This window comes from Panicum virgatum, chromosome 5K, assembly GCF_016808335.1.
Source record: "Panicum virgatum strain AP13 chromosome 5K, P.virgatum_v5, whole genome shotgun sequence".
In the NCBI taxonomy this organism is placed as follows: Eukaryota; Viridiplantae; Streptophyta; class Magnoliopsida; order Poales; family Poaceae; genus Panicum; species Panicum virgatum.
In genome coordinates this window covers 15,244,788-15,315,717 of record NC_053140.1, presented here as the reverse complement: position 1 = coordinate 15,315,717, position 70,930 = coordinate 15,244,788, and the positions used below count along the sequence as shown (strand labels likewise).

General features: G+C 47.0%; 4 protein-coding genes and 1 long non-coding RNA gene across 6 annotated transcripts; 1 reads left to right on the top strand and 4 right to left on the bottom strand.

The window, feature by feature from the left end:
- Positions 1–8,924: 8,924 nt before the first annotated feature.
- Positions 8,925–9,802, bottom strand: LOC120710555. Its single transcript, XR_005689930.1, has 3 exons — positions 9,719–9,802; positions 9,389–9,560; positions 8,925–9,293 (listed from the first exon to the last, which is right to left on the bottom strand). It is a non-coding gene; the product is annotated as an uncharacterized LOC120710555 (long non-coding RNA).
- Positions 9,803–10,318: 516 nt separating this feature from the next.
- Positions 10,319–23,693, bottom strand: LOC120709734 (MADS-box transcription factor 25-like). The gene is made up of 4 exons (XM_039995394.1): positions 23,435–23,693; positions 22,890–22,971; positions 10,866–10,927; positions 10,319–10,460 (listed from the first exon to the last, which is right to left on the bottom strand). Exons 1-4 carry the CDS (start codon positions 23,614–23,616, stop codon positions 10,319–10,321), a joined length of 468 nt encoding a protein of 155 aa, XP_039851328.1. The 5' UTR covers positions 23,617–23,693.
- A 20,137-nt stretch (positions 23,694–43,830) lies between these two features.
- On the bottom strand, positions 43,831–44,530 carry LOC120706592 (calvin cycle protein CP12-2, chloroplastic-like). Its single transcript, XM_039991273.1, has one exon. The coding sequence runs from the start codon at positions 44,391–44,393 to the stop codon at positions 44,016–44,018; it is 378 nt and encodes a 125-aa protein (XP_039847207.1). The 5' UTR covers positions 44,394–44,530; the 3' UTR covers positions 43,831–44,015.
- A 1,077-nt stretch (positions 44,531–45,607) lies between these two features.
- On the bottom strand, positions 45,608–54,003 carry LOC120706591 (gamma carbonic anhydrase 1, mitochondrial-like). Its single transcript, XM_039991272.1, has 5 exons — positions 53,716–54,003; positions 51,035–51,178; positions 46,850–46,975; positions 46,473–46,624; positions 45,608–46,142 (listed from the first exon to the last, which is right to left on the bottom strand). Exons 1-5 carry the CDS (start codon positions 53,828–53,830, stop codon positions 45,888–45,890), a joined length of 792 nt encoding a protein of 263 aa, XP_039847206.1. The 5' UTR covers positions 53,831–54,003; the 3' UTR covers positions 45,608–45,887.
- An 11,442-nt stretch (positions 54,004–65,445) lies between these two features.
- Positions 65,446–70,568, top strand: LOC120706590. Of its 2 annotated transcripts, none has more exons than XM_039991271.1 (4): positions 65,446–66,134; positions 68,015–68,178; positions 68,383–69,930; positions 70,206–70,568. In XM_039991271.1, exons 1-3 carry the CDS (start codon positions 65,519–65,521, stop codon positions 69,460–69,462), a joined length of 1,860 nt encoding a protein of 619 aa, XP_039847205.1. In that variant the 5' UTR covers positions 65,446–65,518; the 3' UTR covers positions 69,463–69,930; positions 70,206–70,568. The 2 variants fall into 2 exon arrangements, with proteins under 2 accessions (XP_039847205.1, XP_039847203.1); XM_039991269.1 differs by having other exon boundaries at positions 70,216–70,560.
- The last annotated feature ends 362 nt before the right edge of the window (positions 70,569–70,930 follow it).

The window sequence follows — 70,930 nt, the reverse complement described above, 5'->3', positions numbered from 1 at the left end:
CATGTGTGCACTAACTCCTAACTTAGTCGGTCCAAGGACACACCAAGATTAAGTGGCAAGGCTGGAGAGAATTCCTGAGGTAGCACTAAAGATGAGTTAAAGGTCAATCTCTCAGGTAAAACTCGCTTCGGGCACCGGCTTACCCCTGAAATGGTCAGGAGACTCCGGCCAACGGCTCTACGCTATATCCGAACGTGGAGGACTACTAAAGACCAACAGGGTTGTCACCACCTGCGGCCTACCTCACAGACCGTGGGATATAAGGCAAACAAAGGTAACCCTTAACCTAGACACCATGTCTACGCTGCTGATTACTACCGTAGCCTGACTACGTCTGAATTCCCGTAGCAACCTACGACACTCTGTATAAATACAGAGTGATGAACCCGCGAGTAAGAGAACTGATCTCACTCAAATAAAAGTACTATCCATGACAGGAATCACAAATACTAACTTACTCATACCGAAGGAAGCCAGTACCCGTAGAGGTACAAGTTGGAGAAGAGCGCCGACAGGCCGACGCCCCTCCGAACTACTCCTCACCCTCCTGCTACTCTAAGCACTAGCCTAGGCAGCGCCTCGCCTTTGCAATGGAGCACAAGTTCTACATGATGGTGGTGTGTTTTGAGGGGGGGCTCTCCTCCTCCTTATATAGCCTCTCCAAGGGTGGATCCGTGGTTAGACTCGCGAGGTGGTACTATGCACGTCCGGAGTAGATGTAGGAGAGCCGTGGAAGACTGCAGGAAAAAGTTGGGCCGTTTTAGGCCCAGCGGGGGGTCGGGCGACCCAGGGGGTCGACCGAGCCCAAATGGCGCTCCCTCAGGCCTGTCTTCTTCAGGATAACTGATAGGTGGGCCCTGGTGTTGATGCTTGGGTGCATCTTGCTTGGCACGTCCATTTCGTCTAGTTTGTGAGATGCAGGATAGGATCTTTTGTGCATTCTTGTGGTGTCTTCTATGTGTTTTCCTCTTATCTCGTACTTGTGTTCCTACAATCAACAATTCATCAACACTTGTGGAATTTGTCAGTAATAACTTCTACCACTACTGCTGTTGTTCAATCTTTAAGACTTTATGCAGGAGTTGACGGCATTTATTTTGCACTTAACAGCTGTCAACAGGATCTCCCCCACAGTCTTCCCTCAAAAAAAAGATAACCTGCACAAGGGAAGATTGTTTGTTATCCAAAACCACTGCGTTTTTGCGGAGCCAAACAGACCAACACAAGGCTGCCGCACCGACAAGGACTAGTGGTTTAAAATATTTAGGTAATCCATTTAGCTAGCTCCCATACATACTTATCACATTGCAAGGTTTGGGTATGCCCCAGGCCGCATATACCGAAGCCCATACCATTCGCGTGAATCGGCAGTCAAAAAACAGATATGTTGTATCGTTTCATTTTCTTGTTAGTTCCGTTTAGCTAGATTATCTTTTGTAAGAATGACACCGCGCCTAAGATATCGCAAGAAAATTTTTATCTTGAGTGGAGTTTTTAGTTTCCCAATTCTTTTGTTTAGATTAGGAAAATCTTGATGAATTAATCCCACAGCGCCGTGCATGGTGCTGGTTCCAACTGCTTTCGGCAGACATGCATGTCGGTAGCTAGTGGAGTAGTCCAGTACATATATATGTAGGTGGAAATGTGGAGCGTGCAAAGGATATCTCATATCTCCTGTTATAAATTAGAAAAATAAGTTTAGCTCCCATGGCGGGGCGAGAGGCCTGGCCAGCCACGGCGGCGGGCTACGGCGGGAGACCGAGCAGCCGTGGGAGCTTGATTCGGTGATGGACAACGGGAGTTTTAGGCGGCCGGCCACAGCGGTGGGCTACGGCGGGAAGCCGAGCGGCAGCGGCGGAGGGGAAGGAAGCGGTGTCGGTGACGGGGTGTTGGGATGCTGGGATGGAGCAGAGAAGGCGCGGAGGGGAAAGCCGGGCTGGAGCAGTGAACCGAGGAGGCGCAGGGGTGCGGAGGCGGTGTTACCGGCCGGGAGCTGGGAGCAACTAAGGAGAGAGAAGGAAAGAAAAAGTAAAGAAAACAAGGAAGAGTATAGCAAAAAAAAAGATAAGGGTAGTATGGTTATTTTACGAATTAGGAGGGACTGTTTTGCTAAATGTTTTTCAAAACGGCTCCAGCTCCACCATTAAAGCCGCTGTAAGGAACATGGCACCATTTATGCCATTTCGAGTGATTTTGGTGATCGAATGACAACACAACATTTGGACTAATATGATTGTTAAGATAACCATTCTCAGGCTTTTAGGTTCAAGTGATAACAAAAAGAAAGAAAAGATAGGCGTAGCAAGGCCCGAAGGGCCGCCCCTACGGAAGAACCGACGCCATGGCAGAAGGGAATCAAAGCCAAGTCAGCTTATGGGCACCGGATGAACCGACGGGTCAAAAAGGGGCATCGGTGCATTGGGCGTCCTATGTTCCAGAGATGATGTCTAGAGCCCAGGAGAAGATTCTTCAGCACCGGTTCAACCGACGGTGCATCGGAGTATTGCGTCGGTGCAATGACGTCAGCACCCAGGAGAAGATTCTTAAGCACCGGATGAACCGGTGATGCATCGGTACAAAGCATCGGTTCAACCGGTGATCACTGCGTCAGCTGTCAGGAGTTCAACGGCTACTTTGGCTTATGAGTGATCGAAAGAACCGACGCTACATCAGCCAGAGGCATCGGTTCATCCGATGGTACGCATATTTTCAACTGACCGTTGGAGCAATGGCTACAAGACTTGGTGGTCTATATATACGCCTCACCCCGGCCATTTGAAGTTTGCTGGAGTTGCTGGACATCCTACACACACCAAAGAACATCTCCAACCACCATAGAGCTTCATTGTACATCATATAGGCTTAAGCACACTTGTGAGAGTGCTTAGTGCTTGTAATAGGGATTAGTTCTTGCGAGAGCTCCCTTGAGAGAAGTCTTGCTGCGGCAAGCAACTTGTGATCCGTCGTGTGACCCTCCGTCTTGGTGTGGAGTGGCAACGACACTTTGTGCGGGGGAAGAGGAGGCCCCCTCCTTGGCGGAGAAGCCCCGTAGTGGATTACAGCCGGGTGACCGAGAGAGACGGTGGCGGTGCACGAGACTCGGTGTCTTAGGGGCACTTGCCTTTGCTTGCCGGCATCGCCTAGGTGGCGTAGTGCAAGACGGTGATCGGAAGAGCCTCGGTGTCCCGTGGACGTAGGCGTTTATGCCGAACCACGTTACATGATCGTGTCTACTCGGGAGTTTGCATCCCTCTTGCACTTACCTCTTTACTTACCGCATTACGTTTCCGCATTTACTCTATCTTGCGTACCTTTACTTTCCTAGTTAGTTTGATTAGGATTGGCTTGGTTGCAAGTCTTTTAGGGGTAAGTAGAGAGTAGCATAGATAAACCTTAGTAATAACTAGCATGTATAGGACGTGTTAGATTTATCTTATGCAAGTAGTTTGAGCCCTAGGTTAAAAAGCGATTAGCGACCCTATTCACCCGCTCCCCCTCTAGGGTCGGACACCCCTGTGATCCTTACAATTGATATCAGAGCTTGGTCTCACACCTCTTACGAGGAATAGCCAAAATTCCATTGGTAAATTTGTGAGAAAGCTCGTAAGAGACCCGTCGACTTCACCGTCATGTGAGTATAATGTCCGGGGAAGGGATGAGTACCAATAGGGCTCCATTTTTCGATGGCACGGGTTTTCCTTGGTGGAAAGTGCTTATGCAAGCACATCTCCAAGCCCGTGGGCTTGATGTTTGGCATGTCACCGAAGTAGGCATGAAAAATGAGAATAAGACCGAGAGACAATATGATGCCATTGCAAAATCAATTCTATTGTCTTCTCTATGTGATAGTGTGTTTAATCGTGTATTTGCAAATGAAAATGCTCATAAGCTATGGAAGCAAATTGTCGAGAATCATGAGGGCACAAAGGATGTTGCCAATCAAAAATATCATATTCTCGGCGATGAGCTTAGTAGCTTTAAGCAACTTCCAAATGAAAATGCTCATGACATGTACTCACGATTAAATACTCTTGTCAATGAAATTAATGCCTTAGGTCTCAATCAAGTCAAGGATGAAGAAATTAACCGCAAGATCCTCCGAAGCCTTCGCAAGCCCGATTATGACATCATCAACACACTCTTGCAAAAAGAAGACTTGGTCAAGCTTACACCCAACCAAGTCATCAATCAAATCATTGCCCATGAATATAGTATGGGGATGACAAAGAAGAAAGAGCAAGAGTCCACCTCTTCTTCAAGCAAAAAGAGTCTCGCCGCCAAGCACTCATGCAAGCATCAACCAAGGAGACAAGGCTCATCAAGCTCAAGTGAAGAAGAAGAAGAAGAGGATGAGGAAGATAGTGATGATGAATCAAGCTCAAGCGATGAAGAATATCCAAGGATCGTGTTATACCATCACCGCAAGATTGCCGAGCATGTACATGAGCTCTATGAGCTTGGATACAAAACACTCATTAAAGGGAGTGCAGTTGGGATGGAGAAGATGGCGAAGAAAAAGAACAAGTCAAGAGCCCAAGCTCTCTCCGCCATCCACAAGCCCAAGAAAAGTGGTGAAAGCTCAAGTCACAAGAAAAATTCCAAGAGCTCTACCACCCATCGTCCTCGGAGATTATCACCACCTCCCATGTGTCTTATGGTACTAGGTAATAATGATGTAAGTGATGACTCCTCCAATGATGAATCCGATGTTGAAACTAATGAAATTTGTGAGATGATGACACTCCTCCATAATCAACAAGAATATCTCACTAAACAAAATGAAGAAATCAAAGCTCTCAAGAGTAAAGAAAAACTTCATGCTTCATTTGTCTCAAGATATGAGAACTTGCTAAACAAATTCAATTTGTTAGACAATGAGCATAAAGAAATTAAAATAAAACATGAGAGTCTTGAATCTAAAAGTGAATCATCATCGGATAAATCATTTCCTTGCAATATTCCTTGTGCTATCTCCATTGTGAAGGTAGATGTGTCTACCTCTTGTGATCTAACCCCTTGCAATGAGAATGTGATTGTAGAAACATGTGATGATCTCATTGCTAAGGAAAATGATGAGCTCAAACAAGAGGTAGAAAGGCTAATGGTGGACTTGAGGCGGTTCAAAGGAAAGTACACTCAAGAGCAAGTCCAACCTTCTCAAGATAACACCTCCGCGGGCGTGAAGAAGCTTGAGAAGGGAGAAACCGTGACTTGCTTCAAGTGTCACAAAGAAGGCCACAAGTCCTACCAGTGCAAGGAAAAAGAGGGCCAAGCAAAGGGCAAAGAAAATGGCAAGGCCAAGAACTTGAACAAGAACAAGAAGGCTAAGGAGATCAAGAAAAACACATCTCCATACTTGAAGGCATCCTACATGTACACCAAGCCCACCCACAAGAACAAGCAAAAGAGCAACCACTACATACTTGAAAAGAAGAAGAGTGGCAAGGTGGTGGCTCATGTCATGGGGTGGAGAACATATGGATGGAACCGGCCTATTTGGGTGCCAAAGGATATTATTCATACCATGGATGGCTCTCAAAAGGTTTGGGTTCCTAAGACGTAGGCACCAAACAAGTGCAACGGGGGATTTGGATGCTTAGCTTAAAAGTTAAAGTGAAGGTTCAAGCCAAAACAAGCTAAGCTCACAACTTGGACATTTGTTGCCCAAGTCCCCCATAAGGTAATGGTAGCAAGATTTCAATTCAAACATCATATAGCTCCATTGCTCTTGCTAGGTTGTTTGCATACATTGCATCTCCTAGTATTATATATGGTGGGTTGCTTGTGCCATGACTCTAACCCATGAGCAACCTACATGGTTTGATAAGTGTGTAGAAAGCTACACAAGGTTACCCTTCATGGTACATGGACTTCATAAATTATGTTCTTCATATGTGTACCATGAGCACAAGCTATAGGGTAAACTTCCCAATTGTGTCAAAATCAATGTGCATACATTTGCTTGGTGATTCAAACACTAAATGCACACATTTAGGGGGAGTTCATTCTATGGCTTGTGATTTTGAGACTAACATGTTTCCAAGTTTATCTTTTGTAGTCTCACGTGGAGTTAACACTCTAAGAGAATGTTTCTCACGATCAATGTGAACAAACAACTCTATAAGAGTGATTAGATAAATTGTGCTTTCATGCATATTGAGCCATGCTCTATTGAACTTAAATGCTCATATCTAAGTTCATAAGCTATGCGCTCATGCATTTGCTTAACCTTGGTGTACCAAGAGCTCTTCTTTCAAAGACTTTAAATTGATTGCAAGTCACTTTCATTTGGTACATACAAGGTAAACAAATACCCCCGGAGGTATGCAAGGTTCTAAACTCAATCAATTGGTATAATTGTCATTTCCTTATAATTTTTAGAGCTACCTCCGTGCATAATATGATCTAAGCTTTCTAGTTATAACATCTAGTTGTGCACTTGATTTTCACATTATCATTTTGTGCACATACTTATGGAAAGCTTAGCTTATGTCATGCTAGTTTCGTGATTTTGTGATCCACCATAATGAATTTTTCAAATTGGTATCTTCATTGATATCATACAATTGGATCATGAGTCATGGAACTAACTCCCTAGGCTACTAATCTTCTCTTGAGCAATATTGTTTTGCAAGACCTTGTTTTTAGGAGCAAGACCTTTTAGGTGATTTGATTCCAAAGGGGGAGAAATGTGGATCAAAGCAAGGTAAATGTGGATCAAAGCAAGGTATTTTCTCAAGGAAAAGAAGCATATCCCAAAGGGAGAGAAATACCTAAGTGAATCAAGTCATGAGGAGGAAGTAGCAAGATCGGGGGAGAATCAAAGGGGGAATCATGGTTTTAGGGGGAGGCCAAATCATCATTGGATGGTGGTAAACATCCAAGCAAGCGTAAGCTGTTTTCAATTGATTTCAATTAGTATCAAGTGGTTAAATTTGTCAATTTTTGTAAATTTATGCTTGCTTTGATTGTGTTGTCATCAATCACCAAAAAGGGGGAGATTGTAAGGAACATGGCACCATTTATGCCATTTCGAGTGATTTTGGTGATCGAATGACAACACAACACTTGGACTAATATGATTGTTAAGATGACCATTCTTAGGCTTTTAGGTTCAAGTGATAACAAAGAGAAAGAAAAGATAGGCGTAGCAAAGCCCGAAGGGCCGCCCCTACGGAAGAACCGACGCCATGGCAGAAGGGAATCAAAGCCAAGTCAGCTTATGGGCACCGGATGAACCGACGGGTCAAAAAGGGGCATCGGTGCATTGGGCGTCCTATGTTCCAGAGACGATGTCAAGAGCCCAGGAGAAGATTCTTCAGCACCGGTTCAACCGACGGTGCATCGGAGTATTGCGTCGGTGCAATGACGTCAGCACCCAGGAGAAGATTCTTAAGCACCGGATGAACCGGTGATGCATCGGTACAAAGCATCGGTTCAACCGGTGATCACTGCGTCAGCTGTCAGGAGTTCAACGGCTACTTCGGGTTATGAGTGACCGGAAGAACCGACGCTACATCAGCCAGAGGCATCGGTTCATCCGATGGTACGCAAATTTTCAGCTGACCGTTGGAGCAACGGCTACAAGACTTGGTGGCCTATATATATGCCTCACCCCGGCCATTTGAAGTTTGCTGGAGTTGCTGGACATCCTACACACACCAAAGAACATCTCCAACCACCATAGAGCTTCATTGTACATCATATAGGCTTAAGCACACTTGTGAGAGTGCTTAGTGCTTGTAATAGGGATTAGTTCTTGCGAGAGCTCCCTTGAGAGAAGTCTTGCTGCGGCAAGCAACTTGTGATCCATCGTGTGACCATCCGTCTTGTTGTGGAGTGGCAACGACACTTTGTGCGGGGGAAGAGGAGCCCCCCTCCTTGGTGGAGAAGCCCCGTAGTGGATTACGGCCGGGTGACCGAGAGAGACGGTGGCGGTGCACGAGACTCGGTGTCTTAGGGGAACTTGCCTTTGCTTGCCGGCATCGCCTAGGTGGCGTAGTGCAAGACGGTGATCGGAAGAGCCTCGGTGTCCCGTGGACGTAGGCGTTTGTGCCGAACCACGTTACATGATCGTGTCTACTCGGGAGTTTGCATCCCTCTTGCACTTACCTATTTACTTACCGCATTACGTTTCCGCATTTACTATATTTTGCGTACCTTTACTTTCCTAGTTAGTTTGATTAGGATTGGCTAGGTTGCAAGTCTTTTAGTGGTAAGTAGAGAGTAGCATAGATAAACCTTAGTCATAACTAGCATGTATAGGACATGTTAGGTTTATCTTATGCAAGTAGTTTGAGCCCTATGTTAAAAAGCGATTAGCAACCCTATTCACCCCCTCCCCCTCTAGGGTCGGACACCCCGGTGATCCTTACAGCCGCTCCACCTGAAGAGCCAGAGTCGGAGCTATTTTTGAGGAAACCGAAGCCCAACTAAACAGACCCTAAGCAGGAGCCTGGGCAGATGGCTCACCGGGGCTTGGGTCCGCCCATGGGACCCTGGGTGTACAACTCTTTCCACGTCACAAACAAGTGTGCAAATTTTATTGCAAATACTTCATCTCTATTTTCTCATCCGATTTTGCTTCATTATATATTATACCTTTTATATCACGACAAAACTAATACTACAAAACAGAGACATACAAGGGTATTGTTCTTTTCAAAATGACCAGAAGTGTCAATAAGAGAAAATGAAATGGCGCTCATATCTTTATAGTTTAGCTCTAGACAACCCAAGCTTCATAGTTCGTGATAGTTAAGAGTTTCTGGAGATTATGCTCTTAACACTGGTCAATCCAGCAGATCTTTAGTTTGTAAAATGATTTCCAACAAAAGATTGGATGCTCCACCAGAAGAGAACACGACTGTGCAAATTATTATACATGTACGTGCCTAGGTCAAATGTATAAGCCACAATTGTTATCACAATAGAAATGCATTTTGATATAGGCTCCCGAAACATAAAGAATGTAAAGCATAGTAACATATGGAAACAACTATAGTGAATCAAGGAGGATATATATGACTTTTGAACCCATCCACCTTGAGTTGGATATTTAATACTACAGATAATGTGACCCTCTACCCCTTTCTTGTAATCCAGGTGTACGTTAAACAAAAAATTCCACTGATAGTACATAATAAAGTGGTCCATACTGTTTTGTTTTACTTAATAAACCTAGTAAGCCAAAGTAGTATAAAATGTAGGTATTGAAGTTTCCCACACACAGGCTCCGGTGAAGGTCAAGCTTTGTCCTCTGGAATGGCTCCTTAATATATTACTCATGACATCTGTTGCAAGTGAATTAATCAATTAAATCTTGATCACGCTATTTAATTTCTTCATTCTCTTGACATACTATTCTATTTATAACAATAATACTTACCTCCCTTTCCAGTGGTTGACTCTGTGCATAGTTGTCATTCATCTGCATCTCTTTCTATGCTCAAAGCAAGGTTAATATGTTCAGATGCATCATATGCAGTTGATCTACCAGGAACTTTATTAGAGCTTCCGCTTGCTTGATCACCGTCACCTGATGTGCTTTCGCCACTAAGCTGATGAGGGTAACATATTGTGGAGTGATTATGCATGATAGAAATGATATATGCAATACAAATTAAAGAGCAGCTAAATGTGCTTATATTATTACATATAACTTGTGTAGAAGTACTCGATTAATGAGTATTATACTTGTATGATATTTCATGTATACCTTCTTCTGTAACTCTATTTTGTGCTGATGAGCAATGTTGACCTCTTTTGTAAGTTCAACGTTCTCCTTTTGAAGGACGATACCCTACATGGATAGAACTTGAGGAACCACATATTATAATTATAATTATGGATGAGTTTTATCTACACATATATATGTAGTCACTCTCATCATCAGTGTGTATATCTATATACTTATTTATCACTGTGAGTATGTTCCTATACTAATTCTAAGATACTTCAAAAGGATACATACAAAAAATTCCAAAAACATCCCTATTTTTTAAATATGTTATGATTATACCTCAGTACTAGTATATAAAAATAAGTATATCCATATACTCTGTGTATGGTTAGATACCCCATGTATATGTCATCATAGAGTGTAGTATGATCACATACTCCACGTACATGCTCCTCGTTGGGTACACACATCGGAATAGCTACATGTGCGTGTAGTTTTGATTTATATATATGTGTGTGTACAAATTTATATAGTTGGACATGGTTTGAACCTTTTTGTTGAGTTGGATGATCTCTTCCGCTAAAAGCTGTTCCTGGTAAAAGAAAAAAGTATCCACTTTTATTAGTAAAATGGATGTCATGGACTCATGGTACCACAGATTATATTAAGAGAAGTTACCTTTTTCTTTGTGACGGACTGCAAACTCATTTCAATTTGGCTCTGGAAAAACTGCAAGTCTCTAATTGTCAACCCAGAGAGTTCCTCTCCCATTAGTTTACTGTCAGAATATAACATATAACATACTTTGACAGTGTCATCATAACTGACAATAGACAATATAATGCTTAGTCTACACACACACACACACACACACACACACACACACACACACACACATTTTTGCACCTTGTCAAGGTAACCAAACTTACAGTACTCTAGATTATGTTTGTTTTTCCATATACATAATTAAGCTATGGAAACTATAAGAAACTGTATTATATGTTACATACGTAAATGCTACACGTGTAGATTTTTCACAGAAGTATTTTATGCATAAAAATTAGTGGTCAGAGCTATATATATTTAGGAGATCATATATGGGCATCCAAACTGACAATTGTTTGCCACTGAAGGGGGAGTGATTATATATACGAACAACAACAATAATTAAATGGTACGTTACCGATTATTGTTTTGTAAGTTCTGCACTTGCGGCCTGAGAGTTGCAACCTCCATCTGCCAAAACTGCCCAATAAGCATAAAAAAATAAAAAGGGTCAGGCAATAAATTTGTAGGGTGAATCATCCCATGCTTCCTGTTCACGCATCTTATGTAGCTTTAATCAATACTATGAGAGTAATGGAATAATTCTCGTAGAACAAAAACATACTATCCATTAGCAATTTTATTTGATATATAAAGTTTTTGAATTATTCAGAGGTATGGGATATGTCATTAAGATTAAGTAGTATGTAAGTAGAAGAAAGAAGAAGAGTCTAGACAGGTTTTATTTCCATTGAAATGGGCATGCTTGCATTTGTGGAAGAATTAGAGGTTGATTCCGTGACTTCACATATCCTTAAGAAAAAAAGTGCATCACATGATCTGCACGAAGGGAAGTTATGATGTATGGAGTACAACTGATGTCTTCACGAAGCGATCAACTTTATGGTCTAAATCCAACTGCTATCCTCATATATATATATATATATATATATATATATATATATATATATATATATATATATATATATATATATATACTCAGACAGAGATAACTCTCATATGAATCTCGAACACGACCCACACAAGATGCTATCCTCCCGAAAGCCTTAATTATTATCTGCCACCATCCCAAATCCCAAGGCCTTCTACTACATCTCTAAATATCATCCCCTCCATGGTCCGACGACCCGTCACCTTGGTTGTATAGTTGGCGCCTGGAAGAGCTGAGGAGGTCCTTCTACGGTGGCAGTTTGGCACCACCCTCACACTACTACAGAATAGGTCTTTGTTCCAGGCTATTTGTCCCGGCAGTCTTTGGGCCCGGGATAATAAGTGACTTTTGTCTCGGGTCCAACGGCTAGCCGGGCCAGCGGGGGGACAGGGAACTTTTGTCCCCGTTGGAGACACCAACCGGGACAAAAGGGGGGCTTTTTATCCCGGTTGGTGGCTCCAACCAGGACAAAAAGGCCCGCGCGGCCTTTTGTCCCGGTTAGAGCCACCAACCGGGATAAAAGGCCCTCCTTTTGTCCCGGTTGGTGTCTCCAACCGGGACAAAACTCCTTGGCCCCCTTATCCCCTTCCCTCTCCCCCCACCCGAGCCATTCAGCTCACTTGTTCTTGCTGTTCTTGGCTCGGGAGAGAGTTTTTGCTCATTTCTTCACCACATTTGTGAAGATCTTTGATTCCCCGTCCATCCATCGGCGCTAAAGGTTCGGGGTTTGTTTTCCTCTTCTTCCTTGGCTTGTATAGCTCATTTCATGCTTTAAAAATAGAGAAAATGTGTAGCTAGCTCATTTCTTGGATATTTAGATTGCATATGTAGGTGTGATTTTTTTTAGATTTAGATGAGTATGTGGATAGTAGAAATTTTTAGAATGAGTGTAGACACTTCATGTGATGTACTTGTATATATGACCATATTGTGGATAGTTGATTTTTGTATTCATGAATGAATTAATGAAATAAGTATATTAGAATTTTTTGTATTATGAATGGATTATTTTGACACTCTAGTGATGTATTTATTCAGGCTCACATTGAAATCATCTAGAAGCTAAAAAAATCTTTATTTCGAAACAAGTATACGTCGTTAATCTCCATCCAACGGTGATGGCACTACCTTTCGGGGATACACGATGCGCTATAAGGACGTCGCGAATCGGTTGGTCGCATCACCAGCACTTCCAATTGATAAGAAGACAGCATTTGACGCAGTCAGCATGGCTATTGTTGTACTGAGAGCATATCAGCGAGCACGCTGCCTGTGCCAAGTGCTGTGCCTATTAATCGTAAATGTTGGTGCTGCGACTGGCCGATTGGTGACATCCTTGTACCGCACCGTGTCCCCCCGAAAGGCAGTGTCATCACCGCAGGGTTGATGTTACTGACATATACATTTTCAGAAATAAAGATTTTTTTTTCTTCTAGAGGATTTCTGGATATTGAAAAGAGTGTACTCCTGAAACTGAAGGGTGTCAAAGTAATTAGAAGTTATAGAGATTTCTTTCAATTAATGATACATTTCGTCTTTTTATATGATTTCATTGTTATTTGCAAGAGTTATTAAACTGATCATTGTAATTGTAATAGTAAATAATATTTGCATTTTAATGGTAAGAATTTATAATTTTGTGGAAAATAAAGGTATTTTTCAGTAAAATATGGCTTCAGCAGCTGGAGGGAGTGGCGCCGGTGGGGGTCATCGTTGTCCTTCTGAACAGAAGGGCACAACTCGAGTAGGTCGTCGGTCCACAAAACTTAGTGCTTTTCATAGGGCAGCGCCCCGTTATTTGGAAAAAGAATATAGAGAATGCATGGCAAGGGGCGAGGAACCTCTGTTTGATCTTGAGGATTTATTGCGGCGTTATGGTTCGTCACCACCAAACTTGGAGGTTTCAGCTCCGCCATCTTCTTCTGCGCCAGCAAGAAATCCGTTAGAGCATTCTGCGTTCCAACGCAAGGATGGTTGAAAACCTATGTGTTGTTGTCCGAATTTTTAAGTTTCATGTATAGTACTCCTTCGTTAAGTTCTGTAATAGATTAAGTACTCCTTTTAATTAATCAAGATGTATGATGGATATTGCAGATCTTTTAATTATTCATGTTATGTTACATTTAGTTTAATTTAAGTTTGATATATTTTATTTATTCGATACGTGTAAAGAATTCAAATCGATTTATTTAAAATGTAGATGGACCGGCAATGGATGTACAATGCTGACCGACATTCGAAAGAATTCATTGATGGCCTGCATTATTTTTTGTCTGTGGCTGAGGCAAACAAGCAGAATGGTTTTATGTGCTGCCCGTGTGTGCATTGCAACAATAACAAGGATTACTCATCTTCAAGAATCATACACAGCCACATTTTCGCAAATGGTTTCATGGAGAAGTATGTTTATTGGACGAAGCACAGAGAACAGGGGGTTACCATGGAAGACAATGAAGAAGAAAATTTTGACGACCACTTTCCCGGGAATGCTGGAATCGGTGCATTCGATGACGATATTCCCATGGAAGAGCCCGAAGTAGATGTAGCAGAAAATGATCCCAGCGACGATCTGGGGCAGGCATTGCACAATGTGCAGGCAAACTGTGAGAGTGAAACGGAGAGGTTGAAGTTCCAAAAGTTGTTAGAGGACCACCGTAAGTTGTTGTACCCAGATTGTCAAAATGGATTGAAGAAACTTGGCACCACCTTGGAGTTGCTGCAATGGAAGGCGACAAATGGTGTATCCGACAAGGGATTTGGTGAATTACTCAAACTTGTTAAAAAAAATGATTCCTAAGGACAACGAATTGCCTACCACAACGTATGAAGCCCAATGACTGCATCCTCTACCGAGGCAAGTACGAGAATTTGGATGCATGTCCCGTATGCAGTGCATTGCGTTACAAGATTAGAAAAGATGATCCTGGAGATGTCGAGGGGGAGCCTCCCCGGAAGAGAGTTCCTGCGAAGGTCATGTGGTATTCGCCTATAATACCACATTTGAAGCGTCTGTTTAGAAATAAAGATAATGCTAAGTTGATGCGATGGCACAAAGAGGAACGCAAGAAAGACTCGATGTTGAGACACCCCGCTGATGGGTCGCAGTGGAGAAAAATAGATAGAACGTACCCTGAATTTGATTTGGATGCGAGAAACATAAGGTTCGGTTTGAGTACGGATGGCATGAATCCTTTTGCTGAGATGAGCAGTGGTCATAGCACTTGGCCTGTGACTCTTTGTATGTACAATCTTCCACCATGGCTCTGCAAGAAACGAAAGTTCATCATGATGCCAGTGCTTATCCCGGGTCCAAAGCAGCCCGGAAATGACATTGATGTGTACCTAAGACCATTGGTTGAAGAACTCTTATTACTCTGGGGCGATGAAGGTGTACGGATGTGGGATGAATACAAACAGAAAAACTTCAACCTACGAGCATTGCTGTTCGTAACGATCAATGACTGGACTGCTCTTAGTAACTTGTCATGTCATTGACTTTTGTGTTGACTTTATGGATGACCTTAAACCGATTGGAGTCCCTGAATCGCGATATGAGGGGAGACTAACTGGAAAGGGTACATTAGGAAAGAAATCTTTTGTCTGCACAGATGATTTCTCATTCAAGAAAGCGCATTATACGGTTCTTCAACAATCATCCTTGGTTGACCCATATATCGAGGAACACAAGAAAATTCTGCTCTCCAATTTCACGGAAAAGTCTGAGGCATGGATTACACGTGAGCACATGAACACTTTCTGTAGCTGGTTGCGGAAGCATCTAATACATAACATGTATATAAGTGAACAACTGTTCTTATTGGCTAGGGGACCATCTTGGAATATCTTAACATACCAAGGGTACGAGATAAATGGAAACACATTTTATACGATAGCCCAAGATAAAAAGAGTACCAACCAAAACAGCGGTGTTCGTATGGATGCCATGAACAATAATGAAAAAAAGGACACATATTACGGCTACATTGAAGAGATATGGTCCCAATTTCAAGGTGCTTCTATTTCGTTGCCAATGGGTTAAGCTATCTGGAGGAGGGGTAACAAAAGATGAGTATGGGATGACAATAGTTGATCTCAATAATTTTGGGTATAGAAACGAGCCATTTGTCCTAGCCCAGGATGTCGCTCAGGTTTTCTACATTAAGGACATGTCCAGCAAGCCAAAGAAGGGGATAAACAAGCAACAGGATGAGCCTAAGCGACACATAGTTCTATCAGGAAAGAGAAACATCGTTGGAGTGGAGGACAATACAGACTTGTCAGAAGAATATAATAATTTTGTTGTCATTCCACCTTTCGAAGTAAATGCTGATCCATGCATCCTGCTAGCCAATGATGATGCTCCATACTTGCGACGTGATCATAATCAAGGGACATTTGTGAAGAGAAAGTCTGTTACCGCTAATCCTTCATGTACTTGAATCATTTTATATTATTGTATAAAAAGGTAATCGCAATTCGAATACTTTTATTATGGGAAAATTCGATTCATGCCACCACAACTCCGTGAAATTGGGTGTCATGTTGAAAATCATGCCACTCAATGGCATGATTTTCAACATGAGATCCAATTTCAAGAAATTGGAGTGGCATGGATCCAACTGACCCTTTTATTATTATGTACTGTACAATTATACTTTATGTGTTATATATATCATTTTTTATATTTTTCACTTAATTACCAGACTCAGTTATAATTTTCATTCAATAATGGATTGCTCAACTAATTTTATTTATTTCATGAAATTACATTCACATTAACACACTATACTCTCTCACTAACACACACAATCTCACTAACACACACACTATCTCTCAAACTCACACACTACTCATTAATATCATGAAATTGCTTAATTTTATGTAAACTTCACTTTTTAAACATTAATATCGTGATTGAATCCACTTTCTGTCGAAAAGCAACAGTTTGAAAAAATTTGTTCACCTAATATATTTTTGCATGGTCAAAATAACAAATATGATTTCAAAAAAGTTAGATATTTCGTTGACCCAATTACTTGAATGAAAATTAATTATTTTTGTTGCGTGTATCACGTTTATATAGAGATAAGAAATTTTGTTCCATAATTTTTGGAATCATAATTTTATTAACTGAATTAACAAATGAAAGCCTATTTTAAAAGAGAAGTAAAAATAAACAAAAACAAACATAAGCTTTGGCGGGAATGAGGGAAAACGGCCCCCTTTTATCCCAGGTGGTAGATCCACCCGGGACTAAAGGTGGGCCGCGGGCTGGGAATTTTGCCGGCCCGCCCAAAAACACCTTTTATCCCGGGTGGAGCCATGACCCGGGACAAAAGGGCCTTTTGTCCCGGGTCGTGGCTTCACCCGGGACAAAAGGGGGGCCCCTATATATGTCCCTTAACCTCCGCCTTCCTCCAAACTTGGGCATTCCTGATCTGCGCCGCGCCGCCGTCGTCTCCCATCCGCGCCTCCTGCTCCGCCGCCGTCCCCGAGCGTCGCCCGAGCTCCGCCGCCTCCATGCCCCGGCCGCCTTGGACGACGACCCCGCCAGGCCGCTCACCGGTGCGCCGCCGTCCCTGGCCCCGTGCCACCTTGTCTTTACCGCCCCGGCCTCCACTCCGTGCGCGCCCTCGTCTTCGCCGCCCCCGGCGGCCTCCACTGCATGCCGCTGCACCGCCACCCTCTCCGCTGCGTGCCACCACGCCGCCAGCTCCCCGCCTCGTCGTCCAGGGCCGCCGCCCTAGGTTTCCCTGCCCTGTGTGAGTGTGGCCGCCGGCATTTTCTTTTTTCTTTTCAAATTTTATGTTTATGTAATTCTATTTTATATTAACAAGAATTCAATTATGCATATAGATATTTTTAGAATTATATTATGGATATAGTGTTTTATTTATTATATATTAAGTAGAATTGATTTATAGAGACATTATTAGAATGCAATTATGGATATAGTGTTTTCTTTATTTATAGAGATATAGTGAGAATTAGACAGAATTTATAGAGAAATAGAGAAGGAAATAGAGAATTAGAGAGAATTTCTTTTATGATGTATTTATTATTTAATTATGTCATTCAAAGACTTTAATTATCATATATTCATTATTTAATTATGTCAATCAAAGACTTTAATTTATCATGTATTTATTATTTAATTATGTCATTCGAAGCCTTTCATTTATCATGTATTTATTATTTAATTATATCATTCGAAGCCTTTAATTTATCATGTATTTATTATTTAATTATGTCATTTATATTACTTCTCGAGCTCGCAAACTCGCGCTAACACACAATCGTTTCTGATAGTTTCCGATCGTTACCGATCCCGACCGAATTGTTTCCGAGAATTTCCGATCGTTACCGATACCGACCGAATCATTTCCGATTGTTACTGATACCGACCGAATCGTTTCCGATAGTTTCCGATCGTTACCGATACCGACCGAATCGTTACCGATCTAAATATGTGGATTATTTAGAGAATTTTTTTAAGGGTTTTATTTGTATTCATATTTTAGTTACGATTGACCCGCGACACACAGACACGGAAGACGAACAGTTCCTGTTGAATATGATTGGCGAAAGTCAAGGAGATGTCCCTGAACAAGCTGATGATGGCAGCAATACCGACATATATTTGAATATGTCCAGTGATGGAATTGAGCCACCATCTATTCAGGATGACGCTGCTGCTGAACAAAGTGCTAATGTACATATCACAACTATACTTATTTGTAGTGACAATCATATTTTCATCTGAATCTATATGAATACTATGAATGTTTTTTTATATCCGTCTGGATCATCGTCGCAGCAGAAAAAGATGAAGCGAGGCCCAACAAAAAAATTGGAAGGGCGGTTCATTATAACGGAAGTTGGTCCAGATGGCGAACCGATCGCTCCAGAAGCTGCCGCCAAAAAATTCATAAGACAATCCGGATATATTGTCAGGGACCACATCCCAATCAGCTTCAGGCTCTGGAAAGCTTCCAATCCAAGCGAGGAACGGGATGCGGTACCCGAAAGAGATAAAGAATGGTGCTGGCGGGAGCTTAAGAAAAACTTCACGGTTCCAGCTGAATCCAAAGAGATATGCAAGCGCTGGACCCTGAGTAAGATGGCCGAACAGCTGCAATCATTCAAGAAAATTTTGACGAAGAAATATATCAAGACCGGGACCACACCCGTATTTACCGGCGAGCTCGAAAAGCTCAGGGGTCACTGGGATGCATTTGTGGAATACAAGTCTTCAGAGCTTGGGCTTCAGAAGGTGCAGAAGGCCAAAGACAACGCCTCGAAGAAAGTGTACCATCACACTCTAGCCCAAGGAGGCTACAAGCTTGCAATACCCAAATGGGAGAAGATGGAGCAGGATCTGCTTGACAGAGGCATCCAACCTACGACCATGAACTGGCCTGAAAGGTCAAGGACCTGGTTTTATGGTCACGGGGGAAGCTTGGACCCATTGACTGGTGACTGCATCTATGGGCCAAACATCCAGCGAGCAGCCCAGAGACTACAGGAGGCCATACAAGCAGCGGCCGAGGGAACATTCCAGCCGGATAGAGAGAGGGATGAGCTGACTTATGCCCTTGGGAATTCAGAGCATCCGGGCCACACAAGAGGCAAAGGTGTGATTCCGTGGAAGTATGGGTTCAGGGATTACATTGAATCATATAGAAGCCGGCAAAGAAGAAAGAATGATGAGCGGGAGCACTTGCGAAGGCTAGAGGAAGAAGTATGGGTTCAGGGATTACATTGAATCATATAGAAGCCGGCAAAGAAGAAAGAATGATGAGCGGGAGCACTTGCGAAGGCTAGAGGAATGGCTCATGTCACACGATCAAAGACTGGAGGAAGAGGTTCAACGTCAAGTGGCCATAGCAATGAGCCAGCAACAGCAAGCGCAAACGGTGCCTCTAGAGCCTAATGTCGCAGCCGATCATCTGTCTCAGCAGAAAAGCAGCTGCGCTTCCACAGACGTCGCCGTCGTCGAGCCAACGGGGATCCAGGCCGCAGTTGAAGCGACGGTCCCGCAGCGATTTCCAGTGGATGAGATCAGCCAGCAGACACCTTATGACCTGCAGACTGCCATTAAGAACTTAATGTTTACTGTTGCGTACGGTACCGCCATGCCAACCCAAATAGGCGACGTGTACCACGAGCAGCAAATTCCGCCAGGATACATAAGAGTTGGCATGGAGCAAGTGTGCCAGGGTTGGGAGACGCTCGAGCTTGATATTCCTGGAGGCGATGGGGAGAGGACACTAGCAGAAGCCATTCATGGCTACATCCTATGGGATAAGCGCTACATTGTCCTAAAGTCGAATGATCAAACACCAAGACCGGCATCTCAGCATGCCTCTCCAAGGCCGGCATCTCCGCAAAACTCCCCAAGGGCAGCACTGTCTCGGCAAGGTTCACCGGCACATTCTCCATCACCATCATCTCATGCGCCGATGAACACTCAAGCGTCACCGTCGCCTCCATGGTCACCCCCTCCGCCGCCGGCAAAGAAGCAGAAATAGCCGCCGGCAAAGAAGGTAGCTGCACCGGCTAAGGAGTCTCCAAAGAAGAAGGGAAAGGAGAAGAAAACCAAGGAGGCTCCTATTAAACCCTGGGACATGAGCCTTGAAGAATGCGATCGGATAACTCAAGAAAGAGTTAAAGAGCACTTCAAGCCGAAGCTGGAGCCCGAGAAAGTGATAAATCCGATAGATTTGAAATTTTTTAAGGGAATGTGCGAAGCAAATAAGAGAAAATTCATTCCGAGAGATCCCCCTTCAGACTACGAACGCACAATTATCAAAACTACTGAGAAAAAGAAGAGACAATCAAAGTCATCATCGTCCGACGTTCCACAGCTCGGAGCCCAAAAGAAACAATCAATAGAGCCTCTCGTAGTGGGACAGGCGACGCAACAACAAGACTTTGTTACATTTTTGAAAGAATCAAACCTGACGGCGGCTCAGATTGCAGGGGGAGAAGATATTCCAAAGGCCGATGTGGTCGTCAAATGGACGTATGAGCTGGGCAAATCTCTTGTACCCCCCCCCCCCCGAAGTAGTGTCCGTGCTTGCAACGCAAATGTATAAGCTGCACCAGCACTACATGCGTGCGATGGCCGATTGCATCTTCATGTAGGGCGCAAAGATTAAAGATGACGATTTCTTATGGGGGGAGACCATTATATGGATAAACTGGGAAGAAATTTACCAATTATTCCATCAGGATGACCTCGACATCTCTATGGTCGGCTTGTGGGTTCTGTAAGTATTTTACTCTCCTTACGTATTGTTTTGCATGATCTCAACATACTGATCCCTTGATTTATTCGGTATCATGTAGAATGGAGATACAAACTTGCAGGAGAAAGGGATACTCTCACCTCGGCTTCATCGACCCAATTACTTGTAATTGGAGGATTCTACGCGACACTTCCGATGAGCTATACCAAAACATGTTCAAGTACATAAGCGTTCATCACAACAAGCAAATGATATTGTTTCCTTACAACTTTGCGTGAGTGATTCCTTCCGTCTAACTCTTTCTATTCTGTAATCGAATTGTTTAAACCTTAACTACCAAGAATTGCCTCCATACAATCTTGCAGTGAACACTGGGTCCTAATTGTCATAATTCCCGAGAAGAGCCTACTTGTGGTTATGGACTCATTGAGGAGAAATCCAGAACAATACGAAAATCTTCTTAACATGATGAAAAAGTAATTCTACCACTACTCCGTCGATGACCGATAATTTGAATCACTTTGTTACTTGACTATAATTGTTATAATCATGCACAGGATTTGGAAACAATTCGCTAAAAATCATTCAGGCAAATTTGACAAGGAATTGAAGATCAAGACAGATTTTGCGGTACGCACTTGGATGATTCGTTGCACGATTCATTAGTTTTATTATATATTCATGTAAATACCTGATAATTTCTTCTCTCTTAAAGTGTATGAGGCAGAAACAAGGCACTAATTTATGCGCATACTATGTATGCGAGAACATCCGTGGTCTGGTAGGTCCTCCAAGGGCCTGGACAGATTGGGAGGAGGAAGTAAGTAAAAAACTTGTTAATATTTGAACTCGTATTTTAATTAGTCGAAATTAATTATCCCCTTTTTCCATAGGTCGAGGAGATGCGCGATAAACTCATACCGGAGGAAAAGATTATGGCGATTCAAGAACAATTGTCCGGATTTATTGTTGAGCAAGTCCTCGATCCAAAAGGCGAATTCTACTATGATGGACTATCTAATATTGACAATCGCAGCAAATATGATAATATACGCGTATATATGTAATTAAGAACGAATATACCTATGTAAATATATATGTGTGTATATGTATTAAATTTCTATTTATGAGTATTTATGTATTATATATATAAGCACTCCAATAATATATATGCGTGTATATATATATATTTATATAATATTGGTCCTAGACATTTTCATATGTAAAGGAATTCACATGTATACATATGTGTATACATATATATATATATATATATATATATATAAGTGAATTAATTTATATATGAAAAATATTTAGGACAAATATTATATAAGTAACTATATATATATTAGTGGAGATCATACACACTGAATTCCAATACATAAGTTTAATTGAAATGCAAAAGTATAATTGAAATAGAAAAAGAATTGAGAAAAGGAAAACAGGAAAAAAAAGAATCTTTTGTCCCGGTTGGTAACACACCAACCGGGACAAAAGGGTGCGCCAGCCACGTGGCGTTGGCAGCACCTTTTGTCCCGGTTGCCAGACCAGGGACAAAAGGATCCCCTTTTGTTCTGGCCTGGCGTTCCCGGTTGGGAAACCGAGACAACAAGGGTTTCCCAACCGGGACTAATTAGTGTTTCAGTAGTAGTGTCAGATATCAGACACTATAAGGGAGTGGGCGCCGACTACGTGGGGGAAAAGACATTGAGCGGATGGAGAACAATCTTTTAATTCAGATAACCAAACATGATTTTCTGTTACTGCAAGAAATTAATGTTCACGCAGCCTCATTCAGTATATTTTCAACGAAAATTTGAGTACCAGAACAGAGTCCCGGTGACAGACAAGCTACCACATTTAGGGTATATGCAGTGCAGCATTAATCTATTTTGATCCTATATATGTTACCACACCTTTTCTAGTCCACTAAATTTATATCTACAACTATTATATATGTTTCACAAATGCATGTAGGCAAATAATGATATACATTCTAGGAGGAAAAGGTTGTTTTTCTACTCCACAGATAAGCGACTTTTTATGGAAACTTGTCAAGCCCTTTAATGTACTTATACGGACGGCACGTTTGCCAAATCTTTTTCTCACTACTTCTTATCATTATTCGACTGATAGTTTTCGTTCTAATAACCTTGTAAAAAGAATCAGACATTGTCTAGCACATGACGTACCTACACCACAGAACATAGAAATAAGATTAATAATATACATGACGTACCTTTGCCTCAGATATTGGATTTAGGAACCGACAATTATTCTCCTCTCTTGCCTCCTGGTATCGTTCAATTATCGTTTTCATGCTGATAAAAAGGTGCATAAAATTATATCCATATTTCAAGTAACACAATCTATATAATATTGGGCATCCTTAGAATCATTCATTTGTTAGGTTCACGGATCAAGCTTCGATCGCTAGGCATCAGGATGGAAATACTTATATATATCTATATAGCGCAGTTATCGGTTTGTAATCAAAATGAATTTATCAAATTTATCATTTTATATCTAGTTTGTTAACTACTATATATATTTATATTCGTGATAACATGTGAGATACAGCTGGAAGTTTCAGGGGGCCGGGGGATTCAATCGACAGAATCACACAGAAGGATTATTAGGGAGAAACTAACATGAGAGATAAAGTAATTAAAGTTGCAGTTCCATGATATCAGCACAAGAGGTTCCATGAAAGAAAGCATCATGAGCTAGCTTATTATGCTTGTATGTATGTGGATCATATATAGCAGGCTTGTGTCACCACACCTGGAACTGCTGAACTCGTAGAGGCGGTCGGTGCAGGAGAAGACGACGAGGCCGACATCCGCATCGCAGAGGATGGCGAGCTCCCGGGCCTTCTTCATGAGCCCACTGCGCCGCTTGGAGAACGTCACCTGCCGGTTGGTCCTGTTGTCGATCCTTTGGATCGCGATCTTCCCTCTCCCCATATTCTCACCTCTCTATCTCTCTCTCTCTCTCTCGCTGTCTCGGCCGACGAGATCTGCAAAGAGAGGATGGCCTGAACAATACCTGCCGAGAGGTCCAAATGATGCTGCCATCGAAAGGTAGGTGTTTAATAAGGAAGCAAGTTGGAAATAAGAAAATATTTCGACCAGCTGTTGTTGCTGTACGGCCGCCTGCATCAGGTGATTATTTAGGTCCCGGCTCATCCCGGCCCGCTCTCACACGGGTTATGGTATGGGTTACGGCGCCCCTTGTAAGAGTGGGGCAGGGATTCAGGGGTTTTCTCGGCCTGCGTGAGAGGTCCTTCTTCTTACATTAATGCCCTTGCACCTCGCGGGTCGAGTTTTTTTTTTTACTAGCTACTAACTTTCCTTCGCTTGCATTGATGACGTATATACGTATATATAGGTGTGTTAATCTGTTCGGTTTGTGAAGATAAGTGGTACTAGTAGACAAGTCCGTGGCGCCATGTGTGACGTGTGCCGGTGTGCGTATAGCCCTGGAAATAAATAAAGAAATAGTGAAGCACCACTAGCCTTTTCCAAGGAAATATGTGATAAGGACGCCCATTAAGCTAATATAATCTTCCTATAGAAATTCAGCAACTTCTGTGTGAAACAGGAATAATCACTTGCATTGTAATCCCCAGATTTTCAACGTACATCACATAAGTATCTAAGCATGATATCACATATATAAGTATATCTAAAAAGCATGATATCCATAATAAGTAGGTTTTGTTTTCACAAGAAACAAATACTATTGTCAGACGTTTCCGAGAAGGTACAAAAAAAACTATTTGAAATTTGAAGATATTTCAAAGATACTTTATTAAGCTTTTGTGGTAATGGAAGGGAAATTTGAAAAGTGATATTGTTGGATCACCCTAACTTCAAGTGCTAGAGTCGCCACCGAATCAGCACAGAGGTAGCTTAGCAATAGCTCAAATAACCAGTCAACTATTAATTATTAGGTTCTTCTATTCACCAAGATTTCCTATATATTGCCTTGTCATACTGTTACTTGCTTTTGGTGGTGCCTTATGGAAGAGTAAATTTCACCGGCAGTCTTTAAACTTGTCCTGAGTTCTCATTTCAATCCCGGTACTCTTAAAATACATATAATAGCCACTAACTAAACTTATCATGAGTTCTCATCCCGGTCCCAATACTCCTGAAATGCACATAATAATCCTTAAACTTGTCCCACGCTCTCATACTGGTCCTCAATACATGTCCCGAGTACTCATCCCGGTTCTCATACTCTCAAAATACACATAATGGTCCGTAAACTTGTCACACTCTCTCAAACAAGTTCATATACTTCCAAACTACTTACAAATTGTTTCAAACTTTTAGAATTTCAAATCAAGTTCTAATCTCACTCAAAATTGATAAAAAAATTCATGAGGCAATCATCTTGGATACAATATATGATGATTTCTAGAGTTGTTATTGTAATACATTTATTTAATAGTTGAATTTATTTTAGAGGTTAAAATAATATTGAAATCATTTATCCTCTGCTCTAAACAATCCTAAGATAATCACAAAAATAATTTGAATACAAGTTATCTAGAGATTTTGATATTTCACGATCAATTTGTGATAATTTATCCATAAATTTTGGGTCCACTTTGAGTGGGAATGAAACTTTATTTGAAATCCAAACAAATGTGAAACAATTCACAAAAGTTTTATTCTAAATAAATAAAACATTTTAGAAGCATATGGACCTTGATGATAGTGTAAGATAAGTTTAAGGACTGGAATAAGAATGTGACACAAGTTTAAGAACTATTATGTGTATTTTAAGGGTATCAGAATCGGGATGAGAACTCAGGACAAATTTAAGGATCGCCAATAAAATTTAATCTATATGAAATTAAATTGAAGTATAAATGTAATAAGGAAGCCCTAGTTTTTTAGGTTAAATATATTTATCCAACATCTAATTAAGTTGAAAATAATATGCTTGGGATCAAGGCGGAGCCAGTGGTGGATCTAGAGGGGTTCGAGCCCCTCCGCTGAAAATTCCATGGAGTCTCTCCTGAACTGCCCTCCTATAAATTTGAGGAAGAAGAAGTAGGGATGAGGAAGTTGGAGGAGGAAGAAGATGAGGAGAGCTCCTCTTGGGCTCAAGGTGCTTGGGATGTGGAGTTTGATAAGAAATGTGGCCGCCATGCTTGTTAGCTCGTGTAGTGCGCCCGCATGTGCCATGTGGTGCTTCGCGTTGTCCAAGGTTACTCGTATTCAAAGCACGCAGCCACAACAGGCTGCTACACATGGGCTGCTCCATGTGATCGACCAGGTGAAATGTGGCAGGCAGATCGAAAAAGCAGCTATATGCACATGCAAAGCTCCGAGGTTGCTAAGCTTTATTGTTGTTAATTTTATCGAGAAGGAATCTTAACTGTCGTCTTGTTAGTGGTATATATAGAACACCCTAATGAAAAGGTTTGTACTCGTCATCGTATTAATAATTAAATCATACATGTCTTAGTAGGATATGTACAAGTATATATGAAGACGTACTTATGCATTCCATCGGATAAATTATAAATAGGTAGGAAATAAATATAATGTTCTTCTGTTCAAGCTTTTTTCGATAATACGAAATATCTTTTTTTTTAAAGGAGATGCGTGGTCGTACGCGTACTGTATATAGTAGAATTATTAGAGCATCCAGTAGGTTCACCTAATTAGTCGCTCACAGAGTTATCATCAAACGACAAGATGTGTGGCTTAACCCTACATACCCAAGACCAATACTTATATACTCAGATTGCTATTTATTATTGAGCCAGGGAGCAGCAGCCAGCATAGAGATGGACAGTAGCGTGTACTATATATAATCTCCCTCAATACAAGTGGAGATTAGTAAATTCCTTAGCGGCTTTCATAACTACTTGGAATCTGAAGATGATTTACAGATAGTCTCCGCACCTCGCTCCAAAGCCCTGTCGTGGTGTGCAAATCCATAACCGGGTGGCGTAGTGCACCCGTCTAAACCCAGATGGTGAGTACTCAGGGGTAGCTATGATTAGCCCAATCTAGATGCAAGAACACGATGAACACAGCAGGTTTAGAGTGGTTCAGGCCGCCGGAGCGTAATACCCTACGTCCACTGTGTGTTGTATTGCTTGTGCTCTCAAGAGGTTGAGAACGGGATTGTTCGGAGTGAATCCGAACTTGTGTTGTGTCTGGCTTTCCTTAGCTTTAGACAGTGTCGAGAGAGTCCCTAATGCGCAGCGAGCGCCTCCCTTTTATATCTCAAGGGTGGCGCATACATGGCCGTTGAGTCGCCGACAGGTGTGCCCAACGATATTGTATTTAATACGAATAGCCTAGCGCTATTATGGTGCTCCGCCTGGAAAAGATCTTATTCCGGGATTTCCTTGCTTTGCCCGTGGGAATTTTCCGTCCGGCATAGCCATGCCCTGTCTTGTCGAAACGGCGCCAGGGCGTAGCTTGCAGCGCAGCTTGCTGTAGCCTGCCGCGTAGCTGAACGGGTCGTGTAGCTTGCGGCGTAGGTGGTATGATGAAAGGGTGCCGTGCCGTCGTATCCATTTAATGCGGCAGACAGACTCTGCGCGGATGCGGTGCATGCGGCTGCAATGTGTACCTCGGTAATATGCGGTCTACAGTGAGGCCTGACAAAAGCTGCCCCGCGTGCCGCGGCGGCAGAGCACGCCTCAACCACCCACATTGAATGCGGTGGGTGGGCGAGTCTTCCAGCGGAAGACTCGCGCCCGTGCCTGCACCTACGGGACATGTGGCGCCCCCGGACCCCGCCCCGGCGGTATATTGGTTTTATGCGCGTGGGAGGTCCGGACGGACGCGGGGAGGTCCCGGACCCATATGGGGGGTCCGAGCCCTCGGCTGTTGGCGCGGAGCTTCCCCTCCTCAGGGACACGTAGCGTCACCGGACCCGTTCCCAGAGCGGGGAACGGGTCCGGGGCCGTTGGCATGGTGAGGTAAGAGCCGGATCCCTGGGGCCCGGCTGCTCTGCCCCTTAGGGCATAGTTATGGATGACTACGCGAGTCCGGCCTTGCTGCAGTAGGAGTGGGTATCCCTGCTACAGGGTACCGACAGTGGCCCCCGGGCCCACCTCGGGAAAGGCTACGAACCCACAGGTGGGGCCACTACTGTAATCTCGCTCTGCATAACTTGAAGCCATCAGCGTTAGACTGTGCGCGCTGCAGGAGTCTTGTCCGGCTTTGACCATCCATCGGGTTCTCTACTAGCCCATCACGACGCAACGGCCCACTGACTCAAGGCCCCCACGCACAGTGGTGCGCCTAGTCATGCGTACGTCGCTCGGCAGTACTGTCGCCGGGGTAAAAAGAATTCTTTTCCGCCAGCGCAGTTCCCGAAATGTCTGACCCTGTCAGCGCTCGTACAGGTGCGTCGGTTCGGCTTCTGCCTCGCTCCGCCTTTTCACACCTTCGTTCGTTACCCGCCCCTCCTGACAGGTGGGCCTGGGCCCCCATGTCATGGACTGGGTGGCTAACACCAGGCGTGAGCGTTGATTGGCTTCCAGCGACGGTTTCCGGGCGCGCCGGATGGATCAGGCTTCATATAGGGCCGAACTGCATACCGCGGTTACTTTTCCGCATTCGCCTTCTTCCTTCCAAACCTTTGTGCCCCTTTGCCTTCGAGCCTCCTCGCCCCTTGCTCTTCTGCGCAGATTGTTCCTCGCCTCTATAGCAAGATGGAGTCCCTCGTTCGTCCCCGTCGTTTCCAAACCGAGGCGGAACTGAACATGGTGCGCCGCCTGCTTGGGTGGAGTCCACAGGAGACTTCCTGGGGGATTCGAGCAGGCTCGGTTCCCCTCGGCGATCTGCACGCGCGGGGAATTTGTGCTGTTTATTTCGCACATTTCCACCGGCGTGGGGCTGTCGATTTCTTCGTTCTTCCTGCTGCTGCTGGAGGATTTTGGCCTCCAGCTCCAGCATCTCACGCTCCACTCCATCCTTCTGACGTCGATCTTCGTCCACCTATGCGAGATGTTCGTGGGGGTGCGGACCTGCGTCATTCTCTTCCGCCAGTTCTTCGTCTTGGTGAAGTCCGGGAAGAGCATGGATGAAGTGGGGGCGTACTACTTCCAGACAAGGAGCGATCTACAGACTCCCTACACCCCCGGGCTTACTGGCGGGAAGTGGGAGGATTGGCGCAAGGAGTGGGTGATTGCCACCACCGAAGCCAACGAGCGCCTCATCATGCCGACCGAGGGACCCGCCTCCGACCGCCAGTCCTGGAGGGCCAAGCCGTCCTTGCCATCGGAGTTTGACCCCATGCTGAGCAAGATCAGGACGCTGGCGGAGAGCGGCCTCACCTCGCTGCACGTGCTCGGGGACTTCCTGAAGCGCCATATCGCCCCTCTGAAGCAGCGGCCGCATCCTGCATGGATCTTCACCGGACTCCAAGACTGCAGAAGGACCCACCGCGGGGAGGGCAGCGATCTGACGCAGGAAGGCCTGAAGGTCGTGGTGCGGGTGGTGACGGGGGAGATCTTCGTCCCGGAGCACCTGATCCTCCCTCAGGGCGTCGTTCCCCTCTACGAGGACTCGAGCCTGAGGACTGCGGTGCTGGCCACTCTGCCGACCCTCGACGACGGTGGGCTAGAAGCGCGCCAAACTGGGGGCGACCCGGACTGTGGGATCCAGATCCCCGGTGCGTCCGAGGAACAGGCCGTGTCGAGCACCGCAGGGTCTGGCCCTTCTGCCAAGGGCAAGCAGGACGTGGCTGGTAGCTCCGCCGGGAGCGGTCCCAGCCAAGCCCGAAGTAGCTCCGGCGCATCGTCGGAGGAGGTGAGCCGGCGCAGGTTGCACCGTAGCAACGGGACCCCAGTTATGGAGCCCGCCGCAAAGCGTCAGAGGGCCGCTGAGGATGCGGGCCAGGGTAGCTCCCGGGCCCCCAGCTCACGCGGGACCCCTGGAGTAGCCGCGCCACCACCACCACCGCCGGGAGGTGCCTCTCCCCGGCAGCAGCAGCAGCAGCCTCCACCACCACCGCCACCACCAGGGCAGCAGCAGCAGCCATGAGGTGTGCCTCCGCCACCACCATGGCAGCAGCGGTCACCTAGCCTCTGTGGACGCTGGAGACCTGGCGCTTCGGGGTAAGTGTTCTTCCGTTCACTCCCCTTATTCCCGGTGCTTCGCTTTTTGCTGAAGGGCTTATTCTCTTCATTTGCTTGGGCCTCTCGCCCAGGCAGCTCTTCCACCGCCGCTGGCTCATCAGCGGGGGTCCAGGCGACCGGTGCCTCGGCGGCAACGGCGGAAGCGATGGCGGATGTGGGAACCTCGGGTGCGGCAACCTCCGCTAACCCGATGGCACCCAACGCGGTGGCGGCGGATGCGCCAGTGCCAGGCACAGCAACGCCCGACGCGGTTGCCCCCGAGCCCCCCACTACGGCAGCAGACGCGCAAACACCGGGCTTGGCGACAGCGAGCACAGTGGCAGCGGACGTCTGTGCTAGATGTCCCCACCCCCAGTTCCCAACCTGTAGCAGAGGAAGAGCTGGAGGTGGTCTCTGGTAGGCGGCTCTTGTAGGGTTCCCCAGAGGAGGATGCGGTTCCCCTCCCCCATGTGCTGGTCCGGGTCCGGCGGATGATAGAAGAGGCGACCTCTACCGCCGAGGCAGCATTCCGACGGGAGTGGGCAGCTCTAGAGAGCGAGCGTCAGCGCCTCGGCGACTGGCACATCCGCCTGGAGGAGCGCACGAAGGCCGATGCCTCCCGTGCTGCCGACACCCGGTCCGAGCTTGAGGCTGGCCTTGAGTCCTACAGGAAAGGGCTCCGGAAGGTGTTTGACTAGGAGCTCGTGGCGGCGGGATGGGAGAAAGCCCTGGTGCTACGGGAGGAGGCTATTGCCAAGGAGGACGCTAGCCTTGCAGCCCAGTGATCCGAGCTCGAGTCTCGCAGCCAGGGACTCGAGGTCCGCAAGCAGGAGCTTGACAAACTCTCCGAGTCCCTGCATCAATGGCGCCAGGAGCTGCAGGAGACCGCCAGCCAGCAGGCTGTTTTTGAGATGGAGCTGGAGGAGGAGAGGAAGTCCCTTGCACGGCGGGAATCCCTCACCACCAGCATGGAGCAGGCCCTTGCGCGCCAGCGCGAGTGTCTTAAGACCCTGAAGGAGTCAGCGGCGCAGAAGGAGGCCTCGCTCCAGGAGAAGAACCGCCAGCCGGAGGCGGCTCAGGCAGCACTGGATGCCCAGGTGCAGGAGGCGGTCCAGGAGGCGGCCCGGAAGCTGCAGGAGGACCAGCGCATGGGGGCCCAGCAAATCATCGACTGGGCAGGCGAAGCAAGCTCAGCTCTAGTGCCACTTGGAATGAGTCCAATCCAAGTGGCGGAGCGGTCAGCTTCAATTGCTGACGCCCTCCCGGTGCTGAACTCTGCTTCAGAGAGACTCCGGCGCCTGGAGCCGATCCTCGCTGGCCACCTTGAAGCCGAGGGCCGTGAATTGTGCCGGACGGTGGCGGAGTATATTTTGACCTGCCACCGGAGCCACGACCCTGCCATCTCGCTAGCCACCATCGTCGATGGTCCAGTGGCGGAGACGGAAGCCTCCGCTCGGGGAAAGCGTGCGGGAGGTCGTCGACTTTGTAGCTGCTTATTTCAAGCGGGAGCCTGCAGATTCCTGAGCTGGACCATCACAACAGTAGAACTTTTGTTTTTTGTGTTATGTAAAAACATTGTACTTGTTGAAATTTTAATAGAAGAAATTTCAACTTAGCTGTTTGTTAGTTGCTCTGGTTTACGGTATGCAGCACCCCGGCGCCCTGGCCCCCTGGTAGATAGGTTCAGTTGTTAGAACCTATCTGCCATCCGAGCCGAGAAGACGCTCCGGACCCCCTATGAGGTTGAACAAGTGTCCTTGGGCATAGGTGTAGCACAGATAGCAAGTCAAACGAGCGACTTATTCCCTGAATAGTAGAAAAAACTATAGAGAGGAAAATCAAACTCGCTGGGATGGTAGTAATGATACTGCAACTTAGCTGTTTGACGCATGCAGAATCGATCCTTGGTATCTGGCTCAAAGCGAACGCTCCGGGCCCCCTGGGAGACAGGCTCGGTTGTTTGAGTCTGTCTACCACCGAGACTAGACCTCAATCTGCATGAAGCCTTAAAGCGGATGCCGGGGGCCCCTAGTTGGTAGGCTCAATGGTTTGAGGCTAGCTACCACCAGTCAAGGCTTAACCTGCATACCACTCAAAGTCAAAGCTTAGTAGCAGGCCCGCGGGACCTATCCTGAACCGGCTCCCAAGCTAGTATGAGGTCCGGAGCTCCAGATACGCAGGTCCAGGCAGCACGATGCTTGTTATAGAGTGGTGGAGTGTGTAGGCTTAGTGTACGGAACTAGGCTAAGCCGCTACACAGGGCTCCGGACCACTCCAGGAAACAATCACGACTTTACCGGACCTGGCTCTGACGTTCCGGACCCCTCCCAAGCAGTGAGTGAGGCCATACTGTCGTACTCGATCCTTTGAGATGTGGAGCTGGACCTATCGTGTAGGACTTAGGAAGTCAACCCTTGAGCTAGAACGTGGTCCGGGCCCCTAATTACCTAGCTCCGGGTACTAGAGCACTCGTTACAGGGTGGTGGAGCATGTAGGCTTTGGGTACGGAACTGGCTATGCGGCTACACAGGACTCCGGACCACCCCAGGAAACAAGCACCCCCTCTCCAGAGTAGGTCCCTAGGGGTCCAGACCCCTCTCCCAGCAACAAGGGGGTCCGGACCTGTACGGCAGTCCGACAACTCAATACAGATCTTAGCTATAGCGACAAGAGTGGAAGTCCGCGCGGGGGTTAGAAAGGGAAAAGCTCGAGAATCGAAATGCGGAATAAAATTTGACACATAGACAGAACTGGGAGCAAATCTTTCCTTTGCAACTTGATATACATGGCTTGCGCGATGGATACCAGAGGCCGGGTTTATGAGGGCGGACCTCTACCGTTCTGGGCCGCGCGTTAATGCTAGCCGATGGTGCGATGGATGCCAGAGGCCGGGTTTACGAGGACGGACCCCCACCGCTCTGGACCGCACGCTGATCCTATCTTATTACAAAGGAAAAATTCATTTCCTATTCTATCTAAGCGTAAAACTTACACAGATGCTCTATGTTCAATGGGTTGGGTAGCGGCACCCTGAAAGTGATCGGGTGCTCTAGCCTAAGAGGGGGAGGGGGTGAATTAGGCACTAATAAAACTTAGACCTATGGCTCCAACTAGTTTGCACAAAACTTAAACTAAAACATGCTTTCTAGATGTGCAACTAGGTTGTTCTAGTGTGAAACCCCTATCCCAAAAGAGTTTAGCAACATATAGCCTTTCCTATCAAGAAATTATTCTATGAAAGTAAAGGCACACAAATTGCTAGTAAGAAATGCGAAAACTTAAAGAGCGGGATAGGAGATAGCAAACTCTTGACGCGGGTGTTTATCCCGTGGTTCGGTTAGCCACAAAGGCACACCTACATCCATGTTGTTGTAGCACTCACTAAGAGTATTGCTACTCGGCCACCAAGTCTCTTCCGTGAACACAATCACGGTCACCTTGGCCCCGGGTTCCACTAAGGAGCTTCTCCACAAATGATGGGGGTCTCCACGTCCCCCGCACAAAGTGTCGTCGCCGCTCCACACCAAGTCGGAGGGTCGATGATGTTGCCGGAGAGCTTCTCGCTCCAAGGTGCCGGCGCACCAAGCTCTTGTTTTGGTTCGCTAATGAACCACAACACAAAGGCTCAAGGCCTTGCAATCTCACTCACTAAGAGCTAATCCTTTACACAACACTCTCAAAGTGTGATAAGGGCTAAGGATATGAACACTAAGATCTTGGATGGCTTGAAGTGGTTCTTGGGTGTGTATGTGACTTCCTTGGACTCCAGCAATCTTCAAATGGCCGGGGTGAGGCGTATATATAGGCCACCAAGTCTTGTAGCCGTTGCTCCAACGGTCAGCAGAAAATTTGTGTATCACCGGATGAACCGATGCCTCTGCCTGGGGTAGCGTCGGTTCATCCGGTCACTCTCAGACCCGAAGTAGCCGTTTAGTTTCTGTTAGCTGACACAGTGACCACCGGTTCATCCGATGCTTAGCCGTCGGTTAAACCGGTCACTCACAGCACTCAACTCTTCTGCTAACGTCATTACACCGATGGTATGCACCGATGCATCACCGGTTCAACCGGTGCTGAAGGATCTTCTCCTGGGTGCTTGACATCGTCTCTGGAACAAGGTATGCCCAATGCACCGATGCCTTTTGTGGACCCGTCGGTTCAACCGGTGCCTCACAGACTTGCATCAAAAGCCAGGCCATCGGATCATCCGACAACCATCGGATGCACCGATGCATATAGCATCGGTTCTTCCGGTGCTACTGAAGTATCTCTGTCTTGTTTTCTTTGACTTGGATTTCTTCACGGTCTCTTCAATTCTTATCCTTTGGACCGAAGAGCCCTTCGGGCCTTGCTACGCCTATCTTCTCTTTCTCTTTGTCATCACTTGAACCTAAAAGCCTGAGAATGGTCATCTTAACAATCATATTAGTCCAAGTGTTGTGTTGTCATTGGATCACCAAAATCATTCGAAATGGCATAAATGGTGCCATGTTCGTTTCACACCCCTTCTTCTGTGGCAAGGCGAACGCATCCGGGCCGGCATACTTCTGTAACCTTGAAGGGACCCTCCCAGCTGGGGGAGAGCTTGTGGAGCCCTGCTCGATTCAAGATCCTCCTTAGGACGAGGTCCCCATCCTGGAGCTCCCTACTATGCACGAACTGTTGATGATAACGCCTGAGCGCCTGGTTGTAGCGTGGATTTCGGATTGCTGCTCGCCACCTTCGTTCGTCAACGATGTACACATCGTCATGCCGCAGTCGTTCCTGCATGGATTCGTCAAAAGCCTGGACCCGTGGTGAGCCCAGGTGAATTTCCGAGGGAAGGCATGCTTCAGCCCCGTAGACCAGGAAGAATGGGGTCTCCCCGGTGGCTCGGCTGGGTGTGGTCCGGTTGCCCCATAGCATGCACGGAAGCTCATCAACCCATTTTGCACCTTGCTTCTTCAAGCAGTTATATGTGCGAGTCTTGAGTCCCGTAAGGACCTCTGCATTAGTTCTCTCGACCTGTCCATTGCTGCGGGGATGTGCCACGGATGCAAAGCATAGCTAGATGCCGATATCCTCGCAGTACCCTTAGAAGAGTCTGCTTTTGAATTGGGTTCCGTTGTCCGCGATGATGCGGTTTGGGACGCCAAATCTGCACACAATGAACTTGAGGAATGCAGCTGCTGATTTTTTGGTGATGTTCACCACAGGGGTAACATCCGGCAATTTTGTGAATTTGTCAATGGCGGCATAGAGGAACCGGTACCCGCCGACGGCCCGGGGGAACGGCCCCAGGATATCCACGCCCCATACGGTAAATGGCCATGAGGGCGGGATTATTTGCAGAGCTTGAGCCGGTGTGTGTATTTATTTTGCATGGGACTGGCATGTTTTGCAGGACCTTACCAGCTCAGCTGCATCTTGGAGTGCTGTCGGCCAGTAGAAGCCATGCCGAAAGGCCTTACCAACAAGCGTGCAAGATGAGGAATGACTTCCACACTCGCCTCCATAGATCTTCGCGAGCAACTCGCGACCCTCTTCCTGGGAAATGCACTGCATGAGGATACCATTGGCGCCACGGCGGTAGAGATCCCCTTCTACCACCGCATAGCGTTTAGCCAATCGTACTATGCGCTCAGCGGACACATCGTCATCAAGAAGGATATTGTCTTTCAGGTAATCCCGGATCTCGGAGATCCATGCATCGGGACCTCCCTGAGCAGATGGGAGTGGCTCTATGAGGTCTCCAGGGTCCTCAACAGCGCACACAACCCTGGGCGGGCACCACAGATGGAATGCCGCCGGGACCGCTAGCTTCGAGGTGCTAGCTTGATCCCCTTCACCCAGTTCGGCAGGCTGGGCGGTAGGTCTCAGCAACCATCTTTCGAAGACGCCCTCGGGCAGATGCTCTCGCGGAGAGATCATCTGTTGCTGAGTTGAATTCGCGGGAAACATGTTGTAGTTCCAAGGCATCGAAGTCCTTCTCGAGCTTCCTCACGTGAATAAGGTATGCCGCGAGCTGGGGATTGTTGCAGCTGCAATTCCCCCATACCTGCTTGATGATCAGCTGAGAATCTCCCTTCACCAGGAGCTGCCGGACCCCCAGAGACAGGGCTTGTGTCAGGCCAAAGATCAAAGCTTCGTACTCTGCCATGTTGTTGGTGGCCTTGAACTCAAGGTGCACCATGTACTTCAGCTGATCTCCGTTTGGGTCAATAAGGACCACACCAGCTCCAGCCCACTGCTTGCGGATGGACCCGTCGAAGAAGAGTGTCCAGTGGAGCTCGGTGAAGGCTGGTGTCCTGACTTCCGGCTCCGGGGGTCCGGCGTTGAGGTCCGGACCCCCAGAATTGCTTGGGGAAGGTGTCCATTCTGCTATGAAATCAGCCAGGATTTGACTTTTGACTGCATGGCGGGGCTAGAAGTCCAGCTGAAACTCAGCCAACTCTACTGCCCACTTGGCGATGTTGCCCGTGGTGTTGGAGTTGTGCAGGATTGCTCTCAGCGGATAAGAGATCACTATGACAACTCTGTGTGCCTGAAAATAGTGGCGCAGTTTTCTGGACACAATAAGTATGGCATAGATAAGCTTATGCGTCTCAAGATACCTGGCCTTTGCCTCGTGGAGGACTTCGCTGACATAGTAGACTGGCTTCTGGATGGTCCGGACCCTGGCCACCGGGTCCGGCTCGCCCTTGTCCACCACATCAGGTCCTTGGGCCCCAGCGGTTCTGAGTTCCCACTGGGTCGAGCCTCCTCCGGACCCCCTTGTCCGGGGTCCGGACCTTCAGACAGAGGAGTGGCTGTCGGACCCCCATGTCCGTGGTCCAGCTCACCATTCTTGGCCGGGGGAACCCTAGTGTCCCCCTGGCGAGCTTGCTCCATCCTCTCGGCCACCAGCACCATGCTGACTGCCTCTGCAGATGCAGCAAGATACAAAAACAACGTCCCGCCTGGCTCTGGAGTCACCAATACTGGCAGTGAGGTGAGGTGTTGTTTCAGTTCCTAGAAGGCTTGTTCAGCCTCTTCAGTCCAAGAGAATGGACCGGACCTCCTCAATAGCTTGAAGAAGGGGAGGGCCCTCTCAGCCAGCCTCGAAATGAAGCGGCTAAGAGCGGCCAGAGATCCAGTAAGCTTCTGGACATCCTTGATGCGGCCAGGAGACCTCATCGCCTCGATCGCCTTGATCTTGGCTGGGTTTGCCTCGATGACTCAATGTGAATCCAGGAAACCCAGCAGCTTCCTTGCCGAGACACCGAAAACGCACTTCTCGGGATTCAGCTTCGTGCGCGTGGTGTGCAGTCGATCGAAGACGAGGGACAGATCCTCAACTAGTGTTGACCCTACCTTAGTCTTGACTACAATGTCATCGACATATACCTCAACTATATCTCTAATTAAATTATTGAAAGTTTTGTTCATAGCTCGCACAAACATGGGTAAGGCATTCTGTAGACCATATGGCATGACAATATAGCAATAAAGTCCATCCACTGTTACAAAAGCGGTATGTTTCCTATCCTCTCTAGACATTTGAATCTGGTGGAAACCAGAGTAAGCATCTAGGAAAGACAAAAGGTCACACCTAGAGGTGGAGTCCACAATCTGATTGATACGTGGATGAGGATAGGGGTCTCTAGGACATGCCTTGTTGAGGCTGGTGTAGTCGATGCACATCCGAAGCTTCCCTTTGGCCTTTGGGACGACGATCGGGTTGGCCAACCACTCGGGGTGGTGGACCTCCTCGATGAAGCCAGCGTGTAGCAGCTTGCGGACTTCTTCACGGATGAAGTTCTGCCACTCCACGGACTGCTTTCGAGGTTTCTAGCGTACCGGCGTGGTGTCGGGGTAGATCCTCAGATGGTGCTCGATCACTTCCCTGGGGATCCCGGGCTTCTGTGACGGTTCCCAGGCGAATACGTCCACATGTGCCCGGAGGAAAGTGATGAGTGCGTCTTCCTATTTCTCCTCTAGGTTTCCCGCGATGCGGGTGGTCCTGGAGGAGTCCGCTCCGATCTGCACGGTCTTCACGGGAACATTGTCCGGGTCAGATGGTTGAACCTTATGTACCCTGGCAGGCACTTTGGCTCGCGAGGTGGATGGGTCCTCCTCGGGACGTGCAGCCTCTGCCGCCAGAGCATGCAGTTTCTCAACTATAGCGACGGCAGCGGTACGGTCACCCCGCACGGTGAGAACACCGGCAAGGGAAGGCATCTTCAGGACCAAATACCCGTAATGGGCAATGGCCATGAAGTGGTAGAGAGCCGGCCTGCCAATGATGGCATTGAACGGGAGGTTCACCTCCGCAACATCGAACTGGACGCTCTCTGTGCTGAAGTTCTCCTCGGTCCCAAACGTGACCGGCAGAGTGCTACTCCCCAGAGGGAACACTGGATGTGGGCCCACTCCAGATAATGGGCGAGAGGGAGTCAGCTTGGACTCTGGGGTCTGCAGCTGCTTGAACGCTGCATAGCTGATGACGCTGAGGCCAGCCCCACCGTCAATCAGCACATGTTAGAGCCTGATGTTGGCTATGACAGGGGCGGTGACTAGAGGTAGTACACCAGCCCCGGCCATGTTCTCCGGGCAGTCAGATGGCCCGAAGGAGATGGTGGTGTTCCTCCACCTGTGGTGCGGCGCCGCCTTCGGGACCCCCGGCTTCGCCGAAAGGACCTCTCGGCGAAGGGTCTTCACGTCCCGCCGGGAGACAAGCTCCCAGCTTCCGCTGTACATTATGTACAGCTTCTTGCAGCACTCCTCGTTGTCTGAGTCAGAGTTGTCGTGGCTGTAAACGCCCTTCAGCTCCCGAGCGGGGGATTGGTACCCCAGCTCCTTCTTCCCGGCAGCGGCCTCACTGTCGGAGGCTTTCTTCTTGCCAGACCGCTGGCGAGGAGGGGGTGAGCCATCCATGGGAGGCCTGCTCATGCTGCCCACTGACCCGCTTCGCGAGTTTATGGAACTCGCGGCAGTCAGCGGCGCTGTGGCGAGCGGTGGGATGAACTGGACATGAACCTCCGTTGCCACCTTGCGGGTGTGGACGCTTGCCATGCGCATTCTGCCCCCCAGCCGCTGCCGCTGGTGCCGCTGCTGCAGCGACCGGACCGCCGGCTTGTGGCTCCCCGCGACCCCGGTTCTTGTTCTTCTTTTTCTTGCCACCGCCCTGGACGGTAGCTCCGGAGCCACCAGCCTTGGCGTCTCCGTCTTGGGGGGCTGAGTGCCATACGCGGCCCTCAGCGGCCCTGGCACACTTGTCAGCCAGGGAGAAAAGCGTGGTAACGCTTTCCACCTCATGCGTCGCCAGTTTCTCGAGCATCTTCTCATCACGTACCCCTTGATGGAAAGCGGTAATGATAGATGCATCAGAGATATGAGGAATGGTACCCCGTACCTTGGTGAAGCGCGAGATGAATGCCCGGAGCATCTCTCCGGGTTTCTGCCTCACGGCGTGGAGGTGAGCCTCCACACCATGCTGCTGGTACGCACTGGCGAAGTTCGCAGTGAACCTCGCACAGAGCTCCTCCCAGGACTGAATCGTCCCAAGAGTGAGGTTCATGAGCCAAGTCTGGGCTGGCCCAGTCAAGGCTACATGAAAGTAGCTCGACATGACTGCATCGTTGCCACCAGGTGCTGTGATGGAGGTAACGTACACCTGCAGGAATTCCGACGGATTAGTGGTACCATCGTAATTCTCCGGCGGTGCGGGCGGAACTTGGATGGCCATGCCACCGTGCGGAGGTGATCCGCCAGCGCAGCACAACCCAACCCAGCCACCGGGGTACCCGCTTGTATCCGGGCGTTTCCCGGAGGCTTGGGTGCCGCTACATCCAAGTCGGCGTTGAGGTTGCGGCCCTCGATGTTGAGGCGGCATTCTCGCGCCCTTTCCACGGAGATGCGGGCGTCCTCACCCGTGCGCCTGCAGTTGAGCTCCGCCCGCAGGTCTTCTGTTCGCGCACCCCTCACCGTGGGGGAGCGCACGAACGCCGACGCACCGTCCTGGCGCTGGTGATAGGGTACCACCGCATTGCCAAGCGAAGGTCGTTGCCCAGTCCTTGCAGAACTGGGGGAGGCCTGAGCCAAATGGAGGAGACGGTCAACGTCGTCCCGCCACTGCCTCAGGGCGTCTGGCGAGGCTGCAGCAGTCGGAGGGTTACGAAGCAACTCCCTAGCTGCCGCCAGCGCTCCGCCGCTCGCAGCTTGTGTGGGGGCCCTTGACGGGCGCCCTGACTCTCGCCGACGTGCAGCGCACGCCGCTGCCGACGGTGGCTGCTCCACGGGCACGGTTGCCCCTGGCGCAGGAAGGCGAGAGGCGTGTGGCGCGGATGACGCCACACCCTCTGTCATCTCCATGTCGTCGTCGTGGTGGGAGTGCTCAACCACCCGAACTATGGAGATGAGCAAGAGATGAACTAAGACCAGCTAAACGGCCCCTACCTGGCGCGCCAAATGTCGTGGTGTGCAAACCCATAGCCGGGTGGCGTAGTGCACCCGCCTAAACCCAGATGGTGAGTACTCAGGGGTAGCTAGGATTAGCCCAATCTAGATGCAAGAACACGATGAACACAGCAGGTTTAGATTGGTTCGGGCCGCCGGAGTGTAATACCCTACGTCCACTGTGTATTGTATTGCTTGTGCTCTCAAGAGGTTGAGAACGGGATTGTTCGGAGTGAATCCGAGCTTGTGTTGTGTCTGGCTTTCATTGGCCTTAGAGAGTGTCGAGAGAGTCCCCAGTGTGTAGCGAGTGCCTCCCTTTTATATCTCAAGGGTGGCGCGTACATGGCCGTTGAGTCGCCGACAGGTGGGCCCAACGATGTTGTATTTAATACGAATAGCCTCGCGCTATTATGGTGCTACGCCTGGGAAAGATCTTATTCCGGGATTTCCTTGCTTTGCCCGTGGGAATCTTCCGTCCGGCATAGCCATGCCCTGTCTTGTCGAAACGGTGCCAGGGCGTAGCTTGCGGCGCAGCTTGTCGTAGCCTGCCGCGTAGCTGAACGGGTCGTGTAGCTTGCGGCGTAGGCAGTATGATGAAAGGGTGACGTGCCGTCGTATCCATTTAATGCGGCAGACAGGCTCTGCGCGGATGCGGCGCATGCGGCTGCACTGTGTACCTCGGTAATATGCGGTCTACAGTGAGGCCTGACAAAAGCTGCCCCGTGTGCCGCGGCGGCAGAGCACGTCTCAACCACCCGCATTGAATGCGGTGGGTGGGCGAGTCTTCCAGCGGAAGACTCGCGCCCGCGCCTGCGCCTGCGGGACACGTGGCGCCCCCGGACCCCGCCCCAGCGGTATATTGGTTTTACGCGCATGGGAGGTCTGGACGGACACGGGGTGGTCCCGGACCCATATGGGGGGGGTCCGAGCCCTCGGCTGTTGGTGCGGAGCTTCCCCTCCTCAGGGACACGTGGCGTCACCGGACCCGTTCCCAGAGCGGGGAACGGGTCCGGGGCCGTTGGCCCGGTGAGGTAAGAGCCGGATCCGTGGGGCCCGGCTGCTCCGCCCCTTGGGGCGTAGTTATGGATGACTACGCGAGTCCTGCCTTGCTGCAGTAGGAGTGGGTATCCCTGCTACAGGGTACCGACAAACTCTATGTGACATCACGTGGTTACCACGACAAGTTGAACGATCAGAAAATAAAATAAAAACAGCAGCTGAACAGCCTTGGGAATTGGAAGGAATCTTAGGTATGATAAGAACGAGTTGTGTAATGTTCGCTTAGCATTAAGGGTGGAAGTGGGTCCCCATTAGTATTTTCTGCCAGCTAATTAATTAGAGATTTTTTATAATAATTAAAAAAATAAGAACCGTCTATCTGACAGACTCGAACAGTGATCAAGGTAGGAAGTACCTAGACTAAAGTACCAGGCGGTATAAAAATGTGTGACCAAGTACTAAAAAGTGGGACCGAATACTAATTTAATTTATTTTTTGTAAATACCTGCCATTGATCAACGGCTAGAAAAATTTCAAGACAAAAGTACCTAAAAGTACTAATTGGTACTTTACAATCATTGTAACAAAGCTCAATTAATTATAATGGCATGTCACTCTAGTTTATTTCTTCTCCGAAATTATTTATATAGAACGCCAATCTATTTCATTTTATCAATTTCTTGGGTCCATCCAATGACCCAAAATTTATCTAACTCTTGCATCCCTACTTAGCACCTTCACAAGCTAGCAGGGGCGAAGCTATATAGTGACTAGAGGGTAAAAAAATGGAAACCAATGATTATATCCAAATTTTAACTATATTTGCACCCTCATTACTCAACCCTATGAACCACAGGACAAGTGCATCTCCTCAAATTTGCTCTAGCTTCGCCAATACTAGCTGACCATTTCAGTTACAACGATTGCTAGAGTCGTTCCAGCACTAGGGAGGATCTGAGTTTTATTGGTGACCGTCAAAAGTCAACATTGAAGACTGGAGAGTGGAGACCAACGAGAATTCACGGTATATATATGCCATGTTTAGTTCCCAAAAAATTTCTTACCATCACATCGAATCTCCATGCAGTTAAAAAAATAAATCATTATATAGTTTAACTGTAAACGACGAGACGAATCTTTTAAGCCTAATTAGTCTATAATTAGACATTAATTGCTAAATAACAACGAAAGTGATACAGTACCAAAACTCAAAAAAAATCGTGAACCAAACAAGACCACAATTATTTTAACATGCTACTTTTCAGGGTCTCCGGCAAGATGGAGATCGAGGGAAGGATAAGGTGGTGAATTTAATTTGTATATGGACAGAGAGAGAGCAAAAGGGCGAGGAGTCTTCCTTTTAGATAAGAGCTCTTTTACAATGATTGTAAAGTATCAAAGGGTACTTTTAGGTATTTTACCTTAATTTTTTTCTAACAGTTGATATATGGAAAGTATTTATAAAAATTAAATTAAATTAGTATTTGGTCCCAATTTTGGATATTTGGTCCCACTTTTGGATATTTGGTCCCATGTTTTGGAAGTACCAGGTACTTTATCCTAGATACTTTACCCTTAGGTACTTCTGGGTACTTCCTACCTTCACCACCGTATGATTTATAATTTTTATAAATAAATTATTTCACACACTAACAATTGAGTCTACAATACCAACAAATTACTGTACATTGAGCATGACGCGCTCTTGAATTTGAACAAATAGTACAAGTATAGATATGTTACTGTTCACTTGTATAAAAAAAGCCATAGTTGGCATGAAGTACAAAAGGAATAAATTATGATTTAAATAAAGATTATTGTACATGAGGCTCATAATCAATAAAGAAATAAAAAAATATAAATTAATTAAATCTAGAAGTAAATAAATATAAAAGGTACAAGGAAATAAAATTTGGAAAGTAGAACACGGGAAGAGAGGAAAGGAAAAGGAAAAAAATATAATATATAGAGAAGAAAAAAGCATGACCCAAATAAATATTACATTCTGAAGAAAAATATTACCAAGATGTTTAGAAGATGAAAGAAAAAGTTTTTGCATATGCAGGTTTATAGGAAAAATAAAATAGGGAAAAATAATAAAGAACTACCATCAAATTCCAAACATATGCTAAATGCACCTGCATGTGCGTAATCATAATAAATCAACTAGAGATTTAACGCGTGCATGCTTTCTTTAAAAAAAATAACGCGTGCATGCATAGAATAAAATCAAGGGTGCCTGGGCTGTTATGTGTGCTTTGGGCTAAATTAATCTGATCGTCTGAATTGGTGTTTAATCTCTTGAGTGTTTTTTTGAGGCGATGAATGTGAAATTCGTAGCATGCGCGGGCAGACAGAGTACTGGAATAGTCTTCCATTGGACCGTGCTGAGCTGCGGCAAAACAGAGGAAGAGGTGTCTGTCGATGACCACCGCGGCTCCAGTCTTCTAGGCAGGGCCCACGCCCCACGGGCTGTTAAACAACATGAAGCGGCAGGGGAAGAGGTGTCTGTCGATGACCACCGGAGGACTGGAGCCCCGGCGCTGAGCTGCGGCAAAACAGAGCTCTGCTCGATCAACCTCCTACCATCTTCCTCCTCCCAAACCTGTATCCAGAACATTCTGGCAGTTTCTTGAACTCGATTTACTCCTCTCAGTTTGACTGAATCAAGCAAGCGGGTTTCCACCTCGTTATTATATATTTATTTTCGAAAGATAACTCGTTCTTATATTCAATCTATATCACACACACGAGTATAGTGGATATATATATATTACAGGCAGAGAAGCATAAAGCTTCGTGCAAATCCTCCGGTCGTGTGCGGCAAATTTAGCAAACAGGCATGGTCTAGTTGTCGTAGGTGCGGCACTCGTCGGCCTCGGGGTTCTCCTTGCAGTAGTTCTCGAGCGGGTCGCTGTTCTCCTTGAGCTTGTCCCGGGCGTGGCTTGCCGCGGCGCTGAGCTCCTCCACCTCGTCCCAAGCCGCCGCGCACTCCCCGGAGGCCGTCTCCTCCGCGCACGTCTCCTCCGCCTTCTTGATGCTCTCCGACACCTTGTCGGAGATCCCCGGCGGCGTCGCCGGCCCGCTCGACCTCACCGCGAAGCCGCCGCCGCGGCGCGCCACGGGGAACCAGACGCGGCCGGCGGCGACGAGCTTCCTCCTCGGGACCACGTCTGCGGCCGCGAAGGTCGCCGGGGTGGACAGGCTCGCCACCGTCGACGCCATTTGCAACAGCTCGCTGCTACAAAAAAAAAAAAAAAAAAAAAAAAAAAAAAAAAAAACCCTTCTCGTGTGATAGTTTTGGTGTGGCTTTTACTTGCCGTGTCACGAAGAAACTGCACGAGGCGTTGCTGCGTTTCGGAGATCGATCAATATAGAAGTTTATATAGAAGTTTGTTCGTCAAAAGGGTAGGCCCTTTCTTATCGCCTGCTGACCACTCGTTGTGGTACAATCATGCACGCCATCGCCGCCATGGAGAATCGGAGACATTGGAAGGGCAGGTGTGCAAGCGATTGGCGCGGTGTTTGTGCTTGTACAGTTTGTGTAGAACAGAATCTTCGACGCGAACGCGAGATTCATGTTGTGCCGCTTTGTGGGTACATGAATTTCGGCGTCGATGTGGCCAAAAACAGGGCAACCAAATATCTAAGATATTTGAGATATTGTGAGAGGTTGCAATCTTTGGGCAAAACTTGTGCCGTCCGTGGCTTAGCAGCTGATAGAGCCACAGTGGCAAGAAACATACGCAAAACTACCATCCCCTTTTGATTTTTTTTCTTCTTTTTTTTTTAAGTTGAAGTCGTCATCTCTGAAGATGCGATTATGCTCTACTTCGAAAAATGGTAGCCCTCATGGAGAAGTTGAAATGAAGAAATCTCTGAAGTTTACAATACTGAACAATATCAATTTCGATCAACATGGGACAAAATGTTTTCTTCAAAAAAAAATCAACATGGCACAAGATATCATACCTGAAGGCTACAAGCCCACAACACTACTGTAGATCACTTCAATAAAAGACTGTTGGTGCTACTTGTCCTGTTTGTCAGCAATTGCACCACAACCGGTTAACAAGGTAGGGGCATTCCAGCAGGAAATGGAAGGTCCGCCGCCATCCTAAACAGTCTGAACAATTGCGGCAGTATAATGACTAGCTCTCTGCAAAAAGAACTCCACCTCTGTCCAACCTTTGTTTCTTTTGGTGTCTATTACAATCTTAGACACACCCCTTCAATGATAAGCTGCACGGTTCACCCTTCAATACTGGACACTGTCCCCACAATGATAATAGCCGACTTGGAATATGATGTTCACAAATTGCTTAGAAACATTTGCTCTCGCATTTAATGATGCATGCATATGTCCAAAAATTCGATGTGATGGGTACTGTAAAAATTGTTTTGGGAAAACATGGCCTAGGAAATGCATTACGCCTGTATAGAATAATGTAATTCAGTATCCACGTCAAAACAATGCATGTCTGTCTATTTAGTTGGGACTGTCTTTCCAGGGAGCACATCTTAAACATACTTGGATACAGAAACAGGAAGAAGTGCATGGCCAGCTTTATAACATTGCTCGACCCAAGATTATTGGGGAGGAAAAGTAAACATAAACCGCCAGACTCGTGGAACAGTGTCCCAATCAACAATCCAGCACTGTCCAATAGAAGAAGATGATGGCAGCAAAGAGAAAACAGAAACAAAAAAAAAGGAAGTTTATTGGGCTGGTGTGGAAGGCGTCAGCTCCGGTGGGGCCTCTTGAGTGACACCGATAGTGGAATCATATTCTTCATCCTGGTTAGCAAACTTCTTGCGCAACACCTTCTCGAACTCAACCTTCTCAAGAGGTTTGGCATTCTCAACAGCATGCGCCTGGGACAGACTACAATAGTTGGCAGCCGATTCAGCAATAAAAGCTATCTCATCAGCGGTGAGCTTCCTCAGAAATTTGGCTGGGTTTCCTCCCCATACCTAAATCAAACAGAGCTTAGTCAAGAAAATATTTCAAAAAATAAGATACCAAACAGAGGCCATGCAAGCATGCAGCATATTCTTGTTCCAATTCAACCCGTGGGCACTAGAACTTAATATGTCACATGGATATTAGACAGCACAGGAAACACAAAAAGTTGTTTGTGCAATCTAGTGTAATCAATTGGGTTCCCTCATTTCATGTAAAGCCTGCTTTGGGTATGGACTTGGTGGAACCAGTTGGGTGAAATAAAAGAAAAAAAAAATAGGTGTGGAGGTGACTTAAATAAGAATCAAAGCCAAAGGATAGCTGAGGAAGTGATGCAGCACCTCTCCAGAAGGGATCCTAGTATTCTGTCTTACGAGGGCTCCAGCAGCAACTATTCCATGCTTTTCCACAACAACACCATCCAATAGGGTTGCCCCCATGCCAACAAAAGCTTCATCCTCGATGGTGCATCCTTGTAAGACAGCGCTATGACCTGCAAATCGGGTTTTTAGAATGTTAACTTTTGTGTATTATTTCAGCATCAAGAGCTGTAAAGAACTGAGATATATAGAGTTGCGCCAAATAGTACTTTATTGTGTTTTCTGTGCTAGATTCTCATGTACGATGGTGATTCATCAATAAAGTGCGGCCATATGGGACAAAAATTATTGAAGAAAAATACATGTTTCTTGAGACTAGAATCAAAAGGTATGTTTACCTACTGTGACTTTTTCACCGATAATTGTCGGAAAGACTTTCCCACTTAGATTCGACTTCGCCACATGCACAAGAGAATTGTCTTGAATATTGGTCCCAGATCCAATCTGGATGTTGTTTGCATCCCCTGAAATTGAGTTCACAAACTTGCTCATGACCAAAAAACAACTCAGAAGCACAAAATGTAGCATGATCATAGTCACAAAGTTGCTGGGTCGACCGGGTCGAGGAACGGGGTCGAGGGTCGAGGGTCGTCATTTTATAAAATTGTGGTACGAAGGGGGTATACATCTATGGAACGATAAATTATTATGTGGGACGCGACCCTGATTCATCGGGGTCGATATCTTCGGGTCGATAAAGACAAAACCTATATATGTGCTACTAATAAAGAAACTAATCTGCACAAGCATATAAGAAACATATAAAAGAGTACATTTAGACCATGCTACACGTACTCAGCTCATTGTCTAACAAAAACCACACCAATCCACTGTCCTTAACCTCCTTATCCCAATTAAATCTGCTAGCAATGGGGCTGCGACCCCTTTCAAACCGGGACACGATCCAACCTTAAATGGGACACTGACCCTCTTCGACCCCGACCCTCGAATCGGAACGACGTTCCCGGGTCGAGGGACGAGGCATCGACCCCGAATCCTGTGACTATGAGCATGATACACTAAGAAATTTAAAATTTGTCATAAGAAACAACTAAAAATAGTTCTAAGGATCATAGTCACAAAGCTCCCGGGTCGAACGGGTCAAGGAACGGGGTCGAGGGTCAAGGGTCGAGACTTTGTAAAATTGTGGTACGAGGGGGGTATATCCCTTCGGAACGAGAACCCGAATTTTGGTGCGTGAATCCGTGGCTAATGGGTCGATGACCCTGGGACGGTCCTAAGAGTCGAGGGTCGCGACCCCAATCAATTTGGGTCGATGAGTATATTTCAAGTTTATACACATACATATATAGTTGGGCCTATTTCTTCGTTTGTTGTGTTAAATGTAGCCCAGCGATCCACCAGGCCAGCCCAACCACAGCTGGCCCATCAAGGCATCAAAGGGCGCGGCACAGCCCAGCAGCCCTCCCTCCCTCCCCCCCCCCCCCCCCCGCCCCCGCCGGTTCGTGATCGGCAGCGTCTCCATGGCGCACTTGATCCCGCCCTGGTTGCCCCACGCCTCCGGCCTGCGCGCCATGCGTTGCCATCGGTTATTAGCTTGTTCAGAAATCAGATCAGAGAGCAACGATGAAGAGAGGAAGGACTGGCGATTGCCAATAGCGATTAGCGGTGATGCCTTTACGAAAGTTAAAAAAGAGCCCTCCCCCCCCCCCCTCAGAGGGCGGTGCACGCAGTCAACGAACGACCGTTGTGGCGGCGCCATAGAGCGCCGACGACTCTGCCGCCGGCATCTTCACCGTCGACGGAGGTGGCGACGGACGAGCAAGGCAACGCCATGTCCAGGACTCTAGGTTTTCCGTAAGCCTGCCTTCTTCATCTGCATCTCGTCCCATTTGAGATCCTGCGGAAACAATCAAGCGACGATACATCTTAGTTGGGACGGGATCCATCTAGAATCCCTGCATCAAATGGGGCGGCGACCCATCTAGTTTTGGGACTCGCCCCATCCTGAACCTCTGCGGCGACGGGGCGGCGACCCATCCTGAATCAGGACATCGACCCCTGTCGCCCCCGACCCGCGAATTGGGACGACGATCCGGGGTCACGGATCGTGGCATCAACCCCGAATTCTGTGACTATGCTAAGGATATAGCAAATTTGTCTACTTCCAGATTCAAACTCTGCAAAATTAAATATCCCATGGGCGAAGATGATGCAAATACGACCAAGCTAGGAAGAAGGGCTGATCGAGACAAATACTCTAGCATCATAAACCCTCCACCCATCCCTCTCATATAGGAGTATTTCTTATTTTCTCAAAAGTAAATGAGCATAAAGCAAATGATTATTCTTTTATCATTTTACATTTCAAATATTGGATGATATGCATGAGCAATGAGCTTATAATATGGTTGTAGACACAAATTAGAAGTACCCACCTGTTAAGGGTACAAGTGTCATTGTACTAGTCTAGGGTTTGGGGTCTCCTCTTGTATATATAGCCCTTTGGGCATATCTCAATACAACAACATAGTTCAGTTCTCCTCCTCTCTTTCAATTGTAACATGGTAACAGAGCTCTAGGTTGAGATCCGGCCGCCACCCTTCTCGTCGCCGCTGCGCTGCCCCTGGGAGCTTCGTCTTGCTCCTGGGGGCGGCAACCCTCGAGCCCCAAACCCATTTCCCCTTTCAAGTTTGAGTCACAGCAGCAGCAGCACTTACCCAATTTTTTTTCCCCGTCGGGTGCCATCTGCCACCTGCTGTCGTCGATCCGCTCGCGGGAGGGGAGCAGCAGCCCCTGCCTGTCATGGATCCGTCGCCGCCGTCCTCTGTCCGCCGCCCGTTGTGGCGGATCCATCCGTGCCGTCCGCGGCCACTTCCTCCGTCCCGGCCGGCCGCCGTCGTCGCGCGCCGCCGCCTGTCTGGCCGCCGTCGCGGCTCTCCTCTTCACCACCCGTCCGCGGCGCCCGTCCCCGCCGGCTCGTCCTCGCGTCTGCGCGCCTCCACCCGCTCCGCCCACGCGTCCATCGCGCGGAGCCCGTCCGCCACGTCCGCCTCCTTCTGCGCTGTCGCGGCCATCCAGTCGTCGGTCGTCCTCTGCAGCGCCTCATCTCCGCCCCGTCGCAGCCTTCCTGTCGTCCGCCTGTTGCGGATCTTGCCGGGATGCTGCTGCCCGTGCAGCTCTGCGGCCGGGATTGGAGCAGCAGAGGCCTGCTCATCTTTGGCTCCTTCAAATCACGGCCGGCCGTATCTTCTCCGTCATGCTGCCACCCATCATTGCAGAGGAGGTCGCCATTGCTCGTTCACCTGCATCTTCCGCTCGTGAGTAGCAGGTTCCTCTGTTTTCGCCCGTCTTCAGTCTGTCCGTGCCTTGGTACTCTGTGCTGCAGTAGTCCTCTATTCTGCGGTGCTCTGTTCTGCTGCTTGCAGCTGCTGCTGCTGGTGGCCTGTTCTGAAATTGATCTCGCACATGCAGCTGCTGGTAGTATTGCTTTGCTTCGTTGCACTTGCTTCTGCATCCACGCCAATCCAAGTCCAATTTCCTTGTTCCGTAATTGTGCTGCTGCTAGGCCACTTCTATCCATCTTTTGCATATGCGTGCTGTTTCTATCTGTCTGTGTGTGCGGCTATGTTGCTCTACTCATCTGCTTATATGGTCGGCTGTCCATCCATATCATACATCAGATTTTGCCTGTACCTGCTGCTATCTTAGTCCTAATTGTCCAATTATTTCGTATCCATCCAAATCACTATCAATCCAAGTCCAATTGCATACCTTCAGTTCGTCCAAGCCGTGCGTGTCCACAAAATTCATTGTCAGATCAGCCAATTTCTTTGTTTTGTTTTATGGTTAGCTGAGTCCCGTCGATTTAGCTAATCACATCATCGTTGTTGATGCGACCTTTCCCCTCTTGGTCCCTTTCGGAGCCGTTTTGCTCCACATCATGATCAATGGCCGTTTATTCGTCGTCATCATCACACATCCTCCTGCTTGCCGTCTTGCAGCAGTGATCTCTCATTCTCCTCTCTGTTTGGCTGGTTTGACACATCTCAAGTTATTGTCAAGTTCAAGACTCCAAAGCAAGGCTCGTGTTTGAGGAGTTGATGTACTGGTTTGTGAAGACTCGGGCTATTCGCTGAAGTACGGTTGTGAAGGCGATACCCTCTTATGGAGGAGATCCTTTTCTACATCGACATGTTCAAGAGTTGCACGCTTCGACATCTTTGATTTTGGACTTTGGATGTATCAATTTCACTTTGTTTGAGTCTAGTGCTTAGTATCAACTCTCCAAATGCAACGTCATTGCATTCACGTTGCATTTGAGAGGGGGTGTTAAGGGTACAAGTGTCATTGTACTAGTCTAGGGTTTGGGGTCTCCTCTTGTATATATAGCCCTTTGGGCATATCTCAATACAACAACATAGTTCAGTTCTCCTCTCTCTCAATCGTAACAAGTTCAGTTCTCCTCCTCTCTCTCAATCGTAACACCACCAATTAGCTCTTCTTTTCTTTTTGTGTGTAAAATGATCAAAATAGTGCTCACTGGGATAGGAAGCACAAACCTCTTAGGACGCACCCATACCAAATGGAAGCTCCTGGTCCAACTTGAACATCACCAATAAGCGATGCACTTGGAGCAACAAATGCATCTCTATGAACATGAGGGGTTTTGTCAAAGATGTTCATGAGTGTGCGATGCCTTGAAACTGAAAATGTCCAAACAGCAATCATGTTAGCATTTGGATATAAAAATGTTGCACAAACAGCAATTGAAAAAGGAATTGAAATGCTGCTGAAATGAAATAAATCGTGACAGAGACAGAATCATGCATAGAAATACCAGATTGAACAAAAGAAAATATATAAGATTCCATTCAGAAGGTAGCAAACTAGGTGTCATGGACATTAGAAATTATTAGCAATCATGGTCCAAGAGAGAGAAAAAAAGACAGAACTCGAAGGCAAAATATGGCCGACAAACATATTTTTTTCAGTTTTCACACATTTGAATTGTTGAATGGGATGATGTTGACAGTTTAAAACTAGAAGGATAAATAACATTATGCAGCTTACATGCATTATTCAAACTTTCTCCAACATTAAATATATTTCCTCCGTTCCAAATTATAGGTCGTTTTAGCTTTTCTAGATACATAAATTTTATTATATCAAAACTTTATCTAGGTGCGTTGCAAAATCTATGTACCTAGAAAAGCCAAAATGACCCACAATTTGGAACAGAGGTAGTAGCATAGAACAACTAATAAAGCCTACATACTGGAGTATCAATATCTGTATGACTATTGCAAGATATATCTATTGTTTACACATTAAAATCAAATCATGAGATTTGTCTTCCCGCAAACAATTCTTGTTGCATGCTAACATGATAGCTAACCCTATCATATTCGGAACGTTCAATATGAATGGGATTTTTAATATGCATTCTTTTCTCTCATATAATTGCAATAAGAAAAAAATGTCAAATACACACACCCTTACACTATTAATGAATTACAGTATGAAAAAAAAAAAACTTGATAGCTACTGATAGCACTAAAATCAACTCGTAGCTGTGGCAGCCTCTTGACACCTGCCATATACCAAGTACACTTCTTATTTAAACCACACATCCTATGCACTCAGCATACCTGGTATACCTTTTTAGCAATATGATTCTTAACCACCTCAATGCACTTATATAAACTGCACATATAAGCCGTGTAAAACACCCCCACACCCACAGGACCAGCTCGTTCTAGAAGAATATAAGGATGCCCGTGCATCAACACACAATAAGTATACAAACAATTTCAGTTCCATCTATTTTGACCTGAACTTGGGAGTGGTTCTCATTCCATTAAGTCGTAATTTCAATGATTCTTACATTTTTCAGATCCTTCACCAAATGGTTCTCCCCTAATATGCAACACTTTTTATACAATAATTACTAATTATCCAAAACTGCCCCTGAACCAGTATACCTCCTATTCATTGGTTGACTGGTCAGACCATCATCCCACCAGTCTATATCAGGGAAAGGAAAAAAAACATATAGAGGCAGTACTAAAATGCATTACTTTCATGCATGGTTTTCCTATGAAGAAAACAATGTGACTGCATTGCGCTTCTCATGTGAGGTCCTCAGATGAAATGATGGGCTCCACAACAGTTTTAGGTACAAAAATGTTCAAAGGGTCGAGCTAGATGGCCAATTCTAGCAAAAACATCTGGTTATGTAATATGTTGTCCTGTGCAAAGCAGCTCACATGCAAATACAAGATTAGCTAAAATTGAGACCCAAAAGGAGTTCAATTGCACTCAAGTCATTCCCAAAAGTAGAAGCTTAAAGATGAGTATGCTTAAGGATCCATAATTTTAAGTCCCAACTAATACTGATGGTATAAAAATGACATACTCTAACAAAGTAAATCCATAATTTAAATAGCAACACTCTGGTCAACATAAACAGTGACTCTGCAAAAAAAATTCAGCTCAGATAAAAAGGGATCTAAATGGCAACACTCAAGTCAATTCAAATCAACCCTACACAGCCAAACATTCACAAGAAACAAGAAACACCAGAGCACATAGAGTGAGTAACAATACAATTCTTGGCACCCCCATCTTGGAGAAGAATCTCTCTACAGTTTTGAACTCTCCTGGTAAGTACAATAGTTGCAAAGAAGAAATGCAGTAGGGTGGAACTCTACAATGATGTCATACAGATCCGGCTCAACACCATCATTAAAGCCATTAGCACAAGAATTTGACATCCCAGGAACTTCGAGCTCTACAGAATAGGCACCTTCTTGTAAAACCCAATTCTACCCAGAGTTGGCCTCCTTAATCGGCCAATCTTATCAATTCGTGTACATATAACTCAATCAATTACCAAGCAACACCAGTGAAACTATGCACGCATTAAACAACACTAGATTTCATGAAATGTATTGACCGGGCAAAAAGGTAGGTCCATTTCGAGTAGAATCAGAACACAGTAACCTAATAACACAAAACCCTGGGGCAACACAGCCTAGCCGCGCGCAACAATGCAACATTCCCCCACCCGCTCCTAACCCTATCTAGCAATCCCAATTCGATCACTCCACTCCTTTCGGGGCGCTCAGGGCTGACGAAACCCCCTCCGCGCGCGGAGTGCTTGGGCGAATCGACGGACACGGAGGGTGATTGGGGGGGGGGGGGGGGGGGGGAGGGGGGGCGGAGGAGCAGCGGCACTTACTCTGCTCGTGGAAGAAGTATTTGCCCTGCAGGCGGCAGCCGAGGCGGTCGAGCGCCTGGCCGGTCTCCCGGATCCAGAACCCCACCGCGTACATCGCCTTTCCCAGGCCTGCCATCTCCCCCGGCGGCGGCCAAAATCGCGAGCGGCGGAGGCGGAGCTGCGCGGAAGCGCTCGTGGCCTTGGAGATCTCGAGGAGGAGGACCGGGAGTAGGGGAGCGGAGGTGAGGGGACGGGGAGGAACAGAACAGAGGCTGCGAACTGGGCCTGCTCCGCTGGGGTTTCCTCGGTGCTCGAAGAATTCACCGTTTTGCCCCTGGGGAGAGAGTGAAACGCGAAATGCGTGATGCCGAAATGAAGGTGGAATCTAACGAGCTGATAGAGAAAAATAGGCCCAAGCCCACTAAAAATTATATGGGCCTCAAGCAGCCCATGGGCTCTCATGTCTTGCGGTTTTTCTTTTTTATATTTTTTAAAAATTAAAATTTCAAAAATATATGTTCGTTTTGAAATATTTCAAAAATATACCCCGGTCGCCCTCCCATAGGGCGACAGGCTCAAAGTGTAATTTTTTTTTCTTCAAATTCGCAACGAAGTCCCTGGAGAAAAAAAAAGACATGTCGCCCGTTGGGGGGGCGACAGGCCCCCCTTTTTTTTCAGGGACCTATTTTGAGCTATTCGAGCGTGTATTCGTCATCATCGTCGGCAAGATCTCGGCCGCTAACTCCTACCGCACGTAACTTGTCCTTCATTAAATCACGAGAAAAAATCGCATGAACTTCCCTTATTTCACGAGCATTATGGAACCCACAAACATAATAAGTTCACATTAATAATATATATAGAAACAAATGACAAGTAACCTAACACAATCATAAACATCGGATACAAATAAACGGTCCATAGCTATCTCATTACAAATAAACATCAGATACATCTAACCACCCCTAGGGCGTCGGACCCTCTCAGCCCTCTGCTGGGCACGGACATGGCCCTCGGGGTAGGTGAGAACATCCGGAGACCTCACCTGTCGCTCAGGACGCGCAAGGGCTGCGGTGTCTGCTGCTGAGAGATCCCAAGTGGTGCTCCTCCTAGCTGTGAATACCCCAAGACATCGGGGTCACCTTGCGCGGCAGGCTCTTCTGGACTCAAGCTGTCGAAGTCGTCTAAGGTGAAGGTCTCGTTATCTGGTCGAAAGGAGGAAGAAGAAGGTCCGGCGCCCGCATCGGGGTAGAATCCTACGCAAAAAATGTGGATGTTAGCGTCCGCTCGTATATTTTGTCATGCCATGTAGAAACCGAAATACGAAACATAAACTAACCTGTGTAGGCCGGTATCTGTGGCCCCGGTACCATCCCTGGATACGGTCCGCCAACTGGTGCTGTCCCTCTAAACATTCCAGTATGGCCGAACGCAGTAGCTGGATCGTATCCTGTATGTGATATTAGTAAATATGTAGGAACACTTGATATAATTTTAAAGAGATATGTATATTACCTACACTTGGGAAGAACTGCGACGTCGGCCCGTGCATGGTCGACGGACACGGGAACGACGACGAGGCCAGAGACGACCCGTGGCTGTCTTCGTACTGCACACGGCTTCCGAAGTTGTGCTGGACCTGACGCAACTGATCACGCTGCCTCGACCATGCCTCTGTCTGCTCAAACTGGGTCATTGGGGATCCGGCACGTACCCTCGTCAAGTAAGTCGAGCAGTCCGTCTCCATCATGTTGCAAAGGCGAAGCTGCATCAATTCAGTAAAGTTACAGTTACAAACACATGAATTATCTTATGAATATATATATATATATATATATGCAAATATGATTAAGAGACTCACCGCGCCAGCTAGTGCCTCCACGTGGTGCCGGCCATATCCATCCTGAGGCCTCGCCTGGTGTGGCTGCGGGTGAGTGTCAACAAAAACCAGACGAGCCCGAGTCCAGGGTAAGTACCAGGTGAGGTAAGCCATAAAGGAGCTGTCTGTGTGTGGTCCTGTTGGATGGACCAAGAGCTCGTCTGCCTGTTCCCATTGGTCCACCCACGGCTGGATCTTGGTGAGCCAATCATCAGAGCACGGCAAGCCACTCCTTGACAACCTACAAAGTGGACCACGAAGAATCGTTAGATTAGAAACGAATGTATGAGCCAAGTTCATTCATAATTACCTGTGGTCCTGGCGACTGACACGCTCCAACGCGATGGGCACCGGAAACTCCTGGCGCTGCCCAAATTGTCTCCTGACTCTCCAGGGGCAATATGCCTCAACTGCGATGTCATAAACCAGGACGGCGGAAGTAAACCACAGGCTCGCATTCACGGAGCAGTGCGAAGACAGGCCTGCTGGTGCACGGGTAGCCACAGCCTCTGGGCTGTAAGGCTCCCAGATAACGTACTCGGGCGTCAGCATGTCGAGCTCCGAAACAAACTCAGGATATGCGCGTCTAACCCGCGCATGTGCCCAGGACCTCTGCATTCCGAATAAGTAAAATTAAAATTACGCTAATACATCATGTAACAATGAATAACAAAATTAGATTTGTTGCGAACGTACCTGACGCCAGATCCAGATAATTCCCATAGTGGGCCTCTCGTCCTCCTCGTCGCCGTACATGCCTCCGTGGTAAGGCTCGTGGCTGACAAAGGGCCGACCAACGGCTAACCTCTCGTACGACCAAAGCTGTAGCAGTAGTGGGCACCCTGACAGGATAGCATTCACATGTGTCTTCATGCAGCCGTCACAGAGTCCACGGTAAGTGGCTGCAAGTACCGCCTCACCCCAGCTGTAGGGCGGTACGTCCTCGTCCCCATCCGCAATCTCCCGTGCATACGGAAGGAGAATCCTATCGACCGAGTTGCCATGAGTGTTGTTGAACATGATGTAACCAATCAACCAAAGTAGGTACGCCTCCAGCGATCTGGTCACACTGTACTCGTCGGCATCCGCAGCCAACAGAGCAGGCTGCATAAACAATTAAGATTAATGGTTTCAACTATCAATGGAACATGTGAACCAGGTCTTCGAAGGACCTGCTGCTCGCGGGTGCGGGATGATCGGACCTGCTTCTTCCACGCGGTCAACCAGGGCAAAACGGGCCTCCAGCTCATCCTTCCATGAGGCCGCCACCACACGCGGACCTACAGCCTCCCCGACGATAGGGAGGCCGAGGAGGTAGGCCACGTCCTGCAGCGTAGGAGTCATCTCCCCACACGGGAGGTGGAACGTGTGTGTCTCCGGCCTCCATCTGTCAACGAGCGCCGTCAGGAGGGATCGGTCAAGCTGAATAGGCCCAACCTCGACAAGACGGCTCAGAGTCAGTAGGCCGGCGTCACGTAACCTACAAAAAAACAAAAAATGTTGAAACAAAGGAATACCGGCGAATACATAAGTGATAAACAATAATATTTCATTACATACCGGTCACACCAATCGTGGTGTATAGAGATCGCCTCGTCGGGTGGACGAGGTCGTAGCACCTCTAGGGCTCGGTGCTCAACAGCTGCAAAGTAAGACCTATGGCTCGAGTCGATCACTGGGTCTAGTAAGGAGTCCATCTCCATACCTGCATTCAAAAATATATGAGAACACATAGGTAAATATATATTTCATACAAACTGGATGTGTAATATTTATACATTACATATAGGTTCGATACAAACTCCACGCACGATTACTATATATTACAGATAGGTTCGATACAAACTGCACGCACGATATTTATACATTACAGATATCCTCCATACAAACTGGACGCACGATTACTACATATTACTGCAAACTGGTGCTCCATCTCTGGGATTTCCGGAAGGACCGACGTCAGCAGCATCATGAAGTGCATTCTGAGGACACTTCTTGTAGTTGTGACTCAATGATCCACATTGGCTGCAACGCTTTTGTGCCTTGCTTGCTTCTCTACGGATACCACGACCAGTTCTATCCTTGCATACAACCTCGAATCTATGCTCCATTGTACCTGTCGATATGACGCGGTGCAGTTTGGCCTTTTCAATCTTCTCTTGCATATATTGTGTCACTCTTTTGCAAAACTGAATTTGGAGGTTGCTGATGTTTATGCTTGCAGCCGTGTAACGCTCTCTGAAATACTTCATGCACCCATACATGATGAACTCAACAATTCCCACAAGAGGAAAGGCACGACAAGAACGCATAACCATATTGAAACACTCTGCATGGTTCGTTGTCTGAATACCATACCGTATTCCGTTGGTATCATAAAGGAATGACCATTTCTCCTTAGGTGCACCTCGAATCCAGTGTGAAAATGGTTTCTCAATTGAATCCCTAGCCTCTGCAGCCTGACTCGTGCCTGCTCCTGATGCCCTTACCTTCACTAGCTCTGCAGTCAACTGATCAAGCATCTGCCATAATGCATTGAATTTTCTCTGTTGATTTTGGGTGCACAACCTATTAAACAGGTTCTTAAGATCCTTGTTCTTGAAGTGCTCATAGAAGTTTGCACCCATATGCCTAATGCACCACCTGTTTTGGACATCGGGCCACAATGGAGGCGTTGTCGCAGTTCCACGTTGCAATTTCAGTATTGATTGCAGGATACCTGCATGCCTATCACTAATAAGGCACACATCTGGGCGTGCAGCAACAACATGAATCTTCACTCGTTCAAGGAACCAATACCAACTGTCTATGTTCTCATTCTCAACAAATGCAAATGCGAGCGGAACTATTTGGTTGTTGCAATCTACACCGATTGCGGTGAGTATCTGACATTTATACCTTCCAGTCAAAAATGTGCCATCAATGCAGATCACCGGAAGAGAAAACTGAAATGCTCTAACACAAGCACCTATGCAAAAGAATGCTCGTTGCATAATTCTTTGTCCCCTAGTCACGGCTGGTACGAGGTATGTGTCATAAATGCTTCCAGGATTTCTAGCAGCAACCTGGGATAACATACGAGGTAGGTTATCATATGATGCCTCGTATGTGCCGAACCGCATCTCGAACACCCTTTGTTTAGCCCTCCATGCCTTCAAATAACTGATGGTGTACTGGTAAGTATGCTCAATGTGTCGAACAATCATTTTTGGCTCATAATTTAGGTTGTCCATAATAAACCCATACATTTGCTTTGCAACAAAGTCGCATGATATATTGCGATGCGAGGGAAGAACTTCTGACAGCAAACAAGTGTGCTCTGTCACAATGGAACATTCCCAGTTTGACTTCCATTTTCCCTTGAATGCATGTACTCGCCATGGACATCCAGCATTCACACACTTCACCTCATATTCTTTACTGCCAGACTTTACGACTCTGAATTCTCGTTTCAATGAGATTGCCCATAGTCTCACAGCATCTTTTACGGCTTCAATGTTTGGATATGTTGCACCTTGCACTACCTCATTCCCTTTGTACTCCCACTCCTGATTTCGTACATCTTCTGCGACATGACTGCCAAAATCATACTCTTTCCACTCTTTTGGCAATGAGTACTGCTCGTCATCAGATGAGTCCTCATATTCTTCCATCTCTATTGCGGTTTGGTCTTCTGCCTCCATCTCGTCCACAATGCTATGTATCCTCTCTCCCTCATCAGCAAGGCCCTGTGGTCCCATGTTCTGGTTCTCTGTCTCTTCTGACTCATCTTGCTCAACATAATTGGTCTCTCTTCGAATACTCGGAGTTCCTTGATCTGCACAATGTTGGATTTCATTTTGTGTCTTCTCCTGAATTTGAACAAGAATGGCCAGAGGCCACCCACGCTCTAGAGCTGCTTGCATGTACTTCTGCCAGTCATCAGTGCTGTGTATCATCATTAATTCCCATAATTCACTATCTACCTCCCAATTAACAAGAGACTGGACAGTGATCACATGTGTCAATGGATCAACATGGAACCCACGCTGTAGCCACTTACATATGGAACCAAAACTCCTTTCCAAAGGTTTATCTATGCCGCTAGATGTGCGCTTAAAGGCAGAAAGATCTACTCCATTTGGCTCATACATAACATTATATTCACCATAAAATACTTGAAACTGCATCTTGCTCAATATATCTGTATATCACATAATACTTATCGAGTTATACTCTTTACTTCACTACCTTATTCAATAATTCGTAAAAACTAAGTGTAACATCCTGAAATTTCACTAAGCAAATCATGCGCTAAGTTGTTTTTCGTTGAGCTCGACTTCCCTTAAACCCTGAACCCAAGTCCCAGAAATTCTCCTGAACAACCCGACACCCGGTTTCAATTCGCGTCCCATCCATTTTTTTTTCTATCCGGCGCGATGTGTCGCGACCGGACGCCGCGAATCCCGCCCCCCTCCTTTTTCCTCTCTCCTCTCCGACCGCGTGCCCCACCTCCCGCGGCCCGCACGCCACGCGTGGCCGACCGCGGCCGCGGTCGCCGCTGGCGCGCACCGCCCCTCCCCCTCCTTTTTCCTTTCTCTCCCTCCCTTTTCCCCATTTCCTTTTTCTTTAATTCTTTTTCCTATTTTCTTTTCCTTTTTCCCTTCACCTTTTTTTTCTCTTTTCTTTTTTTTCCTCCCTTCCTCCCCTCTCTCCTCTCCTCCCTCCCCTGTCGCGCGCCCAGCCGCGCCGCCCGCCTCCGGCCTCCCTCCCGCGCGCGCATCTCCGCTCCCGGCTGCGCACGCGCGAACGCGCCAGGCCGCCTCAAGCCGCACCCCGCCTCCCCCGCTCGTCCTGCACGCCCCGCCGAGCCGGTCCACGCGCGTGGACCGCGTGCTCGGAGCACCGCCGCGCCGCCCGCCGCTGCCAGGCTGCCCGCTCCCGCGCACCGCCGCCTCGCCGCCCGCGCCACCCCGCTGCACCTCGCCCCGCTTGCGCGCACGCGCGCACGGAGCACAGGGCCGTGGGCGAACGCGCCGGGCCGCAGCAACGTGAGCTCCGCCGAGCCCACGAGCGCGCCTGGCCACGCCGCGCGCCGCCCGCCGCTGCCCCGCACAGCGCCGCCCTGTGCTCACCGCCTGCCGCACACGTCCCGTCGTCCCTGCACAACAGCGCTGCCCGTGCGCCGTTCCACGACGCGCGAGCACGGCCGAGCGCCATTAAGGCCCGCCGCGCCGCCCGCCGGGCGCCACCTACTCGCCACCGGCCACGCCCCCCCCCAAACCGACCTACAACGGCTATAAAAGGCCCCGCCGGCGCCGCTCCTCCACACCCAAACTTCCCCGGCCACCACCGCCTCTCCTCGCAGCTCACAGCGCCGCCGCCGCCGCCATCTCCGCCCGCCGCCGCCGGTTCACGTCGCCCTGCTCCCTCGCCGCGCCCCGAGCCGAGGTGAGCTGGGGAATCGAACCCCACGCCCCTCCTAGCCCTTTTCCCCCACGATTCCGGCCGCCCCAGCGCCCTGAGCCACCGGCCCAAGTGTAAGGATCACCGGGGTGTCCGACCCTAGAGGGGGAGGGGGTGAATAGGGTCGCTAATCGCTTTTCTATCCTAGGGCTCAATCTAATTGCATAAGATAAACCTAACACGTCCTACACATGCTAGTTATGACTAAGGTTTATTTATGCTACCCTCTACTTACCCCAAAAGACTTGCAACCTAGCCAATCCTAATCAAACTAACTAGGAAAGTAAAGGTAAGCAAGAAAGAGTAAATGCGGAAACGTAATGCGGTAAGTAAAGCGGTAACGGAGAGGATATGCAAACTCCCGTGAAGACACCAAGACACACGATTTAACGTGGTTCGGTTAGGACACCAAAGTCCCTCCCTACGTCCACGGCCACTTGCTCACAAAGAACAAGTGGGATGCCGAGTCTCTTCGCTTGATCACCGTCTTGCCACGCCTCCAAGGCTCCCGACAAGCAAAGGCTAAGTGACGCCAAGTCACAAAGACGAGGTCACCGCCACCGTCTATCTCGAAGCGTCACCACGGCACCGTCTTCACTATCTTGGAGCTTTAACACCAAGTAGGGGCCTCCTTCCCCGCACAAAGTGTCGTTGCCACTCCACACCAAGTCGGAGGGTCACACGACGAGTACACAAGTTGCTTGCCGCAGCAAGACTTTCTCTCAAGCTAGTTCTCTCAAGAACTAAGCCCAAACAAGCACTAAGCACTCTCACAAGTGTGCTTAAGCCTATATGATATACAATGAAGCTCTATGGTGGTTGGAGATGATCTTTAGCTCTAGTATACTTCTTTGAACTCCAGCACTCTCAAATGACCCGGCCTTGGGGGTATATATAGGCAGCACAAGCAAATATAGCCGTTGGAGAAAAGCTGCCAGAAAAACGCTTAACGCCGGTTAATCCGATGCTCCCCAAATCGCCATCGTCGGTTTAACCGGTGATACTAAACTGCCCACTGAAAACTAGCCGTTACGTGTACGGGCAATCAACCGACGCAATCGACCGGTGTATGTAATGTTAGCGTCGGTTTAACCGGTGAGTGCAACTGTCCTCTGATCCTTGAAAAACAAACTCTCTGGACAACTGCACCGACGCCATTAACCGGTGCATCATCGGTTCATCCGATGTATGCATTTTTCTTGGTCTGCTTCTGCCATTGCACCGACGTATTCAAACTTCCTATCGTCGGTTCATCCGGTGCCAAACCCTAGCCCGCAGGCCATCTCTGTCATTGCACCGATGAGTACATTTTGCCTTACGTCGGTTCATCCGGTGATACTAAAACTTCCAGACGTGCTCAAGTCAATGCACCGACGTGTGTAATTTGCTTGGCGTCGGTTCGACCGGTGACTTGATTTCTTTTAGGTTTCAGGGCGCTGCCCTGAGACCCGCGAGGGGCCTAGCTTCGCCTCTCTTCTCTTTGTCATCACTTGAACCTAAAAGCCTGAGTATATCATCTAAGCAAACACATTAGTTCAAGTGTTGCGTGTGTCATCAATCGCCAAAACATTATATTGAAATATGGCATGAGAGGCCATTTTCGCTACACCAAGGCCGCCGCCGGCGAGCCCCCGCCTCCCCTGTTTCCCAGTGCGAGGGGGAGGAGGGAGATGGCAGTTTTGCCATTAGGCCCTCCCCTTTCCCTTTATTCCATAAAGAACCCCCCACTCCTTATGGGCTTTTTCCTAAAAAGGCCCTTTTGTTTTTCTATTTTTGCAAACAAATCCTCCACTATTTAAACCTAATAATAATTAGGTCCCTGCACCTCCCTTTTAGGCCCAAATACTTTTAGAAATCGTAAACAGGCCCCGAGTTTTCCCGAATTATTTACAACTAGGCCCCTGCCCTTTTATCCGATCCCGAACCTTTACTAAGACCTATCATTTCTTGTAACAAACGACCTCTGATCAACCCGAAACTTTATCACGCCTTTCCTAACCAAGTCTTGGCCATGCCATTAGGAAACCACTCGAAAATAATACTTCGTACTCTATATTTTATGTGTCTCCAGTACGAGCTCAACGATAAACCTTTTATTTCCTGTGTCTTGATTGTGTGCGTGTTTGTTTGCGTCGTAGACCACGGAGTGAACGAAGGAGAGCCCGTCAACGAGCAGTACTGTGAGCAGGAGAACGAGGACCAGTTCCGCGACCCCGAGCCCGAAGGACAGGACTTCCCCGAAGGCTACGAAGACGGCAAGTTCAATCCCATCCTTTGATACATGTTTCTGTCCTAGTTTTTATAAATACAACCCAATGGCCTGTTTTATAAAATTGCATATGATTTTACTTGCATGAAAACACGGTTGGATAGCCACCCCTTGATTTGTGATGACCATTCCTTGACTACCTAGATTAATGTCTGATTTCGCTTGGACGTTAATCGATATTAGAATGCTTAGGACTTTACTCATAATACTATTTGATTTATAAAGAAAATGTGTGTGTGGGGCGGGTTAAAATGTGGATTTTCGAAAGATGAGTACAGACGGGATGGACGGCATTTCTGTGGGAATTGCCGATTGGTGTGCTTATGCCTGCGTGGCAGGGCAAGGAAGGGAGATATCCATCTTGTCGTGTCTAAGGACCGAGTTGGTGTTACGTCTCACCTAACTCCACTCTCGTGCAAACCACTCGACCGTTGAATGGGCAACGGCGTAGCATAAATCCCACTAGTTGGTGTGACAGCCATCAGGAGGGCTGAGAGCAACGGGTGACTAAGGAAAAGGGATAAGCCCAGAGTGACTTATGCCCGGTTATACCTGTGTGAAGGGTCGACGACCCCTTGGTGCATCCCGTGATGGTTAGTCAGGCTTAGCTATGGTGGGTAATGGCTATGTTGGGATCTACACCGACACGACGGTGTTCGAGTTGTGGCATCCTACTTGTGGGTAAAGTTGCACACCTCTGCAGAGTTAAGAATCTATTCGAATAGTCCGTGCCCACGGTATTGGGCGAGTTACGGTGTGGTCTCACAACTAGTGTTCCTTGGGATGGGCTGGTGTGAGTTGTTTTGGAATTGTGTCTGGCAGTTGTGCCGTGTGCTACGACGGACGGGGAGTCCGGTAGCAGTTTTAAGACGTGAACTCCGTGTTGCTACAAAAACTGATTTCTAAAAGGGTCTTTCTTTAAAATCAACCCCTGCTTAAAATATTGTTTTTTCTGCAAATTAAACCGTAATCCTTATCCTTGATTTACCTATGCATATCATTCTGATTTAACCCCTCCGTGGGTGTGGTTGGACTTGCTGAGTACGTTTGTACTCACCCCACTCTTACTTTTTACAGAAGAAGACCCAGACTTCGTGCCAGACGACGCCGAGTAGGGTTATTGTTCTACACCCAACCTTGCCCGTGGAACCGGCCCCGTTGAGATGCCTCCGCTGTCGCAGTACTCTGAGCCCGTAGTAGACCCTATGTGGTTTGCGGTCTGGTGTTATGTTGTAGCTTGGTTAATAATTATCATCATCTGTATCGAGTGTCCTCCAAGGTTTGTACGGTTTTGAACCATCTGATGTAATAAATGTGGCATCAGCCTCCTGGGACTGGTGCTTTGTATCACATTTAAGTCTTCTCTTATGAGGGGACGCTTCACTAAGTATGAAATTCAACTACAACGTATAAGTATTCATAACTACGTGATGACACTCAAATTCTATACTGCATATGCCAAATTCTATTCTAAATCATAATTAATTTATAAACACGTCTCTAATAGTACTGCAATTACAATAATAAATGCGTAGAACTAATTTTCTAAACTAATTTACTACTACGTAACTACAAACTAAAGTATCATTGAACTCCTACTTAAATGGTTCTACTATAGCACTAATTAAATTAAATTACTCATATTTAAATACGTAGTACTTAAATATAACAATATTTAAACTAAATGTACTAACTTGCAGATCACAAGTGCTAAATCCGGCAGGGCTTCGCCGCTTTCCTTCTCCTCACTCCTCTCTTTTTTTCTGGATTTTTGGTGGAATTTTCGGGCTCAAATGAGGAGGGAATGGGAGGGTCAGCCCTTTTATAGGGGTGGGTACCCCGGTCGCCCGCGGGGGGGGGGGGGGCGACAGGCCCCCTGCCGCGCCTGTGGGCCGGGCCCAGCGGCGGTCGCCCGTGGGCTAGGCGACAGGCCCCTGTCGCCCCCCCCCAACCGGCGACAGGTCTTTTTTTTCTCCAGGGACTTCGTTGCGAATTTGAAGAAAAAAAATTACGCTTTAGGCCTGTCGCCCTATGGGAGGGCGACCGGGGTATATTTTTGAAATATTTTAAAACGGAAATATATTTTTGAAATTTTAATTTTTAAAAAATATAAAAAAGAAAAAACCGCTCATGTCTTCCCCTCCCACTCTGTCGATCTCCCCGTCGCAGTTCCTCGCCGATCTCCTCCTCCACTCCACTCCACTCCACTCCACCGCCACCGCCCGACCCCAATGGCGTCGCCTCGCCGGCGCTCCCTCCCGCTCCGCTTCCTGCTCATCATCATCCCCGTCCCCCTCTTCCTCGTCCTCGTCCTCCTCCACCGCTCCACTCATCCCACCGCCACGCTCCTCGGCACCGCCGGCTCCGGCTCCGGCTCCGGCTCCGGCTCCGGCCCCGACCCCCGCCGCTTCTCCCTCCTCATCAAGCTCCTCGCCTACGACCGCCCCGCGTCGCTCCGCCGCTGCCTCCGCTCCCTCGCCGCCGCGGACTACGACGGGGACCGCGTCGCGCTCCACGTCCTCCTCGACCACCGCCCGCCCAACTCCTCGCTGCCCTCCCTCGCCGCCTCGCGCGAGATCCTTGCCTTCGTCGACGCGTTCCCGTGGCCGCACGGCGAGAAGCGCGTGCACTACCGCGCAGCCAACGCGGGGCTCCAGGCGCAGTGGATCGAGGCGTGGTGGCCCGGCTCCGACGACGAGTTCGCCTTCGTCGTCGAGGACGACCTCCAGGTCTCGCCGCTCTACTACAGATTCCTCAAGCGGGTCGTCATGAAGTACTACTACGACCGTGAGAACTACAGCCCCTACGTGTTCGGCGCGTCGCTGCAGCGACCTCGGTTTGTTGCAGGTGAGAGCTTGTTTACGAGTGCTTGTTTACTCGCGTGCCTTAGTTTGGAAGAAAGGATCCGGGAAAGCAGACTGTTGACAAATGGGACTTGGCAATGTAAATGATGTGTTTTCTTTAGTTAGTGGAGATTAAGCTGCTATTGAGTGTGGCGTCATGTTTTGCTTACCCATTCGTGCAGATGTGTCACTTTCTTTGAGATTAGTTAGATTAGAAGACTGACTCTGTTTGTTCTGTAATGCCTGATTGAGGAGATTATGTGCTTATTCTTATGATTTATAAAGTTAACTGTCATCTTGTATAAGAACTTCTGACACTGGAACTGTGAACACTGATCTGAAAAGCAACTAGGTAGGCTTTTGCAAAAGAGGTTCTGTCACAAGAATTTTGAACACCATTCTGAAAATCAATTAAGTAGGCAACGCTAAAATATGATGATACCATGCTACTGTGTTATAATCTCTGGTGCCATCTTGTGTATCACTTAGAAAGTTGGAGGCTAGCAACTTAAAAATTTCCTGCAAGTGGATTAATGCCCCCACAAGATTGCCTTGAAGCATGCAGTCATTATAGTTCGGAGGACTTTGATCACAATCTTTCTGACTGTAAGACATTTTTGTTTGGCAAAATTGTTTGATTTGTTTTGTGTTCTGATTGCCTGCAGCATTCTCATATTGCTAAAGTTGTTTAGTGAGGTGTGATCATGGCCAGTTATTGATGTTTTTTTCCCATTTCTGATCTTGAACTAAGATCCAGTATGCTCTACTGACATGGTCTAGGATAAACAGGGTGCTCATGGAAATAGTGTCTGCCTAGAATCTAGAAGCGGCCATCTGGTTTCTTCAGATTCATACTGTAAAGCTTCAGTTTCTAAGAAATGCAGCTGAGATACCCAAGCTGAAGATAGAAACTGAACCTATCAACCTAATTAATTGACATCGTCTAACCCATTGGTATCACCTTAGTAGGTTAACACAAACATAATGAAATTTTCAATTTTATTCAAGAAAACAGTATAAGCACCTTCTCAGTGGCAAAAATACTGATTTGAAATCAGCAAAAGTGTGTTTCATCAAACCAATTTTTGATTTCAACAAGTACAAAGCATCTTGGCAAGAAGACGAATCAAGAGGCATGACCAAGCAGCATTGAGTTGCTTAGCTCATGTCTCTCTTAGTTTCTTCTGCATCCTTACCAGCTTGAGAGCTCAGCATTTGGCTCTTAGTGCGCGGGTGAGCCAGTGATCTGCTGCAGGCTACTACAGATTGGAGTGGGGAGGCAGTGCTGTGGACAAGAAGCAAAGGTTGTGGTGTGAAGGCAGGGGCGAGGGCAAACGTCGGGCAGTGTGAGGTGAGACTGCAATAGGCGAGTTAGGCATGGCAGGTCTGTGAGAGTGGGATTTCTGCAGTAGGGGGAATTAGGGTGCTCGCACATTGAACCTGGTCTTGCACAATATATTAATCGGACTGGTTGGCCGGTGGGTTGCTAGGAAGGCCAGGTATGTTCAGAAATCAATTGATCGGTTTCTTCAGCCTGTTTGGTACTTTGGTTTCCAGCTGATAAAACCTGAACCTAATACCGAAAAATGAACAAAACACATTTCAAAACCGCACCTAGCACTGAACACCAAACTGTTAGAGTATATTTGGTAGTATAGGAAATATCTCTGGGAGGCATCTTGCCCTTCAAGTCTTGTACCCCTATATATTCGCCTTAGAGGCTCAATGTAATACAACCCACGATTATACAGAATCTATTCTTCCTGCACAAATAAACTAAGAAATTTAGGAACTTTGTCATCAATTTTTCATTATATGATTACAGCAAGTGCTTGTTAGTTTGGCAATAACTCAATGTTAACCAGTTGGTTTTGAACTAAACAGGTAAACATGGAAACAAGATACAGCTGGACAGTGAGACTCGGCTTTTCTTGTATCAGATGGTAGGTACCTGGGGCCAACTTCTCTTTCCAAAACCATGGAAAGAATTTCGACTATGGTACGATGAACACAAAGCTAAAGGACTCAAACCTATTCTCCAAGGCATGGTATGCTTTCTTTTTCTTACTTAATGTCTATGTGCTTCTTCAGTTGGTGGTAATGGAATGATTATGTAACTCATGTCAAATTTTTGGTGTGACTAGTAAGAAAAGTTATCTGTGGCATGTTTCTTCCTAAGATGTTATGTGAAGTTCATATTGTGCCAGATTTGTTAGCTTGACTGATGATGTTATTCCCTCCAACCTTTGCAGAAAACTACAGGATGGTATAAAAAGATGGGCGAGAGAATATGGACCCCTTGGTTCATTAAATTTGTGCACTCACGAGGATACTTTAATATCTACACAAACTTCCTGAAGGAAAGGGCCCTCAGTGTCTCTCATAGGGATGCAGGTGTGAACTATGGAAAAAGGGTTGGGCCAGATTCTACTTTGTTGGATGGGAAGAATCTTGATTTCAATTTATGGGAATTGCAGACTCTAAAGAAGCTAAGGTGGTATGATTTTTGCTTTGATGAAGTTCTTCCAGGAAGAGTTGTTATGAAATTTGGTGAACTTGTTTCCATGCTCAAATCGGTGCAACTAAAAAGTACTGTTGTACTTATAAGTTTGTATTCAGTAGAAGAGAGATTTGCAAGAAACTTGATTTGCCATCTTGACAAGGCAGACATGCAGAACTACATTTTCCTTGGTGATGATTCAGAGTTTCTGGATGATATTGCTCATAGAGGATATCCCGTCATTAATGGTACTGGATTTCTTCAGAGCATCAAAATGAGTGGTTTTGTGAGCTCTGATGATTTTGCTAAGCAAACATTGGTTAAATCTTATGTGATAAAAGCTTGCTTGGACCTAGGCTATAATCTATGGCTGCTAAATGGGAATATGATTTCACTTGGCACTAAGTTGATGGAACCATCAGATCAGTCAGCTGACTTCTTTACTGCAGATGTAGGGTTGGTATTTATAAGGAGCTCACTAAAGTCGAAAAAAGCATGGAGTGAACTTGCTATGTCGAGAGTTCAAATGATGTGTACTTCTAGTGATTTTTCTGCTTCCCTGAAACAGAAGAGTTTTGGTCGTATACTGACCGAAGTGCTGGCAAGCAGTGCTCGTGCTAGACTGGGAAAACTGGATGAGGGGATCAAAGTTATTGAATTAGGGCCTAACACCTCAAGAAAATCAATATCAGATGGTCAAAGTAATGTACTTTTCTGGTCTCACAGTATGGCTTCAGATTCAGTTCAAAAGCATCTTGAAAATATGGATTTATGGTTGATTGACTCAGATTTGTCTTGTAGCGCTGTTGTTTGTCACCAAAAGCAGAGGTAGCCTTTGTTGTTTTGGCACATTACTTTTCTTCCCCAGAAAAATATTGATGCGTCCTCAGAGGGGTTCAAGGAAACAGGATGATTTGCTCCTACTTTGTAAAACATGTGATGACATTTATCTTAGGATGCGTCAGGATCAGCCGTTGTGTGATCTTTTGTAGATTATGTGACCTTGAAGCTGTGCAGTCAAATGTGTCTGTTGTTGACTACAGTTGGTTATGCCACTGAAGATAGTTTCGGAGTTCTGCTTCTGTCATGAACTATTTGCTGAACAAGCTATAACTTTAAGGTCTTGTATACCTGGATGTTTTATTGGTTTGGTGAGGGGAAAGTATTTAGTTGGCTAAGCAGCTAATTCAACTCATGGGGATAGTTTTGGATATGCTATGAATGCTGTGAGTGAACCACGTCGATCGCAATGCCCCAACTACGATCCCTGCAGACACTAAATCATGGGAGGCTGAAACTGGTATGATTCTTTTTATCCAAAGCACAAGTACATATTAGTCTGTACTCTCTAATTCTGTAGCAATTCAATATTCTTTGTCCTCACTAATTCTGTAGCAATTCAATATTGTACAAAGTAATCATGAACAGCTGCGAGCCTGCAACAATAAAAGTTGTTTGTCAGATATGCATAGCTAACAAAAATGTGTGGTTTTCTTTTGGTCTGTGATTGGATTTTTCCTGTATACTTCAGAATTCAGATGCAAGTTTAACATCGTCTCTTTTTTTTTTTTGGAGATATGCTCAGAGCAATGATATTGCAAAGGATCCAGAGCACGCGATGCCTCTCCTACGGGACATATGTTTTTTTTTTGAGGGGTCAGCGGAGGGGAAGAGAATCCCCAACTTGATTCATTCATTTGTTCACTTGGCTCTAAAAGACCTGATTGTTTACAAAGGCTACAATTTTTGAAAGGCTTACATTGCCAAAGAAAAGATTGAGCACCACTGATCACCCAGAAGGCAGAAGATAATTGTGGCATGGTACCATTTAGCATCATTTGGTGTCATAAGCAAAAAACGTGATCAATTTCATGTTGACTTTGTCCTAGAGATATAAGCAATGACTGCGTGTCAATTTAATTTTGTTGCATTCAACTAGATTTATATCATACTAACACCAGCACCCACAGAAAACTAGTGTGTAGTTGAACTCAAGTACACACAGGTCAGCTGTAGCTACAACAGTTCCCAGAAGCAAACATAAGAGCGATTACAGATCAGCAGAAAATTGGCAAGAAAGCTGTTTGAAAATTGTTCACGGCATAAGATTAACCTGTGACAGTATAAACTTAGTGAAATGTAGGCAACATCAATAGCAGGTTTGAGCGGTAGATTGCTAAGTTTAACTACAATAGTACAACATCCTCGTATAAGGACAGCAAGGACTCAGCACTCCCTTAGAGCATCTCCAAGAGTGCTTAAAAAATACTCCAAAAAGAAGTTTTGGGTAAAAAGCTGAA

Excerpts from the sequence above, each read along its gene's own strand:
- LOC120709734 (XM_039995394.1), bottom strand. The coding sequence starts at position 23,616 with ATGGGGAGAGGGAAGATCGCGATCCAAAGGATCGACAACAGGACCAAC. Across the intron at positions 22,972-23,434 it reads TACGAGTTCAGCAGTTCCAG|CATGAAAACGATAATTGAAC; the intron begins GTGTGGTGACAC and ends CCTTTTTATCAG. Across the intron at positions 10,928-22,889 it reads ATCCAATATCTGAGGCAAAG|TTTTGGCAGATGGAGGTTGC; the intron begins GTACGTCATGTA and ends CTTATTGGGCAG.
- LOC120706592 (XM_039991273.1), bottom strand. The coding sequence starts at position 44,393 with ATGGCGTCGACGGTGGCGAGCCTGTCCACCCCGGCGACCTTCGCGGCC.
- LOC120706591 (XM_039991272.1), bottom strand. The coding sequence starts at position 53,830 with ATGGCAGGCCTGGGAAAGGCGATGTACGCGGTGGGGTTCTGGATCCGG. Across the intron at positions 51,179-53,715 it reads ATACTTCTTCCACGAGCAGA|TTTCAAGGCATCGCACACTC; the intron begins GTAAGTGCCGCT and ends GGACATTTTCAG. Across the intron at positions 46,976-51,034 it reads GTATGGGTGCGTCCTAAGAG|GGGATGCAAACAACATCCAG; the intron begins GTTTGTGCTTCC and ends ACTCAATTTCAG.
- LOC120706590 (XM_039991271.1), top strand. The coding sequence starts at position 65,519 with ATGGCGTCGCCTCGCCGGCGCTCCCTCCCGCTCCGCTTCCTGCTCATC. Across the intron at positions 66,135-68,014 it reads GCGACCTCGGTTTGTTGCAG|GTAAACATGGAAACAAGATA; the intron begins GTGAGAGCTTGT and ends TGAACTAAACAG. Across the intron at positions 68,179-68,382 it reads AACCTATTCTCCAAGGCATG|AAAACTACAGGATGGTATAA; the intron begins GTATGCTTTCTT and ends CAACCTTTGCAG.